Genomic DNA, 72,089 nt, shown 5'->3' on the forward strand with positions numbered 1-72,089 from the left:
TATTTTAATTTTCACTTTATTCTATTTTATTTTATTTATTTTATTTATTTATTTTATTTATTTTATTTATTTTATTTATTTTATTTATTTTATTTATTTTATTTATTTTATTTATTTTATTTATTTTATTTATTTTATTTATTTTATTTATTTTATTTATTTTATTTATTTTATTTATTTTATTTATTTTATTTATTTTATTTATTTTATTTATTTTATTTATTTTATTTATTTTATTTATTTTATTTATTTTATTTATTTATTTATATTTATTTATTTCTATTTCTAATTCTAATTTTATTTTTATTTTTATTTCTATTCATATTCATATTCATATTTTTAATTTTATTTCTATTTATTTCTATTTATTTCTATTTATTTCTATTTATTTCTATTTATTTCTATTTATTTCTATTTATTTCTATTTAATCTTTATTTTACTCTATTTTAATTCTAATTTTATTTTATTTTCTTTAATTTTAATTTTAATTCTAATTTTAATTCTATTTTATTTCTATTTTATTCTTATTTCTAATTTTATTTTTACTTTTATTCTTATTTTTATTCTCATTTTTATTTTTATACTTATTTTATTTCTATTTTATTCTATCTTATTCTATCTTAATTTTAATTTACTTTATTTTAATTTTAATTCTAATTTTATTTTAATTTTAATTTCAATTTTATTCTCTTTTATTTCATTTTATTATAATTTTAACTCCCATCATATTTTATTTTATTTTATTTTATTCTAACTTTAATTCTATTTTATCTTATTTTATTTTATTTTATTTTAACCCTAATTTTATTCTATTTTATTTTATTCCAAATTTATTTTATTTTATTTTATTATATTATATTTTTAATATTTAATATTTAATATTTAATTCTTAATTTATTTTTATTTCTATTTTTATTTTTAATTTATTTTTTTCTATTCTCTTCTAATTCTAATTTTTTATTTATTTTAATTTTAATTTATTTTAAATCTTATTCTATTCTACTATACTCTATTATATTTTAATTTCTTTTAATTCTATTTTTATTTTAACTTTAACTTTATTTATTTTATCTTATTTTATTTTATTTTTATATCTAATTTCATTCTAATCTTAACTTTATTTTAATCTATTTTAATCTAATTTTAATTTTATTTTAATCTTAACTTTATTTTATTCTATTCTATTTTATTTTTAATTTTAATTTTATTCTAATTTTATCCTCATTTTATTTAATTCTATCTTAATTTTAATTTTAATCTTATTCTAATCTCAACTCTTTTTATTTTACTTTATTTTAATTCTAATTCTATTTTAATCTTTATTTTATTTTATTTTATTTTATTTTATTTTATTTTATTTTATTTTATTTTATTTTATTTTATTTTATTTTATTTTATTTTATTTTATTTTATTTTATTTTATTTTATTTTATTTTATTTTATTTTATTTTATTTTATTTTATTTTATTTTATTTTATTTTATTTTATTTTATTTTATTTTATTTTATTTTATTTTATTTTATTTTATTTTATTTTATTCTATTTTATTCTATTTTATTTTAATTTTAATTCTATTTTAATTCTAACTTTATTCTATTTTATTCTATTTTAATTCTAATTCTAATCTTATTTTATTTTCAATTTTATTTCTATTTTGTTCTAATTCCAATTTTATTTTATTTTTAATTTTATTTTAATTTACTCTATTTTAATTCCAACTTTATTTTTATTTTAATTTACTTTACTTTTATTTTTAATTTTAATTTTATCTCTATTTTTATTTCTATTTTTATCTCTATCTTTATCTTTATTTTATCTTTATTTTTATCCTTACTTTTATTTTTATTTTTATTTTTATTCTTATTTTATTTCTATTTTTATTTTTACTTTTTATTTTTATTTTTATTCTTATTCCTATTTTTATTTCTCTTTTTATTTTTCTTTATCTTTTATTTTTTATTTTAATTTAACTCTAATCACAATTTTACCTTAACTCTATTTTAACTTTAACTTTATTCTATTTTATTCTATTTTATTTTATTTATTTCTATTTCTAATTCAAATTCTATTTTAATCTTTATTTTACTCTATTTTAATTCTAATTCTATTTTAATCTTAATTTTATTTTATTCTTTTTTATTCTAATTCTAATTTTATTTCTATTTTATTTCTATTTTATTTCTATTTTATTTCTATTTTATTTTTATTTTATTCTTATTTTATTTTTATTTTATTCTTATTTTATTTTTATTTTATTCTTATTTTATTTTTATTTTATTCTTATTTCTATTATTATTCTTATTTCTATTTCTATTTTTATTTTTATTTTTATTTTTATTCTTATTCTTATTCTTATTCTATTCTATTTTATTCTCTTTTATTCTCTTTTAATTTTAATCTATTTCTTTTTCTTTTTATTCTATTTTAACTCTAATTCCATTTTAATTTCAACTTTATTCTACTTTATTTTATTTTAATTTTAATTTTATTCTATTTCATTTTCTTTCTTTTTATTTTATTCTAACTTTAATTTTATTCTAATTTTAATTTTATTAATTCTATTTTACTCTATTTTATTTTATTCTAATTCCAATTTTATTTTAAATTTATTTATATTTTAAATTTAATTTAATTTTAATATATTTCATTTTAATTTCAATTTCAATTTTATTTTATTTTAATTTCAATTTCATTTCAATTTTAACTTCATTTTATTTTCATTATATTTTTATTTTATTTCATTTTATTCTATTCCAATTCTAATTTTTTATTTATTTTAATTTTAATTTATTTTAAATTTTATTCTACACTGCTCTATTTTACTTTATTATATTTTAATTTATTTTAATTCTATTTGCATTTTAACTTTAACTTTATTTTATTTTATTCTATTTAATTTTAATTCTATTCTAATTTCAACTTTATTTTATTTTACTCTATTTTACTCTATTCTTTTTAATTCTAATTTTAATTCTATTTTAATCTTAATTTTATCTTAATCTATTTTATTCTAATTTTAATTTCATTTTAATCTTCAATTTATTTTAATATATTTCATTTTTATTTTAATTCTATTTCAACTTCAATTTTATTTTATTCTATTTTCTTTTATCTTAATCTTAATTTTATTCTAATTTTAATTTAATTTAATTTATTCTATTTTAACTTTATTATAATCTTAACTTTATTCTATTTTTTTCTACTTTAATTTTAATTTTAACTTATTTTTCTTTATTTTATCATAATTTTAATTTAATTTTAATTTATTTTAATTCTAATTCATTAATTTTATTTTACCTTAAATCTTATATTATATTATATTATTTTATTCTAATTTTATCCTCATTCTATTTTATTTTAATTTTAATTTTATTTTCATTCTAATTTAATTCTAACTTTATTCTATTTTATTCTATATTAATTCCAATTCCAACTTTATTTTAATTTTAATCTTAATTTTATTTTTATTTTATTTTAATTCCATTTTTACTTTATTTTTAATTTTATTTCAATTTATTCTATTTTAATACCAATTTTATTTTTATTTTAATTCCAATTTTATTTTTATTTTTATTTTAATTTATTTTAATTTTAATTTCATTTTCTTTCATTTCATTTCAATTTTAATTTTATTCTAATCTTAATTCTACTCTATTCTCTTTCATTTTATTTTAAATTTATTTTCACTTTAACTAATTTTATTTTAATTTTATTATTATTAATTCTATTTTGTTCTAATTCCAATTTTATTTTAAATTTATTTTTCTTTTAAATTTATTTTTATCTTAATTTATTCTATTTTAATTCCAATTTTAACTTTATTTTACCCTTAATTTTATTCCTTAATTTTATTTTAACCTTAATTTTATTTAATTCCAATTCTAATTCTATTTTTATTTTTATTTTTATTCTTATTTCTATTCATATTTTTATTTTTATTTTTATTTTCTTTCTATTCTATTCTTATTCTTATTTTTATTTTTGTTCTTATTTTATTTCTATTTTATTTTTATTTTATTTCTATTTTATTTTTATTTTATTTCTATTTTATTTTTATTTTATTTCTATTTTATTTTTATTTTATTTCTATTTTATTGTATTTTATTCTATTTTAACTTTAACTTTATTTTAACTCTACTCTAATTCTATTTTATTTTATTCTATTTTAACTCTAATTCTATTTTAACTCTAATTCTATTTTAACTCTAATTCTATTTTAATTTCAATTTTATTCTTTTTTATTCTACTCTATTTTATTTCTAATTTTAATTCTATTTTAATCTATTTTAATTCTATTTTAATCTATTTTAATTCTATTTTAATCTATTTTAATCTATTTTAATCTATTTTAATCTATTTTAATTCTAATTTTAATTTCAACTTTACTCTCTTCTATTTAATTCATTTTAATTTTATTCCATTTCTATTTTAATTTAATTTATTTATTTTAATTTTAATTTAATTTTCTTCTATTTTATTTTATTATATTTCATTTTTAATAAACTTTATGCTATTCTCATTCTAATTTTTTATCTCTTTTAATTTTAATTTATTTTAAATCTTAATTTAATTTATTCTATTTTAATTTTATTCTATTTTATTCTATTTTATTCTATTTTATTCTATTTTATTCTATTTTATTCTATTTTATTCTATTTTATTCTATTTTATTCTATTTTATTCTATTTTATTCTATTTTATTCTATTTTATTCTATTTTATTCTATTTTATTCTATTTTATTCTACTTTATTCTATTTTATTCTATTTTATTCTATTTTATTCTATTTTTATTTATTATTTTTATTTTTATTTTATTCCTTTTTATTTTCATTCCAATTTTAATTTTATTTTAATCTTAATTTTAATCTATTCTCTTTTATTTTATTTTATTTTATTTTATTTTTAATTCAATTTTAACTTTCTTATAATTTTAATTTCCTATTAATTTTAATTTTATTCTAATTTTAATTTTAATTTTTAATTTTAATTCTACTTTAACTTTATTTTAATATTAATTCTAATTCTAACTCTAAATCTACTGTAATTATTTTACTATTAATATTAATTCTAAATTTTCTTAAATTTTAAATTTAATTTTATTTCAATTTTAAATCTATTTTTTAATTTTCAATTTATTTACATTCTAAACTTATTATTTTCATTTTAAATTTACTCTCATTCTAAACTTATTTCAATTCTAAATTTATTTTAATTTTAATTAACCTTCATAATTCATTATTTTTTTTATTTTTATATTTAACTACGCTATATATATACTTTTTTAACTTTATTCTATATTTTTATTATACTTTTTTCTTTTATATTTTATTTCTATAACTATTTTATTTTTATCTTTTATTTAATATTATTCTACTCTAATTTTTATTTTTATTTTTATCTTTATTTTTATTTCTGCTCTATTTTTACTAATTATTAATTTATATTAATATTAATTCATACTAACGCTAATCAATATCAATAATAACTTTTATTTTTATATTTTTATACTTCATTTTTTATATTTTATTTTCATTTTCATTTTTAATTATTAATTAATTTTAATTTTAATTCTAATTCTAATTCTAATTCTAATTCTAATTTTAATTTCAATTTCAATTCTAATTCTAATTCTAATTTTAATCTTAATTTTAATTTTAATTTTATTTTTAATTTTTAATTTTAACGTTAAAAAAATTATTTCATTTTAATTTTAATATTTATGACTACAACTTTATTTAACTATATTTATTTATTTATATTTACTTATTTTTACATTTCTTTATAACTTCTATAACTATTTATATTTATTACAATTTTTATATTTTAATTTTTATATCTACTTTAAATTTGACATTAAAAATATTATAATCATTTTTATTTTTACATTTCACTTTTTTTATTTTATATTTTTATTTTTATTTTTACATTTTATATTTTATATTTTTATTGTTATTTTATATTTTTATGATTTTTATATCTTATTTTATATTTTTATTAACTATTATTTTTATATTTTATTAATATTTTATTAATATTTAACTAGCGATTAGCGATTACTCTAACTATTAATTATTAATAAATTAATAATCAGCGATTAGCGATTAATAATTAACTATTACTCTATTATTTAATAATAATATATTTACGTATATAATTATTAGTTTCAACTTTTAGATCAAATACTTATTACAATGATTTTTAAATATTTAAATATCTGTTTACTTATTAATTTCTTTATATATCTATATATTTATCAACTTATTTTTTCAATTGTCTATTTATCTGTCTATTTACTTGTCTGTTGATTAATTTATCTATTTATTCATTTGTTTATCTATTTATTTATTCATCTGTCTATTCGTTCGTCTATTTATCTATCTATTATCTGTTTATTTATATTTATTTATACATTTACTTACTTGTCTATCTATCTACCCATCTGTCTACTTGTTTGTCTGTTTGTCAATCTATTAGTTTACCTGTCTGTCTACTCGTCTGCCTGTCTGTTTATCTATTTGTTTGTTTACCTATCTATCTGTCTGTCCATCTCTCTATTTGTCCACCTGTCTGTCTATTTGTCCACCTGTCCACCTGTCCGTCCGTCCGTCCGTCCGTCCGTCTGTCTGTCTGTCTGTCTTTCCGTTTGTTTGTCCGTCTGTCCGTCCGTCTGTCCGTCTGTCTGTCAGTCTGTCTGTCAGTCTGTCATCTGTCTACCTGTATCTGTTTGTACGTTTGCTTACCTGTCTGTCTATCTACCTGTCTGTCTACTTGTCTGTCTGTTTGTCAATCTGTTAGTTCATCTGTCTGCTTACCCGTCTGTCTGTCTGTCTGTCCATTTGTCTGTTTACCTGTCTGTCTATCCATCTGTCTATTTGTCCACCTGTCTGTCTATTTGTCCACCTGTCCACCTGTCCGTCCGTCCGTCCGTCCGTCCGTCCGTCTGTCTGTCTGTCTGTCTGTCTGTCTGTCTTTCCGTTTGTCTGTCTGTCTTTCCGTTTGTCTGTCTTTCCGTCTGTTTGTCTGTCTTTCCGTCTGTCTTTCCGTCTGTCTGTCTGTCCTTCCGTCTGTCTGTCTGTCGTCTGTTTGTCCGTCTGTTTGTCCACCTGTTTGTCCACCTCGCAACACGCCCAACACAAATGTTTTTTTGTGATGTTTGACAAGCGCGCTCGACCAATCAAAAAATTGGAACCAGGCCTGGTTCCAATTTCCAAAGTCTTGGGGTGTTTGTCACCGTTAAACCTTCCCGATCGGGGACCGAACCGCCCTTTCGACCAATCAGAAAATTGGTATCAGGCCTGGTACCGAATAAACCTACCGGTTAGTTTAACTTCATTTTATTTTCATTATATTTTTATTTTATTTCATTTTATTCTATTCCAATTCTAATTTTTTATTTATTTTAATTTTAATTTATTTTAAATTTTATTCTACACTGCTCTATTTTACTTTATTATATTTTAATTTATTTTAATTCTATTTGCATTTTAACTTTAACTTTATTTTATTTTATTCTATTTAATTTTAATTCTATTCTAATTTCAACTTTATTTTATTTTACTCTATTTTACTCTATTCTTTTTAATTCTAATTTTAATTCTATTTTAATCTTAATTTTATCTTAATCTATTTTATTCTAATTTTAATTTCATTTTAATCTTCAATTTATTTTAATATATTTCATTTTTATTTTAATTCTATTTCAACTTCAATTTTATTTTATTCTATTTTCTTTTATCTTAATCTTAATTTTATTCTAATTTTAATTTAATTTAATTTATTCTATTTTAACTTTATTATAATCTTAACTTTATTCTATTTTTTTCTACTTTAATTTTAATTTTAACTTATTTTTCTTTATTTTATCATAATTTTAATTTAATTTTAATTTATTTTAATTCTAATTCATTAATTTTATTTTACCTTAAATCTTATATTATATTATATTATTTTATTCTAATTTTATCCTCATTCTATTTTATTTTAATTTTAATTTTATTTTCATTCTAATTTAATTCTAACTTTATTCTATTTTATTCTATATTAATTCCAATTCCAACTTTATTTTAATTTTAATTTTAATTTTATTTCTATTTTATTTTAATTCCATTTTTACTTTATTTTTAATTTTATTTCAATTTATTCTATTTTAATACCAATTTTATTTTTATTTTAATTCCAATTTTATTTTTATTTTTATTTTAATTTATTTTAATTTTAATTTCATTTTCTTTCATTTCATTTCAATTTTAATTTTATTCTAATCTTAATTCTACTCTATTCTCTTTCATTTTATTTTAAATTTATTTTCACTTTAACTAATTTTATTTTAATTTTATTATTATTAATTCTATTTTGTTCTAATTCCAATTTTATTTTAAATTTATTTTTCTTTTAAATTTATTTTTATCTTAATTTATTCTATTTTAATTCCAATTTTAACTTTATTTTACCCTTAATTTTATTTTAACCTTAATTTTATTTTAACCTTAATTTTATTTTAACCTTAATTTTATTTAATTCCAATTCTAATTCTATTTTTATTTTTATTTTTATTCTTATTTCTATTCATATTTTTATTTTTATTTTTATTTTCTTTCTATTCTATTCTTATTCTTATTTTTATTTTTGTTCTTATTTTATTTCTATTTTATTTTTATTTTATTTCTATTTTATTTTTATTTTATTTCTATTTTATTTTTATTTTATTTCTATTTTATTTTTATTTTATTTCTATTTTATTTTTATTTTATTTCTATTTTATTGTATTTTATTCTATTTTAACTTTAACTTTATTTTAACTCTACTCTAATTCTATTTTATTTTATTCTATTTTAACTCTAATTCTATTTTAACTCTAATTCTATTTTAACTCTAATTCTATTTTAATTTCAATTTTATTCTTTTTTATTCTACTCTATTTTATTTCTAATTTTAATTCTATTTTAATCTATTTTAATTCTATTTTAATCTATTTTAATTCTATTTTAATCTATTTTAATCTATTTTAATCTATTTTAATCTATTTTAATCTCTTTTACTTTATTTTAATTACTATTTTACTCTATTTTATTTCTATTTCTATTTCTATTTTAATTTTAACTTTAATCTATTTTAATCTATTTTAATCTATTTTAATTCTAATTTTAATTTCAACTTTACTCTTTTCTATTTAATTCATTTTAATTTTATTCCATTTCTATTTTAATTTAATTTATTTATTTCAATTTTAATTTAATTTTCTTCTATTTTATTTTACTATATTTCATTTTTAATAAACTTTATGCTATTCTCATTCTAATTTTTTATCTCTTTTAATTTTAATTTATTTTAAATCTTAATTTAATTTATTTTATTTTAATTTTATTCTATTTTATTCTATTTTATTTTATTTTATTCTATTTTATTCTATTTTTTTTTATTATTTTTATTTTTATTTTATTTCTTTTTATTTTCATTCCAATTTTAATTTTATTTTAATCTTAATTTTAATCTATTCTCTTTTATTTTATTTTATTTTATTTTTAATTCAACTTTAACTTCCTTATAATTTTCATTTACTATTAATTTTAATTTTATTCTAATTTTATTTTTAATTTTTTATTTTAATTTTACTTTAACTTTATTTTAATATTAATTCTAATTCTAACTCTAAATCTACTTTAATTATTTTACTATTAACTAATATTAATTCTAAATTTTCTTAAATTTTAAATTTAATCTTATTTCAATTTTAAATCTATTTTTTAATTTTCAATTTATTTACATTCTAAACTTATTATTTTCATTTTAAATTTACTCTCATTTTAAACTTATTTCAATCCTAAATTTATTATAATTTTAAATTTATTTTAATTTTAATTAACCTTCATAATTCATTATTTTTTTTATTTTTATATTTAACTACGCTATAACTATATATACTTTTTTAAATTTATTCTATATTTTTATTATACTTTTTTCTTTTATATTTTATTTCTATAACTATTTTATTTTTATTTTTTATTTAATATTATTCTACTCTAATTTTTATTTTTATTTTTATCTTTATTTTTATTTCTGCTCTATTTTTTACTAATTATTAATTTATATTAATATTAATTCATACTAACGCTAATCAATATCAATAATAACTTTTATTTTTATATTTTTATACTTCATTTTTTATATTTTATTTTCATTTTCATTTTTAATTATTAATTAATTTTAATTTTAATATTAATATTTTATTTCTAAACTTTAATTTCTTAATTTTAATCTTAATTCTAATTCTAATCTTAATTCTAATTCTAATTCTAATTCTAATTCTAATTCTAATTCTAATTTTAATCTTAATTTTATTTTTATTTTTATTTTTAATTTTTAATTTTTAATTTTAACGTTAAAAAAATTATTCCATTTTAATTTTAATATTTTTGACTACAACTTTATTTAACTATATGTATTTATTTATATTTACTTATTTTTACATTTCTTTATAACTTCTATAACTATTTATATTTATTACAATTTTTATATTTTAATTTTTATATCTTATTTTATATTTTTATTAACTATTATTTTTATATTTTATTAATATCTTTTTAATATTTAACTAGCGATTAGCGATTACTCTAACTATTAATTATTAATAAATTAATAATCAGCGATTAGCGGTTAATAATTAACTATTACTCTATTATTTAATAATAATATATTTACGTATATAATTATTAGTTTCAACTTTTAAATCAAATACTTATTACAATGATTTTTAAATATTTAAATATCTGTTTACTTATTAATTTCTTTATATATCTATATATTTATCAACTTATTTTTTCAACTGTCTATTTATCTGTCTATTTACTTGTCTGTTGATTAATTTATCTATTTATTCATCTGTCTATTCGTTCGTCTATTTATCTATCTATTATCTGTTTATTTATATTTATTTATACATTTACTTATCTGTCTATCTATCTACCCATCTGTCTACTTGTTTGTCTGTTTGTCAATCTATTAGTTTACCTGTCTGTCTACTCGTCTGCCTGTCTGTTTATCTATTTATTTGTTTACCTATCTATCTGTCTGTCCATCTCTTTATTTGTCCATTTGTCTGTTTATTTGTCCACCTGTCTACCTATCCGTCCGTCCGTCTGTCTGTCTGTCTGTCCGTCTGTCTGTTCGTCTGTCTGTCAGTCTGTCTGTCAGTCTGTCATCTATCTACCTGTATCTGTTTATACGTTTGCTTACCTGTCTGTCTACTTGTCTGTTTGTTTGTCAATCTATTAGTTCACCTGTCTGCTTACCCGTCTGTCTGTCTGTCTGTCCATTTGTCTGTTTACCTGTCTGTCTATCCATCTGTCTATTTGTCCACCTGTCTGTCTATTTGTCCACCTGTCTGTCTATTTGTCCACCTGTCTGTCTATTTGTCCACCTGTCTGTTTATTTGTCCACCTGTCTGTCTGTTTTTCCACCTGTCTGTTTATCCACCCGTCTGTCTGTCTGTCTGTCTGTCCGTCCATCTGTCTGTCTGTCTGTCTGTCTGTCTGTCCGTCCATCTGTCTGTCTGTCTGTCTGTCTGTCTGTCTGTCTGTCTGTCTTTCCGTCTGTCTGTCTGTCTTTCCGTCTTTCCGTCTGTCTGTCTGTCGTCTGTTTGTCCGTCTGTTTGTCCACCTGTTTGTCCACCTCGCAACACGCCCAACACAAATGTTTTTTTGTGGTGTTTGACAAGCGCGCTCGACCAATCAAAAAATTAGAACCAGGCCTAATTCCAATTTCCAAAGTCTTAAGATATTTATCACCATTAAACCTTTCTAATTAAGAACCGAACTGCCCTTTCGACCAATCAGAAAATTAGTACTAAGCCTAATACCAAATAAACCTACCAATTAAAAAACGCTCTCTTAGACATTCGCCCTAGATCTACAAAAGTAGTATCAGGAAACAATCGTTCTAGACATACAAAATATAGTATTAAGAAATCGTAATATTCATTTAAAGTAGTATTATAAAAACATAATATCCGAAATACTATATAATAATACACGATAAACTACAACTACCTTCGATAAGTCTCGAGCCAAATAGATAAGACTACTATAATATAATCTTAAAAAAACATTCTCCGAACGTCCTTCCTTATATATATAAAATATATATATATAGCTATTTTCTAATAACGACTCGAATCAACACTAAATAATTTAAGTATTAGTCTAAGTATTAAGTTAATTTTATTACTTAAGATATATTATATCATATTTTAAGTACCCTTAATAGGCTTTGATAGACATTATAGCCTTATACTTTATAACTTTTATAACTATTTATATTTATTATAATCTTTATATTTTAATTTTTATATCTATTTTAAATTTGATATTAAAAATATTATAATTATTTTTATTTTTATATTTTACTTTTTTTATTTTATATTTTTATTTTTATTTTTATTTTTTATATTTTATATTTTCTATTTTTATTGTTATTTTTTATTTTTATTTTTATTTTTATATTTTATTTTATATTTTTATTAACTATTATTTTTATATTTTATTAATATCTTTTTAATATTTAACTAGTGATTAGCGATTACTTTAACTATTAATTATTAATAAATTAATAATTAGCGGTTAGCAGTTAATAATTAACTATTACTTTATTATTTAATAATAATATATTTATATATATTAGGAAAAAAACATTTTTTTATTCTACCCATTCTAGCAAAGGGGTTTCTATCGCGGTTTTTTCTACTATATAATTAATTTAAGAAAAATTATAACAAAAATAAGCGAATTTTAAATTAATTATATAACTTAAAAATATTAAGATAGTATAAAATAGAGCGCGATAGAAACTCCCTTATTAAAATGGCAGGATGGAAAAATGTTTTTTTCTTGATATATATAATTCTTAGTTTTAATTTTTAGATTAAATACTTATTATAATGATTTTTAAATATTTAAATATCTGTTTATTTATTTATTTGTTAATTTATTTATATATTTATATATTTATTAACTTATTTTTTTAACTGTCTATTTACCTGTTTATTTACTTGTTTATTTATTAATCTATCTTTTTATTTATCTGTTTATTTATTTATTCATCTGTTTATCTATTTATTTATTCATCTGTCTATTCGTTTGTTTATTTATCTATCTATTATCTGTTTATTTATATTTATTTATACATTTGCTTATCTGTCTATCTATCTACCCGTCTATCTACTTGTTTGTCTGTTTGTTAATTTACTAATTTACCTGTTTGCTTACCCGTCTGCTTGTCTGTCTATTTATTTGTTTGTTTATCTGTCTATCTGTCTGTCTATTTCTCTATTTGTCCACTTGTCTGTCTATTTGTCCACTTGTCCACTTGTCCGTCCGTCCGTCCGTCCGTTTGTCTGTTAACCCGTCTGTTTGTCTGTCTTTCCGTTTGTTTGTCTGTCTGTCTGTCTACCTGTCTGTCCGTCTGTCCGTCTGTCAGTCTGTCTGTCTATCCGTCTGTCTGTTCGTCTGTCTGTCAGTCTGTCATCTGTCTACCTGTATCTGTTTGTACGTTTGCTTACCTGTCTGTCTATCTACCTGTCTGTCTACCTGTCTGTCTGTTTGTCAATCTGTTAGTTCACCTGTCTGCCTACCCGTCTGTCTGTCTGTCTGTCTATTTGTCTGTTTACCTGTCTGTCTATCCATCTGTCTATTTGTCCACCTGTCTGTCTATTTGTCCACCTGTCTGTCTATTTGTCCACCTGTCTGTCTATTTGTCCACCTGTCTGTCTATTTGTCCACCTGTCTGTCTGTTTTTCCACCTGTCTGTTTATCCACCCGTCTGTCTGTCTGTCTTTCCATCTTTCCGTCTGTCTATCTGTCTTTTCGTCTGTCTGTCTGTCGTCTGTTTGTCCATCTGTTTGTCCACCTGTTTGTCCACCTCGCAACACGCCCAACACAAATGTTTTTTTGTAGTATTTAACAAGCGCGCTTGACTAATCAAAAAATTAGAATCAGGCCTAGTTCCAATTTCCAAAGTCTTAAAATATTTATTACTATTAAACTTTCCCGATCAGGGACCGAACCGCCCTTTCGACTAATCAGAAAATTAATATTAGGCCTAATATCGAATAAACCTACCAATTAGTTTCAATTTTTAAATCAAATACTTATTATAATAATTTTTAAATATTTAAATATCTATTTATTTATTAATTTATTTATATATTTAGATATTTATTAACTTATTTTTCTAACTGTCTATTTACTTGTCTATTTACTGGTCTATTTATTAATTTATTTATTTGTTTATTTATTTATTTATTCATCTGTCTATTCGTTCGTCTATTTATTTATTTATTATCTGTTTATTTATATCTATTTATATATTTGCTTACCTGTCTATCTATCTACCCGTCTATCTACTTGTTTGTCTGTTTGTCAATCTATTAGTTTACCTATCTGTCTACCCGTCTGCCTGTCTGTCTATCTATTTGTTTGTTTACCTGTCTATCTGTCTGTTCATCTCTCTATTTATCCACCTGTCTGTTTATTTGTTCACCTGTCCATCTGTCCGTCCGTCCGTCCATCCGTCTGTCTGTCTGTCTACCTGTCTGTCCGTCTGTCTGTCTGTCTGTCCGTCTGTCTGTTCGTTTGTCTGTCAGTCTGTCATCTGTCTACTTGTATCTGTTTGTACGTTTGCTTACCTGTCTGTCTATCTACCTGTCTGTCTACTTGTCTGTCTGTTTGTCAATCTGTTAGTTCACCTGTCTGCCTACTCGTCTGTCTGTCTGTCTGTTCATCCGTCTGTCTATTCACTTGTTTGTCCGTCTGTTTATCCACTTGTCTGTCCACCCGTCTGTCTGTCCGTCTGTCCGTCTGTCCGTCTGTTCGTCTGTCCGTCTGTCCGTCATTTGTCTACCTGTATCTGTTTGTACGTTTGCTTACCTGTCTGTCTATCTACCTGTCTGTCTACTTGTTTGTCTGTTTGTCAATCTGTTAGTTCACCTGTCTGTCTATTTGTTTGTTTGTCTACCTGTCCGTCCGTCTGTCTGTCTGTCTGTTTGTACTAGCCTGGTTATGGGCCTGGTTATTAGCTGAACTGATTACTAACCTGTGTTTTAATAAATTCTCTTTGTTACGCAGCAATCCTATTCTCGCTTAATTTACTTAAAAGCGCAATAAAGTCAGTGCTTGAAATCAGTGCTGATTTTTTTATCAAAACCACAACTCGCTTACACTATGCAGATTGAAATCAGACACTGACTTCAACAACTAATACTTCGTAGGTTAAAATTAGATACTAACTTCAACAATCAATACTTCGTAAATAAGTTATAAGCTACATACGAAATAAACCATAGGTCATATAAAAGATAAATCATAAATCACATATAAAATAACTAAGCTATATAAAGGATAAATTATAGGCCACATAAAAAGTAAATCGTAAGTCACATATAAAGTAAGTTATAGGCTACATACAAAGTAAATCGTAGACTATATATAAGATAACTCGGCCACATAAAAGATAAACTCTAGATTACATAAAGAGTAAGTTGTAGGTCATATAGAGGGTAAGCTCTAGGTCACATAAAGGGTAAACCGTAGGTCATATAGAGGGTAAGCCGTAGGTCACATAGAGGGTAAATTGTAAGTCACATACAAGATAAGCCATAGGCCACATAGAGAATAAGTCGTAGGTCATATAAAAAGTAACTCGGCCACATAGAGGATAAGCCTTAGATTACATAGAGGGTAAGTTGTAAGTCACATAGAGGGTAAGCCTTAGGTCACATAAAAGGTAAATCGTAGATCACATATAAGATAAATAAGTTATATAAAGGGTAAGCTGTAGGCCACATAAAGGGTAAGTCGTAGGTCACATCGAGGGTAAATTGTAAGCCACATATAAGGTAAATCGTAGGTCACATAAAAGGTAAATAAGTTACATCAGGAAAAAAATATGTTTCTATCCTGCCATTCTAGCAGGGGAGTTTCCATCGCGCTCCATCTTATGCCATCTCAGTATTTTTAAGCTATATAATTGGTTTAAAATTCGCTTATTTTTGTTGTGGTTTTTCTTGAACTAATTACATAGTAGAAAAAACCGCGATGAAAACCCCCCTGCTAGAATGGGTAGGATGGAAAAATGTTTTTTTCCTGATGTACATAGAAGGTAAGTCGTAGGCTACATAAAAGGTAAGTCCTAGGTCACATCAAGGGTAAGTCGTAGGTCACATACAGGGTAACTAAGTTACATACAAGGTAACTAGGTTATATACAAGGTAGCTAAGTCATATAGAAAGTAAATTGTAGTAGATCACAGAAAGTAAGCCGTAGGTCACATAGAGAATAAATCGTAGGCCATATAGAGGGTAAGTTATAGGTCACATACAGGATAAACCATAGGCCACATATAAGGTAACTGGGCCACATAGAGGGTAAGTCGTAGGCCACATAGAGGATAAGTCGTAGGTCACATACAGGGTAACTGGGCCACATAGAGGGTAAGCCGTAGACCACATAGAGGGTAAGTCGTAGGCCATATAGAGGGTAAGTTGTAGGTCACATACAGGGTAAGCCGTAGGCCATATACAGGGTAACTCGGCTATATAGAGGGTAAGCCCTAAGTTACATAGAGGGTAAGCCCTAGGTCATATAGAGGGTAAATCGTAAACCACATACAGGGTAAGCCGTAGGCCACATAGAGGGTAAGTCGTAGGCTATATAGAAGGTAAGTCGTAGGTCACATATAAGGTAAGTTATAAGCTACATACAGGGTAAGCCGTAGGCCACATACAGGGTAACAGGGCCACATAGAGGGTAAGTCGTAGGTCATATATAGGGTAAGTTATAGGCTACATACAGGGTAAGTCGTAGGCCACATAAAGTGTAAATAAGTCATATAGAGGGTAAATTATCAGCCATATAGAGTAAAAGATAATTAAGTTATATAGAAGGTAAGCCGTAGGTCATATAGAGGGTAAGTCTTAGGTCACATCGAGGGTAAACCGTAGGCCACATAGAGGGTAAGTTGTAAGCTACATACAGGGTAAGCCGTAAGCCACATAGAGGGTAAGTCGTAGGTCACATCGAGAGTAAATTGTAAGCCACATACAGTAGGTCACATACAGAGTAAGTCGTAGGTCACATCGAAGGTAAGCCGTAGGCCACATAAAGGTTAAGTTATAAGCTATTAAGTCGTAGATTATATATAAGGTAAATAAATCACATAAAAGGTAAGCTGTAGGCCACATAAAGGGTAAGTCGTAGGTTACATCGAAGGTAAGCCGTAGGCCACATAAAGGGTAAACCGTAGGCCACAGAAAGGGTAAATCGTAAGTTACATACAAGGTAAGCCGTCGGTGACATAAAAGGTAAATAAGTTACATAGAAGGTAAGTCGTAGACTACATAAAAGGTAAGTCTTAGGCCACATCAAGGGTAAGCCGTAGGTCACATACAAGATAACTAAGTTACATACAGAGTAACTGGGTTATATACAAGGTAACTAAGTCACATAGAGGGTAAGTTGTAGTAGATCACATACAGGGTAAGTCGGTCACATACAGGGTAAGTCGTCACGTACAGGGTAAGTCGGCCACATACAGGGCAAATAATTTATCTTCTGTTGTATTTAAAACATCACTACATAAAACAATTGAAAATTTCATGTTGGTCACATTTGCTTACCGTCAGTACAAATCTGGTGCAATAAAATGTGCAATTTCAGCAAATGCTGTGCTTCGGGCACTTTGGGCAACATGAAGGGTGGCAGAATCTATAGGGAGGGAAGTTTCAAAGCTTCAGACCTAAGGGTACCCCCTATGATTATGGCAGAACTGTATAAATTAAGATCTTTGTGACTAAGAAATTGGCATTACCCTTGATGTGACATCCATAAAAATTTTTGGAGAAATTTATTGTGGTCACGTTTGCCTACCGTCAATAGAAAAGTGGTGCACGAATTTGCGCAGTTTCAGCAAACGCTGTTCATCGAGCACTTTGGGCAAGTTACCAGATCGCAGGATCTGTAGAGGTGAAAAAGCGAAGGCCTCCGCTATTAAGTAATGCTTATGATCAAAGCAGAACTGTAAACCAAATCCCTGATGGCAAGGAATAAGTTGGCATGGAAGGCAACGGAAGTTGATCCGGCAGACAACTAAGCTGATATAAGTATCGATACCGAAAGCAATCAAGCTGATACAAAAGGCAACCAAGCAAGTGCGGGTATCGGTATAAAATGCAACCGAATCGATATAGAATACAGTCAACTTAATACGCTGACTAGACAGGTAACGTAATCACAACGGTATGAATTACGGTACAAAAAGCAACTGAGTTGGTTAGCCGGCTTAAAAGTTGCTTTGGGAACCAGTTTAATTTCCTCACTCGAAGAACCTGCGCCTCAACGTGGCGGGTGAGTTTAGTAGTTGCAAAGCGAAGCTAAGATAGGTTCATGTATAGAGTACGCAAGGCGTTTGAACCGGTAACAGCTGCGGCAGTTTCCAGGGAGCTTTGCATACTAGTTCTGAACGAGGGGGCACCCAGTGTAAGAGGCCGCTGGTTGGTACGTAGTTGCCAGCTATAGTCCAGCATGAGCTCGGGAATTAACCTCAAGGCCTAGTTCGGAACACCCCGAACGGTTAGTATCAGAGTTAGAAACCCGTTCAATTCGAACACACTACGGGGCTAAAGTCCGCTCGGCCCCAAACCGGCAACGGTTTGAAAGAGCGGGAGATTGGTGGGCGTCGGCTAGGCCGATTGCTTTGCAACGGCTCAGCTGCTTCCCACTGCTGACGGGTGCGGTTGACAATTCGTTGTCAACCGCACCGCCTCTGGAGCGCAGGGCGCGACACGTAAGGGGCCTCTGGCCGGTACTCAGTTGCCGGTTATAGTCCAGTGGATTGTCTGGGGAATTAACTTCTATGTGCGCGTCGGGGGTACTGAGCGGTTAGTACCAGAGTTAGAAACCCGCTCAATTCGAACGCACTGCGGGGTTCTACTACTCGACTCTGAGTCAGCAATGGTTCGAAGGAGCGTGTGATTGATCGGCGTTGGTTTGTTGCTTTGCAACATAACTGTTTCCGATTGTTCTGAACGAGGGGGCACCCAGTGTAAGAGGCCGCTGGTTGGTACTCAGTTGCCAGCTATAGTCCAGCATGAGCTCGGGAATTAACCTCAAGGCCTCGCTCGGAATACCCCGAACGGTTAGTACCAGAGTTGAAAAGCCGTTCAATTTGAACGCGTTATAGGGTCTTACAGCTCGATCTTGAACTAGCAACGGTTCGAAGAAGTGTGTGATTAGCCGGCGTCGATTGATTGTTCTGCAACTGAGCTGCTTTTAGCTGTTCCGAACGAGGGGGCACCCAGTGTAAGAGGTCTCTGGTCGGTACTCAGTTGCCAGCTATAGTCCAGCATGAGCTTGGGAATCGACCCCAAAGCCTCGTTCGGCAACAGTGGATTGTAAGTTCTTCGCAGTAAGCATATTCGTTGGACAGTAGCAAATACAATATTTTTAGTTCATTTATACTTGTACTTTTGGAGCATAACCATTCGCGCTACCGGCGATTAACTTGGTTAATTGCTGGCTGGGGGCTAAACCTCACTAGATTCTTTTGGGATACAGCCAACTGAGCCTAGTGTATAGACCGCGGTTGGGACGTGGTCTAGGTTAAGCTACAAGGGGGCAGTGAATCGGGACTGATGGGGATACAGCTCGCTAGGCTCGTTAGACGGATTGTTGGGATCTTGTCGTTCTGCCCCTTCCTAAAATAGAGGGTTTCTGGGGGTCTCGCACGTTTCGACGCGCGGAGTTGCAATGGCACGCAACATAATCATTGCTACGGGGGCGTTTAGGAGGGCTCGCACGCTTCGGCGGGCGAGATTATAATGGCATGTAATAGAATCATTGCTATGAGGGTTTCTGAGGGTCTCGGATGTTTCGGCAGACGGGGTTGCAATGGCACGCAACAGAATCATTGCTATGATGCGCTACCAGCAATTAACTAAGTTAGTTGTTGGCTGGAATTGCAATGGCACGCAATAGAATCATTGCTATGCGGGTTTCTGGGGGTCTCGAACGCTTCGGCGAACGGAGTTGCAACGGCACGCAACAGAATCATTGCTATCAAAATTTCGAGGGTTTCATAGGTTTCGAAAATCGAATGGGAACACCTCTTTATTCCTCCTCTTCACCAGCTGTCCCAACCAGCTGGTGGAAAGGAAATAAGGAAAAGGAGAAAAAAAATGAAAAGAAATTGGAACGGCTGCTGTGATCCGGTCGGGTTGGTTGATTTTTGGTTCCCAAGACTGAAGTTGCGCTGCAAAGTGCAACAGATGTTAAATTTGATTTAGATATCCTTGAGTAGAAAGCTAGCCGCGCTCCATGTGAATGGACGGGTATAGCAGGCCAATCGCGCGCCATATGGATGGACAGGTTGGAAGTGGGAATGTATGTCTCCAAAGTGAATAGAAATAAATTGACAGCTATGTAGATCCTTTGTTGATTTTGCATGTGCTGGGGCGCTGTTCAACAGGGCCTTCCCCTCGCATAACCTGCGCCTCAACGTGGCGGGTGGGTCCAGTAGCTGTTCCGCAGCGAAGCAAAGACAGGTTAATCGGAAGTAAATACCTCCCTGTGTAAACAGGACGCTGGTAGATTACCTAAAAAAATAATCCGTAACTTAATAAGTGCCTCCCTGCGCGAGCAGGATGCTGGTAAACAGTTAACTGTTGGAATGTTACTAAGCGGCCTACAGTGTGAATAGTATGACTGACTTTTAACGCGCAATGACGTGATATGCGATAAAGTGGCGAACTAAATATTGATATTGATGGAAATAAAATTCTATCAAACAAAATGAAGACATTGCATTAATGAAAAGTTTGAACATTCTGGCTACTGATTATATACCCTTATTCCCACCGATGCTTGCCTCTATGACCTCTGCCGCTAGCCGAACAGCATTGCAACTGCGCATGCCTAAAAACATGTAAGATTGGCCTAGCCAACTCATGAATTTATTAGCATCTAGATTTTGAGTTTCTGATGGGAGCAGCTCATTATATTCTGATGACCAAAACACGGACCAACACAAAGGCAGCAGCGCATCCTTATACCGCTCAGAGCAGGAGCCCTCGTTTCTATCGCAAATTTCGTCCGGGAGACAGCATCGGTAACACGAACCGTTCGACTCCAATTTAAAAAAAGCATTCCTCGAATCCATAAAATTGAACCTTTGCTTGCAAGTATCAAAACTATGAACCTCTCGCCCCTTTAAAGGTTGTTTGGATAACAGTTTATCAGCGTAGCAAATAGCACATACACTTTTGAACTGAACAATGCCTTTTTTGAAATTTTGTAACTGCTCCTGCTGAGTGACTTTTTCTTTGCGTACCAAGTTGACCCCAGTGGCGAGCTGCTTCTGAGCAACAGATTCTAAAGTCGAGAGTTCCTCGGTCGCAACGGTCTTGTATTGGATTACCTTCGCAACGGGCAAGCTGTCTTTGCGCGAACGTGGCAGATCGCTCACGAACCAGGTTGGTTTATAAGCTGAGGATCTGACGCAGTTGTCACAGCTGATCTGGTTAGGTTCGTCGAGGTTGCAGCGTTCCATCATGTTATCCATACCGCTGCTTAGAACCAGGTGCCTGCAATTCTCGGTGGTTAGGAATTCTTCCAGCAGCGCTTGAGAAGTGTCCGCTTCGGGTAAAAATTTAAGCCGCCAGGTTGTGGGAATTATGATGAGAATGCAAGCCTGTTTGCCATTTCTACCGCCTCTACCCATAGCTTGGACCAAATGGTAAATAGAGCTGGGTGGTTCTAGCATCACCACATAATTAATGTTGCTCAAATCCACGCCCTGATACAAAGCCGCCGTTGATATCATAATTTTGTGGCCTGGTTCGGATCCTGAACGCCACCGTTCAAATACTTCTTTCTTATCACTTATACTCGCGTGGTAGTGCAGGCATCCTAAATCACTGCTGAGTTCTTCAGCTAACTTTTTATTATTGACGAAACAGACCGCCCGTCTGCCACGGTTTCGATCGACTTTTGCCCAGTTTTTCAGGGCTTGTTTGGTCAGTAAAAGACTCTCTTTCCAGCTGCCCCAGGCCGTGCATTGAATTTTGAGGTTGAACCGGCTGGTGGACGCTCTGATGATTTCAAGTTGATCTTTCTCAAAACTCAAAAGGCGACGGAATCGGGGCTCCTCGGCTACCGGAAGAGTGGCCGTTAAGCATATCATCTGCACAGCATAGGTTCGCAATTGGTTCAACATCAGCAACGTGGGTCGGTAGCTCACATCTTCCGTCAGAGTTAAGTGGCATTCGTCCAGAACTATTCGATCCAGGATCTGATTTGCCTGCAATTGCTGCAAAAAGGAATGAAAATTGGAACCCCTGACATGCTCCAAGCTGGCGAAAATCAGATTGTGCAAAGGTTGATTTGGTTTGGCACTATCCCAAAGACTGCACGGTATATCTAATTCCGAGGATTTTATCATGATATCATCCTGAAGTGCTTTGAACGGAATTATCACAACCGTGTGCTTGGCACGTTCCAGAAGAGTAGGCAGCTGGAAGAGCAACGATTTGCCGCCTCCAGTTGGCAGGATCGTTAGGATTTGGGTCGTTCCGGTTACAATATGTTCTAGAGCCAATTTCTGCTGCGGGCTTCGATATTGGGGATCTTTGGTTTTGAACAGACAGCACATGAGCATATCTACTGCAGTCATAGACCAGCGAAATTGTACAGCAAGGGTTTTGAGCGATTTTTTAGATTGACCGCTAATCAGTTCAGCTGATTCGCTTCTGACGTGTTTGGAACCGGCTCTTGAGGCATGAATTTTAGTGTTATATGATTGGTGATGCTGATCGACTTTCAACCATTTCTGCCAGGCTCTGCAGGCTTGAACATGTTCTATTAGTGATTTTTCGCTTTTAGCATACCCTATGTCCAGCCGCACGTCGTAACGATTTTCGGCTACAGCAGTGGAATGAGAGGCTAGCTGATCCCAAGGATTCGATTCTTCAAAACCGTTTATCTCATCTTCATTTTCAAACTCGTCATCACCTTCAAAATCCATGGCTTTGTGGTGAGCTTTAAACAAGCGATTGGCAATAGAAATGCTTATTTGTCGCCAACTTTGAATGGATAGCTCGGGCAAGCCATATTTTACGGTTTCTCTTCTAAGCAGGTCGCTTAACTCCGAACTATGCCACTTGTCTTCCCGTCTCGCCCAGAGGTAGGTTAGAAACAAGGCTTGGCTGGCTTTAGCTGTCACCTGTTTCTCTGATTCGTTTGGGTTCTGCGTGTGAAGCGTCCACCAGAGGGCCAAATAGCGGATTGGTATGATGAAAACCAAAAAGTTGGCTACCATTTGACCCAGTTGTGGGGGCAGACTGCGATGAACATATCTGATTTTAATTAGTTTTACGTACTGAGTTTATATTGTGAAATCCGAAGAATCTTACCTTTGTTGTTGGGTTACGCTTTGACTTTTGTGATAGCATATGCTAATCAAAATAGTCCCCTCGTAAACGAACAAGTTTCGCAGAGTTTGGGTGTTGGAATAACGAGTGCTTAGAATTTCAGTGCCACGAGCTGGCTGTCCAGCACAGATGTGAACCAAAAGCAGTACCAAACCTAGAAATTCCTCAATCGTGTGCTCGTAGGAGGTCACCCAGGCCGTGGTGAATAAATTGTTGAAATTATCCTCATCGCTGAGATTCTCATCACAAAACTTGACAAGAAACTTCTGCAAGAATTGATCTTTAATATCTCTTATTTGACCGCGTTCATCAGTTAAGCTGTTGTAAGCTGCGTTGCGATTTGCCATGTTTTCTGAAACCGTCCCGTAATCTCTAAGATTAAGATCGGGAACGGTTATATTAAAGACTAGTTGATTCCAGATTTTTATTACCCGTTCGGTTAAAGATCTAACGAAACCTTCCAATTTATTGATCTTCAATTTTATATCTTGATGCACAATCACGTCGCCATCCACCCAATACGTAGCTGGCATTGAAGGTTGATTTCGATTGATATGCAGGGCTAAAGCTCGCTGACTTTGTAGTTCGCCTAAAGGCGTTCTAGTATGGTTCAGCATATATTTTTCTCGAAAGTTTGTGAGCTCATCCAGCACAATGTCGTCATTAGGAGTGATAGACCAAATATAACCGATAACTATCAATTGACAGCAATAAATAATCTTGCTGAGAAAGGTCGAAGCTTCTCCGGGCGTCATGATTGAACCGCCGGGTCTAAAATTTTTGAGTGCGCTAAACGAAAGGAGACCACATTCCAAAAAACTGAACTGATACTCCTGTTCAATAAAAGTTGAGGTCATGGCGAAAAAACATTTAGCTATTAGGCTGTCCCGCATAAAAGTTGTAACTCTGATTGGATTTTGAAGGAACAGTTCCGGGTTGTCTAGCGAGATATCGTATTGTGGGTGGCTTAGTTGTTCGTTTAAATTATCGATCCACTGAATCTGCTCAGAATTCAGAACAAATAGTGATTGAGTACGATCGGTGAAAAGAAAACCATTTCTAGTTCGATAAATATAACATAAGAACTGAGCCCAAACATTAAAATACTCTTTAGCGGTTTTAGCTTGGATGTGTCTAAGCGGTTTTAAACTTAGCTTGTTAGATTCGGCGCTGACTAATATGCGAGAAGTGTGATTGTTAAAAGCTCGATATTTCCATTCTATCAGCTCGCTATAAGCGGTTGACCGTCTGGTAGCTTCCATACAGATATGACTTATATTGCAAAGCCGAGTCAGTATGAGTTCGCTTTTATCAGAACTATTTTTGAGATTTGGAATTTTGAGAACGGTAGCCATTTCTGATCGATCTAAGCCGTCAACATGTGCAAGATAACCGGTTCTGTTATCCCAAGGACTGATGTCTATTGCAGACTGATCGTTGATTATCAATCTTCGACGTTCTGCATGACTGGCGTTTAATAGTCGATTAGTTATGCTTAACCAATTTCGTTCAGAATTCTGATTAGAAACTTGACGGGCGACGGCTATTGAAGCACTCGAGTTGATTGCTTGATTTTCAACTATGCTTTGATTGATACGCCACCAAATTGGAGAGGAATCTTGAGCGCAAGCGGTTTGAACTTGATATACTTCAAAATCATCTTTAGCTGTATACGGCGTATGAGGGTCCCGTTTATAACTATGAATTTGATGTAAATGCCTTTTTGCTCGTTCCCAATTATGTCCTTTGTAATGACAATGACGGCAGGCAAATTCAGTTGACTGTTTGAAATACGGTTGCGGTGATAAAGAGTCTTCTCCACTAAACGGTTGAGGAAGAATAAATCGATCAGGCGAGTTAATTTTTTGCAAAAATTCTTTCAACTTTTTACGTTTTTCGATCGTGATGGTATTTTTATGCCGTCGATAGCAGTGTTCGACGATATTGATTGATGTATAAACATGTTGATGAGAAATACAAAATAAAACTGTCCATTGCGGAATGTATAAAAATTCGTCGTTTATAGATATCGGTTGAAAAGTTAAGGTCGCCATTGAAATTGTGTCGAAGTGATGAAAAAAATTGTCAATTGATTTTGGCGGAGAACGTAAATGATGAAGTTACCCCTGAATATGATGAAGTACTACTAGTAATTTAAGCGAAACAGTTCAGCGCTGAAAAGATTACTCTGAATATTTTATGCCAAGACCCCAACTTAGAGATTACTCTTTATAGTAATTTAAGCGATACGGCTCAGCGCCACGGCTCAGCGTTGAGATTCAACAACTTATACCTCGTAGTCTGTCTGTCTGTCTGTCTTTCCGTCTGTCGGTCTGTCGGTCTGTCGGTCCGTCTGTCTGTCTGTCGGCTCGTCTGTCTGTCTGTTCATCCGTCCGTCCGTCTGTTTATCCACCCGTCTGTCTGTCTGTCTGTCTGTCTGTCGTCTGTCTACCTGTCTGTCTGTCTGTCTGTCTGTCTGTCGTCTGTCTACCTGTGTCTGCTTGTACGTTTGCCTACCCGTTTGTCTGTCTACTTGTCTGTCCGTCCATCTGTCCGTCTGTCTGTCTGTCTGTCTTTCCGTCTGTCTGTCTGTCGTCTGCCCTGTCCACCTGTTTGTCCACCTGTTTGTCAACCTCGCAACACGCCCAACACAAATGTTTTTGTGTGGTGTTTGACAACCTCACCATACTATTTTAAGTAAGTTAAGCGATACGGCTCAGCGCTGCGACTCAGCGCTGACTTTTTTGCCAAGACCATAATTCATTTGTATGGATTTGATACGGCTCAGCGCTGAGATTTAACAACGTATACTTCGTAGGGTAACTGGTTACCCTGTATGTGCCTACTACTTACCCTGTATGTGCCTACTACTTACCCTGTACATGACTAGCTTAGTCACCCTGTATGTGCTACTCCCTGTATATAAACTCTTCGACAGAACACTTTAGTCTAAGAGCACTTAATCAAGCACACATCACTCCACCTAATCTTCTAACAGGTTATGAGCCCGGCATAGCTACAATCTGCACCACGACAGAAACTAATTTCAATTCTACAACCATTCACGATGTTAGAACAAATCGATAACTCCAAAGAGTACAGCTCTGTTACTCACTATAAGTGCAAATACGGAATCTGCCTTCGACTTACCGATTCCAATCACCACGAATGGAAGGAACAGTTCATGCGGCTAATAAGCCGTACCGACCTGCTTGGAACCGTAACTGGCGAAGACGAAGAACCGGAAAAATTGAAACGAGTCTTCAAACCGTTGTACATCAAGGTCGCAAATTCTGCAAGTGAACCTACTAGACAAACCAGAAGATCGATCAGCAAAGCTCCAACCACTAGAGCCACAACCTCTAAAGCAACAGCCTCCAGAGCGTCAGGCTCAAGGGCACCAGTTCAAGCCGACAGTCAGTCTGAAGACGAAGAAGACGACGAAACCTCAGACACAGAAGCTCAATCGGAACATTCAGGCTTGTATACTATTGACGGTCATACAATCAAGGGGACAGTCATGCAACAAGACCCACGTCGCGGTTACCTTACGTCTGTACCAAACGAGGACCACAAGAACTGGCAGAAACGAGAGAGGGAGGCATTAGCCCTTCTCACCTGTTGCATCAGTGACTCGCTGCAGAGAATTTACTCCGAACCGGCCACTGCAGCTCAACTGTGGGAGGAGCTCAACAAGGCTTACGCCCCAACTCAGAACTTCAGCATGGCTTCCAGCTTGCATATTTCCTTTTTCAAGATGGAACCAATCTCAAATGAGAAACAGGCCGACTGGCTTGGAAGGCTAAGAACCATTCAGGCACAGCTCGTCGGTACCAAGTACATGATAGCCGACAATGTGCTCAGAGACGCATATCTGCTAGGGTTACCGGCCTTATACAAACCCACGGTTGACACTATTTGGCCTATGATCAGGAACAATCCAGATATGACGACCTATCAAGTTCAGCAAATCATTCAGGAAGTTGAGACTCGAGAAATGGCACACCCTAACCGTATGAAGGATTCCACCGCCCAAGCCAATTACGCCGGAGGAACTCCCAAAGGCGCTCCTGAAGGATATAGGAATTCCAGCAGGGGTAGAGGCCGAGGAAAAGGGGGTAAATGGAGAGGCAGGGGTAGAGGACGAGGGAATCACCGAAACCATTCTAATCAGAGAAATGGCGCAGGAAACGAAGACAGCTGTTATTATTGCAACCAATATGGGCACTTTGAACTCAACTGTCCTATAAAGGAGAAAGCAGAGCAGCGCAGAAAGGATAGGGAAGCCAAGAGAAGAGGAAGAGCTAGGGAAGCGCAAATGGCGGAAACTCAAAAGGAAATTACTGAGGAGGAGCAGGAGGAACTCGATCAGTACTTTGAAATTACAGACCGCTATGGTCACATGGCTACCGAAGAAGGTGGGAGAGTCACAACCCTAGGTAATGGCTGGCTAGTTGATTCCGGCGCAACGGACACCTACACTATGGAAAAGACAGACCTAGCCGGTTATCGAATGCTACCTCAACCACTGCCTATCAGCACAGCCAGTGGAGCCTACATCCACGCACTTGGGAGAGGAATGGCACAGATTCAGCCAAATCTCCGCGTACCTGCTTTATGGGTTCCCAAAATAGCTCGCAAGCTCCTATCCACACACACCCTCTGGAAGGCTGGTTATATGACGGTGATTGGAGACGCTACGCACATTATTGAGCGCAAAACCAACAGACTCATAGCGTCAACAGAATGGAAAATTCTGCCAACCGCCATGTTAACCAGTTCAACCATTGACGAAGAAAATCCTAACTCGGAGGAGCTCAACGCAGAGTTTGATGTGTTTAATCTTAATCCAACGCCGAACGAGGAAGTCACTCCTGAACCAGACAGCCAAGCGACCTTAAGCGAAGACGCTAAGCAATTCATGCTATGGCACAACAGGCTTGGCCACATCGGTTACCAGGCTCAGAAGAAATTAATGAAACGCCTAGCACCGAATGTCTGGGTCGGAGAGAAAAACCTACCAGCCTGCCGGGTCTGCATCCGAGCCAAAATGCGACGGACCTACAACCGCACTAAGGCCCAACCCAGGAGCTCCACTCCCTGGGAGAAGGTTCACAGTGACCTATCGGGCAGACTACCGCAGACCGAAGGCGGCAAGAGCTACTTCGTAGTCTTTATCGAAGACCACTCTAGATGGGCGGAAGTTGAGACGCTGGAAAGAAAAATCGACGTCTGCGACAGCTTCGAATCCGTCATCATACACGTTGAAAAGAGAGAATGGCTAGGAAGACCTAGCAAAATCCTTAAGTTCCGCTGTGACAATGGAACGGGAGAGTACATCAACCAGAAGTTTCAAGGCTTATTGATCCGGAACGGGATTAAGCTTGAGACCTCTCCTCCCTGGCATCAAGATTCTAATGGCGTAGCTGAAAGATGGATGGCCATCCTGGTGGCTATAGCTACCGCCATACTTCACAGAGCAGACCTACCTGTCTCTTTCTGGGGCGAAGCCATAGTTATGGCTGCCTACCTAAAGAACCGTTTACCATCTGCAGGGCTACCCGATGAAAAATCGCCGTACGAAGTCCTAAACGGTCATCCACCGGATCTGTCCCACCTGAAACCGTTTGGTTGTTTGGCGTGGTATTGGGTACCTAAGGAGAAGAGACAAGGCAAGTTCGTTGCACATGCCAGCCCATGTCTGTTTATGGGATATGTCAAAGACAGCACCACTCTCTATAAGATCTGGAACGGAACAGGGTTTCACAACGAAAAGAACTTGAAATGGGAAGAGGATGTATTCCCGGGCAAGAGCGGCTTAGCCAGAGAAATCATGCAACATGACTACCGGCTGAGGAACGGCGCTGGCAACCAACCAGGCAACCGAACCTCCAGATTCAAGCGCGCATATGAAGACCCAGCTCCGACCGAAAGTCGTTTGAGTAGTACCATAAATCAAGGACCGTTGCCAAAATTGAATACAAGTGAACCCGCAAGCTCGCATATAGAGCCACCTGTGGTACAAGACCAAGGTGAGGCAAGAGGTAGACAATTCCTCAGCCATATTGAAATACCAGCTCCGGCTAAACGCCGTGTGAGATTTGAGATCCCAAACGAACCACTGTCTGGCCCAGCCAACGGCAATGTTGGTCCGCAGAGAACAGAAATCCCAGCGGCCGGTGGGAGAAGTGGAAGCCGTTGTGGAGATGCTCGTGGGCCAAGTAGTTCAGCTGAAGACTTGACTATAACCAGCAAGCCTGCATGCGCAGCAGGCGAATGCTTGGAGCCACCCAAACAGGTTGTCCGCGAGCAACCGCGCAGTAGCGAGAAGGCACCTGGGGACGCCCAGAGTGGTTCTCGGCTGCGTAGCAGGAATAAACCTGCCGTAGGCGCATACCTGGACGAATGTACGTCAGGTTCCTCTGATAGCGACTACACTGAATCACATAGAGTCAAGCACGTCAAGAGACGTAGAGCCAACAGAGGATGGCTGTTGGAGGGTGCGGCCCCCAACGAAGTGACCCAAAGCGACCGTGTTGACGGCGCAGTAAGAAAATGGGCACTCATGACAACCCAGGGTAGAATTGCCTCTGACTGGGAGCCACAAAGCTATGAAGAAGCTATAAACTGCATCGAAAAGAATCGATGGCGCAAGGCAATCCAAGAAGAACTTGATTCACACAAGGCTAATGAATCTTTTGTAATAGCAGACCTGCCTAAAGAGCACAAGGCTCTCGCCTCAAAATGGGTGTTTAAGATCAAAACCCAGGACGTGCCTGTACGGTACAAAGCACGGTTGGTAATCCGAGGTGACCTGCAACCTGGAACCGACCTAGATACGTATGCCCCCGTAGCCAAACTAGCAACGTTCAGACTCTTCATAACCATAGTGGCCATACTCAACATGGAACTGCACCAACTGGACGTCAAGACTGCGTTCTTAACCTCTAGGCTACTGGAAGAGGTCTATATGACAATCCCGAAAGGCTACTATGAGCACATTCCCAAAAGGATCAAACGACCAGTTCTTCTGCTAAAACGTGCGCTATACGGACTACGCCAGGCACCCAGAACCTGGAACACAGACATCGATGCCTTTCTAAAGACGCTAGGATTTATACCCTGCGATGACGACAAGAGCCTGTACATCAACGAAGTAGAAGGAATTCTGATTCTTCTATACGTAGATGACCTTCTCATAGCGACAAGGACCAAAGGCAAAATGGAGAAAATCAAGAAGGCCCTGAAAGCTAAGTATGAAATGTCTGACGTAGGAGAAGCTAAAACCTTCCTAGGCATCCAGATCAAAAGAGACCGTCAAAGGGAAACGGTCACTTTGTGCCAATCCGCATCTATTAAGACAATTCTCACCCGCTACGGAATGGACCAGTGCAATCCCACAAAAGTCCCTATGGAACGCAACTTAACTGTCGACGACGGGGAACTTCTAACCGGCGACGCGATCCGGTGGTACCAACAACTAAACGGCCAATTTATGTACCTAATGGTTTGCACGAGACCAGACCTGGCCTACGTAGTAGGACAGCTAGCCAAATACAACTCCAGACCAACAACCGTACACGCCGAAGCGGCACGAAAAGTACTAAGGTACCTAAGCGGAACTAAGTCCTTGGGACTAACACTGGGCGGAAATCAAGAAGGAAACCAACAAGGGAATCTGCTACTTGGCTACTCAGACTCAGACCTAGCAGGAGACCTAGATGACAGGAAGTCAACTGGGGGACACCTGTGGTTTCTGAACAAGAGTCTGATCATATAGAAATCCAAGAAGCAAACTATTGTGGCCGACGGCACATGGCACGCCGAATACATAGCTGCATCCGAAGCAGCCAAAGACGCCATTTGGTTAGAACGATTGATTAAGACAGCAGGAATCCAACTTCGAAAGCCGCCAATCCTACGGCTTGACTGCACGGCTGCACAGTCATTGATTACCAACCCCAAGCAGCATAACCGAACAAAACATGTGGACATTAAATACCACTTAGTTAGGAACATGTATACGAAAAGGGAACTTTAGATCGAAAGAGTCCTATCTGTAGATAACTTAGCAGACGATCTGACCAAACCTTTGGCGAAGCTTAAACACCAGGAGCACGCAATTGTAATAAGCTTAAGGCTTTTGTAAAACATGCACTCTTTTCCTTATCTTAATGATTTCCACCCACGAAGGTGGTTTTACGATTAAGAAAGGTTTTTAATAAGGCATGAATAACTACGATTAATACAAAGGTCTAAGCTTAGTTAAGCATATTTATAGTTATAGTTCTGCTCTTGGAACGGCGAAGGTTTAGCCCTAAAGCTGTTAGGACTAACCACCTAACCATAAAGATGGACATGTGCCTTAGGAGTACCCCTCCTATAGATTCTACCATTTGGTAGGTTGCCCAAAGTGCGAGGGTAACAACATTTGTTGAAACGGTATTAAAAGTTGTATTAGTTTAATACTAGCGGTAAGTAAATGTAATTAAGATGTATATCTTATATTAAGAAACCTTATTTATACCGAACAGAGGTTTAATAGAAATATCAGAATATCTTACTTTCGATATGACCTTACCAGATATAGGGTAACTAATTACCCTATATGTGTTTACTACTTACTTTGTATATACCTACTACTTACCCTGTATATGACTAGCTTAGTTACCCTGTATGTGCTACTCCCTGTATATAAACTCTTCGACAGAACACTTTAGTCTAAGAGCACTTAATCAAGCACACATCACTCCACCTAATCTTCTAACAAATTTAAAAAACTTAACAAAGCAATAAAGAGTAACAAAAAAGAACTTAATAAAGTATTAAAAATCAGCGACCCTACCAAATTCAATAACATGCCTAAAAAACTTAATCACTTTCTTTAACAGCTCGATATTTACTTTATGCTCCAAACAGGACGTTTTTTGAATAACAAAATTAAGATCTTTTTCGCAAGGATATATCTTGAAGGAACTATCCTCCAAACATATATCACTTATTAAAATTACTTTTCTAATAAAAAACTTAAAGAACAAGACGTCAGTATTATCAAGATAATAATTAATTACACTACTTTTATCACCTTTCTCCAATAATAATACAGTAAAGATAATAAAGTTTCAAAAACTAGAAAGTAAATTAGAACTCTCAAACAAATTAATTTTACCCAAAACTATTTTTAAGAATTTAATAAACTTACTATTCTCACCAAATAAGACAAAAATAACCTTTATTATTAAGCCCACAAAAGACTAAAAATTAAATTCTAATAATATATCCTTATCCAAGAAAAAAAACATAAAGATAAGAAACTCTCCCTAATAAATCATATAGAAATATAATAATACGCTATTAAAATTAATAATATTAATTTCAAAACTTAAGTAAATTACTTAATTAATATTCGTAAAAATAATAACTACGGGAAAGGAAAATTCCAAAAAAAATTTAATAATAACAACACAAAATAATAAAAGAAAAAGAATAACGAATAAATACACCTAAATAAGACTTTCAATCTTACTTTAATAGATCTCAATACGATATAATATAAATATTCACATAATAAGGAATTTAAGGGATTAAAATTCAATATTCTACTATACTAAACTTATAATAAATCGGAACATTTCTCTAAAAATTGCTTCGAAAACTAACAAAATAATATATAATAACACCAAAATTTTTGTTATATAACTTAAACCTCAAAAAATCCACTAGTACTTAAGAAAACAGTCGATTTTAAAATAATATAATAATCTTCTTTAAAAAAGTTGTTTAAGGAAGTTTAGAAACGACTCTTCGAAATATTTTATAAAATTATATTTTAAACTTTTTTAAATAATTAGATAGATACTTCCGAATCTATTATTAAAAAGGATATTAAGGAAAAGATCGTTATTAATTTTCCTAATATTTCTTACTTTCCTACTATTCAAGAATACTACTGGCTCTGGTAAAACTTAGCTGAAAAGTAATATATCTCTTATAAACGATAACTTAATAGAAAACTATTCTAAACATACTAAAATAAAAGATATTAGTATATATATTTCGTATAATCTAACCCAGAATTACAAAACGTTAAAATTTATTTAAAAATTATAACTTATCAATCTTTATATACTATTCCTCCCTCTAAGGAATTAAACGATTAGACTTGGTAAATAATCTTTACCTTTCTCAACTTTTTTAAAGTATACGAATAATTTCCTAACCTAGAATCTATTATCTCTTTACTTACTTCTAATTAAAATAACGATAGTTATTTTCTCCTATTTTTTGTGATAAAAGTACTTTTAGAAACCCCCTTACTCCAAAAAAGGTAGATTTATTATATTAACTATTATCAATTAACCTCTATTTAGAAAGAAACGTATAATAAAAGAAGCGAATATAAGAATATTAAATATCTTAACTATTACTATATGTTTACTTCTAAATATACAAAATATAATCTCGCCTGAGATAGAAAATAGTCTAACTTTATTTCATATCGAGAGGCCCTTTATTATATTAACACAAACTTCTACGGAGAACTTTATGCTGATTATTAAAAATAATATTATATAATAATTAATAATTAAGACCTTGCTGATTGTTTCGAAAAGTTAGATGAACTCTTTATTATAAGAAGAATTCGAAAAAACCAAATATTATACCACCTTTGCTAAAGACGACAGACGGCGGAATATTCTCTCTACTCAGATAACTTCTATTTATACATCTCATGCTACAACGATTAGTACACATACACTGATTACGCCATAGCCCTAGAAATTGAATAGTATAACAAAACTCAAAATCCTTAATGCACGAAATACCCAGAAAAATTTATTTTTAAAACTTAAATCCAAATAAAAAAATACTAAGATAAATACCTCTTTAATAATACCGACTATTATATTGATTACCAAGCTTATTTTTAGAATTACGGATGTTATTAGAACACTGAATATTATTCTATTGTCCATAGATTTCTCCCTTATTGATGATAAAAGTGTAACGTTTGTAATGAATTAGCTTATGCCTTATTCTATAAAAAACTATGCCTTTGTATAAAATATATGAAGGAATGGGTATAATGTATAAGTTATCCTTATTGTCTTGACTTAGCTAGAAAAATAAGTAAAATCATCCAATTTTTCGAATAGATGTGTTCCGGATGCTGATATTATACTTATAATTGGAAAAATTTTAAAAAACACTATTAACAAAAATATTTGGACAGTAGCTGTAAGACTAGTTTATTCTTTAAATATAATATTTAGAAAATACTTTTACTATTTCCTTCGGAAATAAGTAATTGGAATAAATGGGTTGATATTTTAGAAAAATATCTTAAAAATTTAAACTAAAGAAGCTTCAGGAACTAACGCCACCTGAAAGGTTTAGCTTATGCGTTATAAAAATAGGATTAGAATTTATCTTTTTTTAATTTATTAAGTAATATTTTATTTTACTTGTTTATGTTAATGGAATATCCGTTTACGCGCTGTTAGATAGTGGCGCTGAAGATTTATTTATTAATTTATGACTTGTTAAAAGGCTTAACTTGCTAATTCTTAAAATAACTATCTATATTAACGTTTCTGTATTTGATGGTGGAACCTTTGGAATAATTATAGAATAAATTACTTTTAACTTTTTTATTAATGGATATTTCGAAATTATTATTTTTAATATCTTTGATACTGCTTATGATTTAGTACTAGGATATTCGTAGTTACAGAAATATGTCAGAATATCTTACCCTCGATATGACCTTACCAGATACAGGGTAACTGGTTACCCTGTATGTGCCTACTACTTACCCTGTATGTGCTACTCTCTGTATATAAACTCTTCGACAGAACACTTTAGTCTAAGAGCACTTAATCAAGTACACATCACTCCACCTAATCTTCTAACAGGTTATGAGCCCGGCATAGCTACAATCTGCACCACGACAGAAACTAATTTCAATTCTACAACCATTCACGATGTCAGAACAAATCGATAACTCCAAAAAGTACAGCTCTGTTACTCACTATAAGTGCAAATACGGAATCTACCTTCGACTTACCGATTCCAATCACCACGAATGGAAGAAACAATTCATACGACTAATAAGCCGTACCGACCTACTTAAAACTATAACTAGCGAAGACGAAGAACCGAAAAAATTAAAACGAGTCTTCAAACCATTATACATCAAAGTCGCAAATCCTGCAAGTAAACCTACTAGACAAACCAGAAGATCAGCCAATAAAGCTCCAACCACTAAAACCACAACCTCTAAAGCAACAGCCTCCAGAGCGTCAGGCTCAAGAACACCAGCTCAAGCCGACAGCCAGTCTAAAGACAAAAAAGACGACGAAATCTCAGACACAGAGGCTCAATCAGAACATTCAACTCACATTTCAAGCTTGTATACTATTAACGGTCATACAATCAAAAGGACAGTCATGCAACAAAACCCACATCGCGGTTACCTTACGTCTATACCAAACGAGGACCACAAGAACTAGCAAAAACAAGAGAGGGAGGCATTAACCCTTCTCACCTATTACATCAGTAACTCGCTGCAAAGAATTTACTCCAAACCGGCCACTACAACTCAACTATAGGAAGAGCTCAACAAGGCTTACGCCCCAACTCAAAACTTCAACATAGCTTCCAGCTTGCATATTTCCTTTTTCAAGATAGAACCAATCTCAAATAAAAAACAGGCCGACTAGCTTAGAAGACTAAGAACCATTCAAGCACAGCTCGTCAATACCAAGTACATAATAACCAACAATGTGCTCAAAGACGCATATCTACTAAAATTACCAGCCTTATACAAACCCACGGTTAACACTATTTAACCTATAATCAAGAACAATCCAGATATAACAACCTATCAAGTTCAACAAATCATTCAAGAAGTTAAAACCTGAAAAATAGCACACCCTAACCGTATAAAAGATTCCACCGCCCAAACCAATTACGCCGGAGGAACTCCCAAAGGCGCCCCTAAAAAATATAGGGATTCTAGCAGGAATAAAAGCCAAAAAAAAAAAAATAAATAAAGAGACAGGGGTAGAGAACAAAGGAATCACCAGAACTATTCTAATCAAAAAAATAGCGCAGGAAACAAAGACAACTATTATTATTACAACCAATATAGACACTTTGAACTCAACTATCCTATAAAGAAGAAAGCAGAGCAACACAAAAAGAATAGGGAAGCCAAAAGAAGAGGAAGAGTTAGAGAAACATAAATAACAGAAACTTAAAAGGAAATTATTAAAAAAAGCAAGAGAAACTCAATTAATACTTTAAAATTATAAACTGCTATAGTCACATAACTACCAAAAAAAGTAGGAGAATCACAACCCTAGGTAATAGCTAGCTAGTTAATTTTGGCGCAACAAACACCTATATTATAAAAAAAACAGACTTAGCTGGTTATCGAATACTACCTCAACCACTGCCTATTAGTATAGCCAGTGGAGCCTACATCCACGTACTTGGGAGAAGAATAGCACAAATTTAGCTAAATCTCTGCATACCTACTTTATAGGTTTTTAAAATAGTTCGTAAACTTTTATCTACACACACCCTCTGGAAGGCTGGTTATATAACGGTGATTAGAGATATTACGTACATTATTAAGCGTAAAATTAACAGACTTATAGCATTAACAGAATAGAAAATTCTGCTAACTGTTATATTAACTAGTTCAATTATTGATGAAGAAAATCCTAACTTGGAGGAGCTTAATGCAGAATTTAATGTGTTTAATCTTAATTTAACGCCGAACGAGGAAATTATTTCTGAATTAGATAGCTAAGCAACCTTAAGCGAAGACGCTAAGTAATTTATGCTATGGCACAACAGACTTGGCCACATCGGTTACCAGGCTCAGAAGAAATTAATAAAACGCCTAACATTAAATATCTAGGTCAGAGAGAAAAACCTATTAGCCTGCCAAGTCTACATCCGAGTTAAAATGTGATGGATTTACAATTGTACTAAGGTCTAACCCAGGAGCTCTACTCCCTAAAAGAAGGTTTACAGTGACCTATCGGGCAAACTACCGCAGACCAAAGGCGGCAAGAGCTACTTCGTAATCTTTATCGAAGACTACTCTAGATAGGCGGAAATTAAGACGTTGAAAAGAAAAATCGACATCTACAACAACTTCGAATCCGTCATTATACACATTGAAAAGAGAGAATAGCTAGAAAAACCTAGTAAAATCCTTAAATTCCGCTATAATAATGGAACGGGAGAGTACATCAATTAAAAGTTTTAAAATTTATTAATTTAGAATAGGATTAAACTTAAGACCTCTCCTCTTTAGTATCAAGATTTTAATAGTGTAGTTAAAAGATAGATGGCTATTTTAGTGGTTATAATTACCGCTATACTTTATAGAGTAGACCTACCTGTCTCTTTCTAAGGCGAAGTTATAGTTATAGCTGCCTACTTAAAAAATTGTTTACCATCTGCAAGATTACTTGATGAAAAATCGTTGTACGAAGTCTTAAATAATCATCCACTAAATTTATTCCACCTGAAACCGTTTAATTATTTAATGTGGTATTGGGTACTTAAGAAGAAAAGACAAAACAAATTCGTTGTATATACCAACCTATGTCTGTTTATGGGATATGTTAAAGACAGCACTACTTTTTATAAGATCTGGAATAAAACAAGATTTCACAATAAAAAGAACTTGAAATGGGAAGAGGATGTATTTCCGGGCAAGAGCGGCTTAGTTAAAGAAATTATGTAATATGATTACTGGTTGAGGAATGGTGCTGGTAATTAACTAAACAACCGAACCTCTAGATTTAAGCGCGTATATGAAGACTTAGCTCCGACCGAAAGTCGTTTGAATAGTATTATAAATCAAGGATTGTTGTTAAAATTGAATATAAGTAAACTTGTAAGCTCGTATATAGAGCTACTTGTGGTACAAGACCAAGGTGAGGCAAGAGGTAGATAATTTTTTAGCTATATTGAAATACCAGCTCCGGCTAAATGCTGTGTAAGATTTGAGATTTTAAACGAACTACTGTCTGGCCTAGTTAACGGCAATGTTGGTTTGTAGAGAACAGAAATCCTAGCGGCTGGTGGGAGAAGTAAAAGCTGTTGTGGAGATGCTCGTGGGCTAAATAGTTCAGCTGAAGACTTGACTATAACTAGTAAGCTTGTATGCGCAGTAGGCGAATGTTTGGAGCTATTTAAACAGGTTGTCCGCGAATAACTGCGCAGTAGCGAGAAGGTATCTGGGGATACTTAAAATGGTTCTCGGCTATGTAACAGGAATAAACCTGCCGTAGGCGCATACTTGGATAAATGTACGTTAGATTCCTCTGATAACAATTACACTGAATTATATAGAGTTAAGCACGTTAAGAGACGTAGAGCTAATAGAGGATGGTTGTTGGAGGGTGCGGTCCCCAACGAAGTGACTTAAAGCGATCGTGTTGACGGTGTAGTAAGAAAATGGGTATTTATGACAATCTAGGGTAGAATTACTTTTGATTGGGAGTTATAAAGTTATAAAGAAGCTATAAACTGCATTGAAAAGAATCGATGGCGTAAGGTAATCTAAGAAAAATTTAATTCACACAAGGTTAATAAATCTTTTATAATAGTAGATTTGCTTAAAGAGTATAAGGTTTTCGTCTTAAAATAGGTGTTTAAGATTAAAACCTAAAACGTGCTTATATGGTATAAAGTATGGTTGGTAATCTGAGGTGACTTGTAATTTAAAACTGATCTAGATATATATGCCCCTGTAGCTAAACTAGTAATGTTTAGACTCTTTATAATTATAGTGGTTATACTTAACATGGAATTGTACCAACTGGATGTTAAGACTGTGTTTTTAACTTCTAAGCTATTAGAAGAGGTCTATATAATAATTCTGAAGGGTTACTATAAGCATATTTTTAAATGGATTAAATAACTAATTCTTCTACTAAAATGTGCGCTATATGGATTACGCTAGGTATTTAGAATTTAGAATATAGACATCGATGCTTTCCTGAAAACGCTAGGATTTATACCTTGCGATAATAATAAGAGTCTGTATATTAATGAAATAAAAGGAATTCTGATTTTTTTATACATAAATAACCTTCTTATAACGATAAGGATTAAAGGCAAAATGGAGAAAATTAAGAAGGCCCTGAAAGCTAAGTATGAAATGTCTGACATAAGAAAAACTAAAACCTTCCTAGGTATCCAGATCAAGAGAGATTGTTAAAGGGAAATGGTTATTTTATACTAATCCATATTTATTAAGATAATTTTTACTTGCTATAGAATAGACTAGTATAATCTTATAAAAGTCTTTATGAAATGTAATTTAACTGTTGATGACGGGGAATTTTTAACCAGCGACGCGATCTGGTGGTACCAATAATTAAATGGTTAATTTATATATTTAATAGTTTGCACGAGACTAGACCTGGCCTACATAGTAGGATAGTTAGCTAAATATAACTCCAGACTAATAACTGTATACGCCGAAGTGGTACGAAAAGTATTAAGGTACTTAAGCGGAACTAAGTCCTTGGGATTAATATTGGGCGGAAATTAAGATAAAGACCAATAAGGGAATCTGCTACTTGGCTACTTAGACTTAGATTTAGTAAGAAATCTAGATGACAGGAAGTTAACTGGGGGGTACCTGTGGTTTCTGAATAAGAGTCTGATTATATGAAAATCTAAGAAGTAAACTATTGTGGCCGACGGCATATGGCACGTCGAATATATAGCTGTATCCGAAGTAGCCAAAAACACTATTTAGTTGGAACGATTGATTAAGATAGCAGGAATCTAACTTCGAAAGCCGCCAATCTTACGGCTTGACTGCACGGCTGTATAGTTATTGATTATTAACTCTAAGCAGTATAACTGAACAAAATATGTGGATATTAAGTACCACTTGGTTAGGGACATGTATATGAAAAGAAAACTTTAGATTGAAAGAGTTTTATTTGTAGATAATTTAGCAGACGATTTGACTAAATTTTTGGCGAAGTTTAAATACTAGGAGTATGTAACTGTAATGGGCTTAAGGCTTTTGTAGAACATGTACTCTTTTCTTTATCTTAATGGTTTCTACCTACGAAAGTGGTTTTACGATTAAGAAAGGTTTTTAATGAGGTATGAATAGCTACAATTGGTACGAAGGTTTAAGTTTAGTTAAGTATATTTATAGTTATAGTTCTGTTTTTGGAACGGCGAAGGTCTAGCCTTAAAGCTGTTAGGACTAATTATCTAACTACAAAGATGGATATGTGCCTTAGGAGTATTCTTTTTATAAATCCTGCTATCTAGTAGGTTGCTTAAAGTGCGAGGGTAATAGCGTTTGTTGAAATGGTATCAAAAGTTGTACTAGTTTAATACTAGCGGTAAGTAAATGTGATTAAGATGTATATTTTGTATTAAGAAATCTTATTTATACCGAACAGAGGTTTGGTGGGAGTATCAGAATATTTTACCCTCGATATGACCTTACCAGATACAGGGTAACTGGTTACCCTGTATGTGCCTACTACTTACCCTGTATGTGCTACTCTCTGTATATAAACTCTTCGACAGAACACTTTAGTCTAAGAGCACTTAATCAAGTACACATCACTCCACCTAATCTTCTAACAAAATATAATCTTAATATCGATTGGATAAGAGGAATTTTGGACTTCTTACAATGTCTTTGTAGAATTATGGGATAAAGAAGGATGTTTCTTTTGTTATTACTTATACTTTAGATTTTACTTAAATTTGGAAAAGAAATATATCTTAATTTTATTTAGTATATATCTATTAAAGAATTTAATAATCGATTAAAAAATAAACTAAATTCTGTGTGACGGATTCTGATTAAAGCAAAAGACTTTATTTAAACGAATGATATAAAATTACTTTTATGAATTATTTTAAATAACAAAATTGTTTTTTAATTATTTGAGGAAAACGTCCTATTATCTAAAGTCAACTAATTTACGTATTATATACTTTTGAAAAAAGATACTTAACTAAAATCCCTACCTATTTATACTTATATAAAGGAAGAAACTATCGTATTTAGAGAATATATCGAAAAAAATCTAAAAAATAAATATATTCGATCTTTGAATTCTTTAACAGAATATTCTATTCTTTTTGTTTTAAAAGTAAATGGAAAGCTTCGAATCTGTATTAATTATTAAAGTTTTAATATTATTATTATTAAGGATACTGGACCTCTACTGTTAATAAGCGAATTATTCGACCGGTTTATAGGAGCCAGGGTTTTCACTAAATTCGACATTATTAATGCTTATTACAACATAAGAATTAATCTGGGAGAAGAATGGAAAATCGCTTTTAGATGTCGCTACGGCCTATTTAAATATATAGTTATACCTTTCGGGCTAATTAACGTATTAATATCTTTTTAAGCATTTATAAACTATGTCCTACGTAATTATATCGATATTATTTACGTAATATATCTAGACGATATCCTTATTTATAATCATAACTTAGAAGAATATAAGAAGTACGTTAACTAAATTCTTACTGCGTTATAAAAATACGACCTGCGGTACACACTAAAAAAGTCCGAATTCGTTGTTATAGAATATAAATTCTTAAAAATTATAATCACTTTGAATAATATTAAAATAGACTTAAAGAAGGTATAAGCCATTCAAAATTAGCTACTCCCCAAAGAAGTCAAAGACGTATAGTTATTTCTAGAACTCTGTAATTATTATCGACACTTTATTCGAAAATATAGCTTTATATCAGCCGCTCTAACAGAACTTATGAGAAAACAAGTTAAATTCGAAATAACCCCTAAGAGAATAACTATATTTAATACTTTTAAATAATCCTTTATATCGACACTTATTTTCAAAATCTATAATTTAAAATTATTTACCAAAATCGAAACAAACGTTTCTGTTGCTGCTTTAGAGGCATGCTTTCTATAATTATATCCTGATAAAGAATGACACCCTATTGCCTATTTATCTTACAAATTTGACGCTACTTAATTACAGTACGCTATTTACGATAAAGAACTAATAGTTATTATAAAAGCTTGTTATAAGTAGCGTATTTATTTCCAAACTAAGGAATTATTCTTAGTTTTATTCGATTATAAAAACTTTACTTACTTCTTTATTACTAAAGAATTAAGTTGATGATAAGTTCGTTAGTAGGAACTCCTCTGCGAATATAATATAAAGATTATTCATTTTAAAGAAAAAGAGAATACCCTCGCCGATGTTATTAGTCGACGATTTGATCTAATAGCAGAAATAGAACTCGATAAAAGCATTATTTTAAAAAATTAAGGAAAATATATTATTATTAATAAATCTTTTAATTTTATCGAATATACTATAGAAGACGACCTTAGATTACAGTTATTAGAAAGTTATTAATATAACGCCGTTTCGAAACAACTATTAGAAAAACTCTAAAATCTACTATAATATTTTGAATTTTAGGACGGAATTATTTTATTTCGCGATACTTTTTATATCCCTTTAAAAAAGATATAAAAAGAGATAATTTTTAAATATTACGATTCTTTAGCTTATGGCTATCTAGGAATAGATTGTACTTAAAAATTAATTACCAAAATATATTACTAGCTTTAGATGCGAAAATATATAGAGGAATATATTAAGACCTATAATATATGTTACTAAAATAAGTTTAATCGACATAAATTATATGGAATTCTGTAATCACATAACGTCCCCTATATATTATTTGAAGTTATTATTTATGATTTCGTCTAAGGAATGTTATTAGCTAGAGATCTACTTACAAATATTATTTATAACGAAATCTTAGTAATCACTTGTAAATTTTCTAAAGTTGTTATTTTTGTCTTATGGAAAGACAAATGGGGAGTTATTGAATTTTAATAGATTTATTAACAGCATATTTTTTCTAAATACGGAATATAGTAGAAACATATTTGCGACTGAGATACCCTGTTCGCTAGCAAATATTGGCAATCCGTCATGAATTAAATAGGCATCAAGTTAAACATTGCCACTAAAGCTTATCCGTAAACTGACGGAGCTTCTAAACAATTAATTCAAACATTAGAAATATATCTTTGAAACTTCGCGAATTATGCGCAAAATAATTAGATATTTTTGCTTTTTTTCGCCGAATTCGTATATAATATTTCTTAACATTTTATAATAAAATTATTACTTTATAAAGTTTTACGAGAATGGACTTTAAAAGCCTTTCTATTACTTCTTTTACTAAAAGAAATTGTGTTATAAGCTAAAGATTACATGGAAAAAATGAGGAAATTCTATAAGAACTTTAGAAAAGACTTTTAATTTTTTTAAAAACGAATGGCATATTATTACGATCGAAACTATCTAAAAGCCCCATTATTAAAAAAAGGAGATAAAGTATATTTATTTATACGAAACTTAAAAATAAAGCGCTTTAAAAAACTTGATTTTTAGAAATATGGTCCTTACATAATTAAACAAAGACTAAGGAAATATTAATACGAACTGAATATATCTAGTTTTTTAAAAATTTATTAAACTTTCTATATATTACTCTTTAAACTGGCCCCTCTGAGGTTACGGGAAGAGCAGGACAACATAGAAATCGAATATGAAGATTATACTAAATATAATATCGATAAAATCTTTGTTGAATTTAATAACGATAATAAATATCTTATTCGATAGTCTTTATTCTACGGCCTAAAAGATGACTTTTAGTAATTAAAAGAAAATATCTCTTTAGAATTTATTTAATCCTATTTGAGGAAGACTGGAATACTTACCTAGTAGGTTATTATAAAGTTAAAGAAAAAACGCAGATAGCTTAAAAAGAATTAAGAAAGGGAATTTTAATTATAATAATCTTGATATTAATAAAAATTTTTCTAAAAAAGACTTATCTTATTTATATTCTTTTTTATAAATATATCTTTTGATGTATTATTGGTGTAATTGATTTAACTTCGTTTCTCTTGTTTTCTAGTGTAGAAAAAGTTCTTTCAGAACTTCCTGCTGAGCGGGTTATGTTAATAAAAAGATATGTAATAAATAAATTTCTTTAAATAAAATTATAATTTTAGGAGTTAAAGACTTCGCATATGATAAAAGGAATTCCCGATAAAGTATTTTGTTTTAAAAAAAAATTATAAATATAAAAAAAAACTAAGTAAGACTACTCTAAATATCTTTTTAAATATTTTTTAAGAAATTTTTTACTAAAAATTTTATATTATTCTAGAAGAATTTTTTTGATAAAGGATTACTTAAAAGATTTTAGATAAGGCTAACGAAATAGTTATATAGTTTTATTTCTACTATAAGAATTTTACTTAAAATTTCTTTATTATTATTCACTTATTTAGGACTTAAGTTCTATATATTACTTTTAAGATAATAATTTATTAATTCCTTAATAATATCCATTACTGCTTTTATTTTTTCTTTAGAATTTAGCGCAAAACTTTCTGCTATATCCTTTTTATATAATCTTTAATCTTTATAAATAAGATTCTTTTAATATCTTTTGGAAATAATAACAGCTTTCTTCTGACAACGCTTCAACTCTGATATAACTTTTTAAAACTTCTTTAGTGAATTCGAAAGCCTGAGTTAATTTTGCATAACAGATTGCTGATCTTCTTCGATATATTTCTGAGCTTTTTTAAAGCAAACGGAAACTTTTTTCAATTCCTTAAACTTTCGATTTCAAACTTCAAAAATCTTTATAATTATAAAAAAGTTAAGAATGTTTTTGGAAACGAAAAGATACTAGTTACTTACGAAAAATAGTATTATAACTTTTCCTTTTTTATTTAGTGTATATTAAATATTTAATATTTCTTTTTAATATAATGTAAGAATATCTACCTTGAGTATAACGATTGTAAGCTTTTATTGCTTTGATTTTTTTCGACTTAAATCGTTCTAAAAACTTTGCTTTTTGATGTTTTAACTGCAAACTGCTGTTTTGATTATTGAAAGATTTGGAAACTCGATTTTTGCTTATAATAAATATATATTGTTCAGCTACGTTCTAAGAGAAAGGTTTACTAATTTAAGTTTTGATCTTATATTATCGATAAGATTCTGTTATTTTATAGTTAAAACTGATTATGTAATCTGTTTCCTCCTTTTATAATAAAACTATTCTTGCATGTTTGCTTATGAGAATCTGCCTTATAAAATTTTCTTTTATGAAAAACTACTCTGAAGGAAAATCCCGTATGAAATAACGCTTATCCTATGACCTATAGCACGTACACAGGAGAATCCCGCACACGAAATTCATTTCTGTGAATTTCTCAGAACAGAAAGGGAAGATAATATCACGGCTTTGCTATACGCTCTAACTAAATTAGGCGGAATAGCTTGGCGTATTAAATATTAGTTTTTTCTTATAAATTTCCTTATGACTGGTTTGCTAAATATGTTTACAATTCCTATCTTATGTTTGTTATTTATTTAAGTACTTTATGTATTTGTGATTTTATTAATATTTCTTGACTTCTTGTGTTGATTATAATACATGTTTGATTTCGTACACTTTTGTAACAGATATATTTTAGCGAGTGATTACGAGCGACTCGGGCGACTGCCAAAAGTCGTTTAAAACGCTTGAGATATTTACTCGATTATATTAAAATATCTACGCTTTGTAGGAAGAGATTTTGTGTATATAATACTCTTTAATTAATAATGGTTTATGATTCTTTCTTGAATCTTATTAATTAATTTATCAATGGAAATTTCTATTAAACAGTTATACTTGACTGTGTTATATATTTTACTCACAATTCTATTCATTTATTCGAATATATAATTTCCTACACTGAGAGATTTGAATAAATAGAGTTGAGAAATTAGTAAGGTGCTAAGCTGTTTTGGGAATCCCGCTAAGGAGACCTGGGACAGGTGTAACATAAATATGAATAATAACAAAGTAAAATAATGTTTATAAATATACAACATGCCTAAATTACATATATATTCACATAATTCTTTCAAAACAAAGAAATTCAGGGGTAAGTCACAAAACTATAAAAAAGTATAGTCAATATATATATGTATTAATCCTTTATTTCTTTGTTCTATTCCAACAGCAAACAATTAAAACAAATATATTACGTCAATATCTCTTAAAATAATTACTTGGCATTTATTTCGCCCTAAAGTAATAAAGAATCTATTATCGGTATTATTCTATCGTTAACTTTATTATTCCACCTTAATAATTTTATAATAACAACATCTAATAACCAAAGCGAAATTGAGCGAGTTATTAAAAACTAACTAGTAAATAATACACCTATAATTAAACATTATAACTTTAATAAATTAAACGAATATATCGTAGATATATTTTTAACCTTAAAGACAATATTATCTATTATAAGCCACGATCTTCTAAATCAAATTTCTAAATATAAGAAAAATACTTTAGATATTCGATCATTCCTTCTTAAATAACTTTAAAAATAACTTATTTTATAATTACTTAAAGAATTATTACTACTAATATTTTTTTTATAAACATCCCTTTTATAAATTGTTACACCTGTCCCAGGTCTCCTTAGCGGGATTCCCAAAACAGCTTAGCACCTTGCTAATTTCTCAACTCTATTTATTCAAGTCTCTCAGTGTAGGAAATTATGTATTCGGATGAATAAATAGAATTGTAGATAAAATATATAATATAGTCAAGTATAACTATTCAATAGAAGTTTTCGTTGATAAGTTGACTAATAAGATTCAAGAAAGAATTATAAACTATTATTAATCAAAGAGTATTATATACACGAAACCCCTTTCTATAAAGCATAGATATCTTAATACAATCGAATAAGCATCTCGAGCGCTTTAAGCGACTCTTAGTAGTCGCCCAAATCGCTCGTAGTCGCTCGCCAAAATATGTCTATTACAGGGGTATGCGAAATTAAACATATGTTATAATCAATATAGAAAGTCAAAAAATATTAATAAAATTATAGATATATAAAATACTTAAATAAATAACAAACGTAAGATAAGAATTACAAATATATTAGCAAACCAGTTATAAAAGAATTTTATAAAAAAAAACTAATATTTAATACATTAAGCCATTCCGCTTAATTTAATTAAAGCGTATAGCGAAGTTATAACACTATTTTCCCTTTTTATTCCGAGAAATTTATAAGGGTAAATTTCATATACAAGATTCTCCTATATACACGTTGCAGGTTATAAAATAAACATTATTTTGTACAAAATTTTCCTTCGGAGTAGTTTTTCGTAAACAAAAGTTTTACGAGGCAAATTCTCGTAAGCAAACATACAAGAATAATTTTATTATAAAAAAAAGAGACAGATTACATAATCAGTTTTGGTTATAAAATAGTAGGATTTTATTAATAATATAAAGTCAAAACTTAAACCAGTAAATTTTTCTTCTAAAACGTAGCTAAATAATATATATTTATTATAAGCAAAAATTGAGTTTCCAAATCTTTCAATAATTAAAGCGGCAGTTTACAGTTAAAACGTTAAAAAGCAAAATTTTTAAAATAATTTAAGTTAGAAGAAATCGAGGTAACAAAAACTTACAATTATTATACTCAAAGTAAATATTCTTGCATTATATTAAAAAAAGGCGTTAAGTATTTAATATACGTTAAATAAGGGAGGAAAAATTATAATACTATTTTTCATAAATAATTAATATTCTTTTATTTTCAAAGGCATTCCTAACTTTTTTATAATCGTAAGAATTTTTAAAGTTCGAGATCGAAAGCTTAAAGAGTTAAAAAAAGCTTCTATTTACTTTAAAAAAACTCAGAAACGTATCGAAAAAAACCAGCAATTAATTACACAGAATTAACTCAAGCTTTCAGATTTATTAAAAAAGTTTCAGAAAGTCGTATTAGAGTTAAAACGTCATTAGAAAAAGGCTATCATCATCTCTAAAAAATATCAGAAAAGTCTTATTCATAAAAATCAAAAATTATATAAAAAGGATATAACAGGAAATTTCACGCTAAATTCTAAAAAAGAAATAAAGACAGTAACAAATATCATTAAAGAACCAATAAATCATTATCTTAAAAATAATACATAGAACTTAAATCCTAAGTAAATAAATAATAATAAGGAAATTCCAAGTAAAATTCTTACAGCGAAAATAGAACTATATAACTATTTCGTTAACCCCATCTAGAATCTTTTAGGTAGTTTTTTATCAAAAAAGTTCTTCTAAAATAATATAAAATTTTCAATAGAAAATTTTCTAAAGAATATTTAAAGAGATATTCAAAGTAATCTTACTTAGTTTTTTTTTATATTCGTAACCCTTCTTTAAAATAAAATACCTTGTCGAAAGTTCTTTTTATCGTATACAGAGTCTTTGACTTCTAAAATTATAATTTTATTTAAAAGGATTCGTTTATTATATGCCTTTTTATTAACATAGCCTGTTTAACAGGAAGTTCTAGAAAAACTTCTCCTACGCTAAAAAACAAGGGAAACAAAGTTAAATTAATTACACTAATAATATATCAAAAGATATATTTATAAAAAAAGATATAAATAAGATAAGTCTTTTTAAAAAAATCTTTGTTAATATTAAGATTATTATAGCTAAAATTCTCTTTCTTAGTTCTTTTTAAGCCGTTTGCGTTTTTTCTTTAACTTTATAATAGCTCGCTAAACGAGCATTCCAGTCTTCCTTAAATAAGACTAAATAAATTTTAAAGAGATATTTTTTTTTAATTACCAAAAGTCGTCTTCTAAACTATAAAATAAAAACTATCAGACGAAATATTTATTATTATTATTAAATTTAGCAAAGATTTTATTAATATTATATTTAATATAATCTTTATATTTGATTTCTATATCGTCCTATTCTTCTCGTAACCTTAAGGGGGCTAGTTCGAGGAGTAATATATAAAAAGTTTAATAAATTTTTAAAAGATTAAGTATATTTAGTTCGTATTAATATTTCCTTAATCTTCGCTTAATTATATAGAGACCGTATTTCTGAAAATCGAGTTTTTTAAAACGTTTTATTTTTAAATTTCGTATAAGTAGATATACTTTATCTCCTTTTTTTAATAATAAGGCCTCTAAATGGTTTCGATTGTAATAATATACTATTTGTTCTTAAAAAAATTAAAGGTTTTTTCTAAGATTTTTATAAAGTTTTCTTATTTTTTTCATATAATCTTCAGCCTATAGCACAACTTCTTTTGGTAAAAAAGATAATAAAAAGACTTTTAGAATCCATCCTTATAAGACTTTATAAGATAATAGTTTTATCGCAGAATATTAGAAGATATTATATACGAATTCGGCGAAAAAAAGCAAAGATATCTAATTATTTTACGCATAATTTGCGAAACTTCAAAGATATATTTCTAATGTTTAAATTAGTCATTCAGAGACTCCATCAGTTTACGAATGAGCTTTAGTAGCAATATTTAGCTTAATACCTATTTAACTCATAACAAATTGCCAATATTTGCTAGCGAACAAAACGTCTTAATCGCAAATATATTTCTACTATATTCCGTATTTAGAAAAGATATACTATTAATATATCTATTAAAATTCAGTAACTCCCCATTTATCTTTCCATAGGACAAAAATAGTAACTTTGAAAAATTTGCAAGTAATTACCAAAATTTTATTATAAATAATGTTTGTAAATAAGTCCCTGACTAGTAGTATTCCTTAAATAAAGTCATAAGTAATAACTTTAAATAGTATGCAAGAGATATTATATAGTTACAAGATTCCATATAATTTATATCGATTAGGTTTATTTCAGCAATACATATTACAAATCTTAATATATTCTTCTATATATTTTCACATTTAAAGCCAGTAATATATTTTAGTAATTAATTCTTAGGTACGATTTATTTCTAAATAACCATAAGTTAAAAAATCGTAATATTTAGAAATTATCTCTTTTTATATCTTTTTTAAAGAGATATAAAAAATATCGCGAAATAGAATAATTCCATCCTAAAGTTTAAAGTATTATAATAAATCTTAGGGTTTTTCTAATAATCATTTCAAGACAGCGTCGTGTTAATAACTTTCCAATAATTATAGTCTAAAGTCATCTTCTATAGTATATTTAGTAAGATTGAGAGATTTATTAATAATAATATATTTTTCTTAATTTTTTAGAATAACACCTTTATCGGGTTCTATTCCTGCTATTAAGTCGGATCATCGACTAATAATATCAGTAAAGACATTCTCTTTTTCTTTAAAGTAAATAATCTTCATATTATATTCGCAGAGGAGTTCCCACCAGCGAACCTATCATCGACTTAATTCTTTAGTAGTAAGAAAATAAGTAAAGTTTTTATAGTCAGATAAAACCAAGAATAATTCCTTAATTTAAAGATAAACGCGCCATTTACGACAAACTTCTACAATAGCTATTAGTTCTTTATCATAAATAGCGTACCGTAATTGAGTAGTGTTAAATTTATAGAATAAATAAGTAACAGAGTACCATTCTTTATCAAGATATAATTATAAAAAGCATACCCCTAGAGCAGCAACAAAAACGTCTATTTCAATTTTAGTAAGTAGCTTTAAATCGTAGATTTTAAGAATAAGTACCGATATAAAAGATTATTTAAAGGTATCAAATACAGCTATTCTCTCAAAGGTCATTTCGAATTTAACTTATTTTTTCATAAGTTCCATTAAAACGGCTAACATAAAACTATATTTTCAAATAAAACGTCGATAGTAATTACAGAGTCCTAAAAATAATTATACATCTTTAACTTCTTCGAAGAATAATCAATCCTAAATAACTTATACCTTCTTTGAGTCTATTTTAATACTATTCAAAATAATTATAGTTTTTAAAAATTTATATTCCGTAACAGCGAATTCGGACTTTTTTAACGCGTACTGCAAGTCATATTCTCATATCGCAGTAAAAATTTAATTAACATATTTCTTATATTCTTCTAAGTTACAGCTATAAATAAAAATATTATTTAGATATATTACGTAAATAATATCAATATAATTATATAGAACATAATTCATAAATGCTTAAAAAAATATTAATACGTTAATCAGTCCAAAAAGCATAACTATATATTCAAATAAACTATAATAATATTTAAAAGCGGTTTTCTATTCTTCTCCCAAGTTAATTCTTATATTATAATAAGCGTTAATAATATCGAGTTTAGTAAAAACCCTAGCTTCTACGAGCCAATCGAATGATTCGCTTATTAATAATAAAAGTTTAATGTTCTTAATAATAATAGCATTAAGGCTTCGATAATCAATACAAATTCAAAGTTTTCTATTTACTTTTAAGACAAAAAGGATAGGATATCCTGCTAGAAAGTTTAAAAGTCAAATATATCCATTTTTTAAATTTTCTTTAATATATTCTCTAAGCGCGATGGTTTCTTCCTTTATACAAGCATAAATAAGTAAAGATTTTAGTTAAATACCTTCTTTCAAAAGTATATAGTGCGTAAACTGGTTGATCTTAAATAGTAAAGCGTTTTCCTTAAGTAATTGAAAAACAATTTTATTATCTAAGGTAATCTATAAAAATAATTTTATATCATTCATTTAAATAAAATCTTTTACTTTAATCAAGATCTATCACACAGAATTTAATTTATTTTTTAATCGATTATTAAATTCTTTAGTAGATATATACTAGGTAAGATTAAGATGTATTTCTTTTCCAAATTTAAGTAAAGTCTAAGATATAAATAATAGCGAGAGAGATATCCTTCTCTATCCTATAATTTTATAAAGACATCGTAAAAAGTCTAAAATTCCTCTTATCCAATCGATATTAGAGTTATATTTCTATAATCACAAATATCCTAGTACTAAATCGTAGACAATATCGAGGATATTAAGAATAATGATTTCAAAATATCCATTAATAAAGAAGTTAAAAATAATTTATTCTATAATTATTTCGAAGATTCCGCCATCAAATGCAGAAACGTTAATGTGAATAGTCATTTTAAAAATTAATAAGTTAAGCCTTTTAACAAATCATAAATTAATAAATAAATCTTCGGCGTCACTATCTAACAGCGCGTAGACGGGTATTCCGTTAACATAGGCAAATAAAATAAAATATTACTTAGTAAATTAAAAAAAAATAAATTTTAGTCCTATTTTTATAACGCATAAGCTAAATCTTTCAAGTAACGTTAACTCCTAAAGCTTCCTTAGTTTAAATTTTCAAAATACTCCTCTAAAATATCAACCCATTCATTCCAGTCACTCATTTCCAAAGAAGATAGTAAAGATATTTTCTGAATATTATATTTAAAAAATAGACTAATTTTATAATTACTATTCGAATATTCTCATTAGTAATATTTTTTAAAATTTTCCTAATTATAAGTATAATATCAGCATCCGGAATATATCTATCTAAAAAGTTAGATAATCTTGTTTATTTTTCTGACTAAGTTAAGACAGTAAGAATAACTTATATATTATATCTATTCCTTCGCATGTTCTATACAAAGGTACAGTTCTTCATAAAATAAAACATAAACCGGTTTATTGCAGACATTGCACCCCTGTCGTCGATAAAGGAGAAATCCATAGACAATAGAATAATATTCAATATTTTAATAATATCCGTAATTTTAAAAATAAACTTAATAATCAATATAATAGTCAATATTGTTAAGGAAGTATTTATCTTAATATCTTTTTATCTAAATCTAAGTTTTAAAGATGGGTCTTTTTAAATATTTCGCGTATTAAGGATCCCGAGCTTTATCACACCATTTAATTTCTAGGGCTATAACGTAATCAGTATATGCGTACTAGTCATCGTAACATGAGATACATAAATAGAAGTTATTTAAGTAAAAAGAATATTTCGCCGTCTATCGTTTTTAACAAAAGTAGTATAGTATTCGGTTTTTTCAAATTCTTCCTACAACAAAAAGTTCGTCTAACTTTTTGAAATAGTTAGTAAGATCTTGATTATTAATTATTATATAATATTATTCCTAATAATTAGCGTAGAGTTCTTCGTAGAGGTCTGTGTTAGCGTAATAAAGGGCCTCTTAGTATAAAATAAAGTCGGACTATTTTCTATCTTAAGCGAGATTATATTCTATACATCTAAAAGTAAACATATAGTAATAATCAAGATATTTAGTATCCTTATATTCGCTCTTTTTATTATACGTTTTTTTTTAAGTAGAGATTAATTAGCGATAATTAATACAATAAATCTACCCTTTTTAAAATAAGAAGGTTTTTGAGGATACTTCCGTTATAAAGGATAAAAAGAAATAACTATCATTATTTTAATCGAAAATAGGTGAAGAGATAATAAATTCTAAATCAAGAAATTATTCGTATGCTTTAAAAAGGTTAAAAAAGGTAAAAGCTATTTATTAAATCTAATCATCTAACTCCTTAGAAGAAAAAATAGTATGTGAGGATTAGTGAGTCGTGGTTCTTAAATAAACTTTAACATTCTGTAATTTTAAGTCAGATTATACAAAACGTATGTACTAATATCCTTTATTTTAATATATTTAGAATAGTTTTCCGTTAAGTTGTTGTTTATAAGAGACATATTACCCTTCAGCTGGATTTTGCTAGAGCTAGTAATATTCTTAAATAATAAGAAAATAAGAGATATTAAAAAAGTTAGTAACGATTTTTTCCTCAGTATCCTCTTTAGTAGTAGATTTGGGAGTATTTATCTGATTACTTGAAGAAATTTAAGATATAATTTTATAAAATACTTTAAAAAATTGTTTCTAGACTTTCTTAAACAACTCTTTTAAAAAGGATTATTATATTATTTTAAAATCGACCGTTTTCTTAAGTGCTAGTAGATTTTTTAAAGTTTAAATTATATAGCAGAAATTTTAGTGTTATTATATATTATTTTATTAGTTTCTGAAGTAATTTCTAGAGAAATATCCTGATTTATTATAAGTCTAGTATAATGGGGTGTTAAATTTTAGTCCCTTAGGTCTTTTATTATATAGATATTTATATTATATTATGTTGAGATTTATTGGAGTAGGACTAAAAGTCTTATTTGAGTATATTTATTCGTCGTTTCCTTTCTTTTATTATTTTATGTTGTTATTATTGGATCTTTTTTGAAATTTTCCTTTCTCGTAGCTATTATTTTTACAGGTATTAGTTAAGTAGTTTACTCGGGTTTTAAAATTAATATTATTAATTTTAATAATATATTATTATATTTTTATGCGATTTATTAGGGAGAGTTCCTTATTTTTATGTTTTTTTTCTTAGATAAGGATATATCGTTAGAGTTTAGTTTTTAGTTCTTCGTAGGTTTAATAATAAAAGTTATCTTCGTCCTATTTAGTAAAAATAATAAGCTTATTAAATTCTTAGAAATAGTTTCGAGTGGAATTAGTTTATTTAAAAGTTCTAATTTACTTTCTAGTTTTTAAAATTTTGTTATTTTTACCGCACTATTATCGGAGAAAGATAATAAAAGTAGTGTAATTAATCATCATCTTAATAATACTAACGTTTTATTCTTTAAGTTTTTTATTAAAGAGGTGGTTTTAATAGGTAATGTATATTTAAAAGATAATTCTTTTAAAATATATCTCTATGAAAAAGATTTTAATTCTATTATTCGGGAAACGTCCTACTTAAAACATAAAATAGATATCGAGCTACTAAAAAAAATAATCAAGTTTTCTAGACATATTATTAAACTTAATAAGATCGCTGATTTTTAATATCTTATTAAATTCTTTTTCGCTATTCTTTATTACTTTGTTAAGTTTTTCAAATTATTCTTAGGCGTTTAGGATAATTTTATTCTTTTCTTATCTAAAAATTTAGATTTCTTAGAGAAGGGATTTAAGAGAGAGAAATAGATTTTATAAACTATTTTCTCCATTATTTTCAAAGTTAACGATTATTTTAGATATCTTTTTTATGCTAATTAATATATCTCGGTTAAGTTTTCTGATATGTTGTATATACTTATCTATTAATGAGATCTTTAGAGCTACCTGCGTTTTAAGGTTAAATATAATAATTTTATTAAAGGTTCTTTGTTTCCTTTGCGTTTTTACTAAGTCTATTTTAAAAGATGTAGTTAATTTTAGTAAGGAGGTTGGCCTTACCTCTATAGCGACTAGTTTAATTTATGTTGACTGTTCTTTAGTAGATATTAAGTAATTAATTTCTTTAATTATTCGTCTTCTAAGTATTATTTTATGTAATTACGTTTCGCTTGTTTCTTTAATATCTTCATAATTCGAATTAGAGGGGGTTTTCGACATACATATACTTCTAAACAATAAGAGTTGGATTAGTTAAAGTATTACACCTATCCCAGGTCTCCTTAGCGGGATTTCTAAAATAGCTTAGTACTTTGCTAATTTCTTAACTCTATTTATTTAAGTCTCTCAATGTAGGAAATTATGTATTCGAATAAATAAATAGAATTGTAGATAGAATGTGTAATATAGTTAAGTATGACTGTTTAATAAAAGTTTTTGTTAATAAGTTGACTGATAGGATTCAAGAAAGAATCATGAATTATTATCGATTAAAGAGTATTATATACACGAAACCTCTTTTTATAAAGCGTAGGTATTTTAATACAATCGAGTAAGCGTTTTGAGTGCTTTGAGCGATTCTTGGTAGTCGCCTGAGTCGCTCGTAGTCGCTCGCTAAGGTATGTCTGTTACAAAGGTGTGCGAAATTAAACATGTGTTGTGGTTAACACAGGAAGTCAAGAAATGTTAGTAAAATCATAGATATATGAAGTACTTAAATAAATAGCAAACGTAAGGTAGGAATTGCAAACATATTGGCAAACCAGTCATGAAGGAATTTTATGAAAAGAAACTAATGTTTGACACGCCAAGCCATTCCGCCCAGTTTGGTTAGGGCGTATGGCGAAGCCGTGACATAAATACCTTTATTTATTTTAACTTTTATAATTTGTAGCCCTCTAACCTTACTTGAATATCGATGATCTTATTTAAAAAAAACAGTATTTAAGTTTACTATCATGGCAGGTTCTAAATCCAAAGTTAGAAGAATTGTTAGGAAAGTTAAGAAAGTTATTAGAAGAAATATTAATAGTAAATTATTTAGTAAAAAAGTTTCTCTAGTTTTTAGTAATAGAAATTCTAAAGCTGGCTTTTCTAGATATTTTAAACAGCCTAAACGAATGTTAGTAAAGAGTAAGTAATTAACAAATTAGCAAACTAATATTATAATATATTAAGCTAATATTTCATAGTTATAGCTCTACAAGAAATCTGGAAATATTAGAAGGATATAAAGCTTCTGATTTTAAAAACTCTATTTATCCGCCTTATTCGTAAAATCGTTAATATTTTTGTTAAAAACGATCTTCACTTCAAAGCATCCGCCTTAGAAGCTATTTAATATTATGCTGAAGATCGTATTATCATTATGTTCGCTAATATAAACTTAATAGCCTTTTATACTAAAAAAGTCACAATTATGCAACTAGATATCAGTTTATAAAAGACTATTATTAATAACTTTTTTAGTCTAGACATTGTTTAAAGGTAATTACGTTTTTATTACAAGATTATAAATATCTTTTTTAACGTTTAAGGGGGCAAATATTAAATTTATAGTAAAAATATAAAATATAATATCAAAATCGAACTATTAATATACATGTATATTAACGTAAAATGTGTTTACTAAATTCTAATCCCAGTATAAAGAATTATCAACAGATTTTTTTGAACTTGTATCTGTCTTATTAAGATTAATAGCTATTATATAATTAAAAAAATAAAATTCTATTAACTTTAATCTCAATACTGTTTACTAGCTTCGAGTCCAGAGTCAGAAATATTGTCAATTTAAAAAGTAACAATTTCAGATATCATTATTTATCTATTTTACTATAAATTTTCGATGATAAAGTAAACTCGTTTAACTACAAATTTACCGCCTTTCTCCCAAAGCACTACTGTTTCTGAAAGATATTTAAGATAACTGCGAGAATATTTATTTTTATTTATTAAAGTGATTATAAGTTTTTGTTTACTAAAGGGAGTATATCGCTTCCGCTTAATAAAATAAACGATAGTATCGATAATTGACAGTTTAGCTTTTTTATTACGTTAACGAGCGCAGTCTTATTTATTAATTAATATTATTTATATTTTTTAAAACTAGAACTATTTACAAGTAAATTCTGCGAGTTCCGACATATTAAAAAGCTGTTAAAGTTAAATCCTGATTAGCTGAGATAATTTGACTTTTTAAAATATTTAAACGATCTATTTAAGATTAATATACGATGTGTGTTACCCCTTTTTTTTTTAGAAAATCCTATATCTTAAATATAATATTAATATGGCGAAAAGTAAAGAAAGAACTTTTTATTTATTATAAAATTAGAAAATACTTCTAACCTTGCCACGTATAATATACCTTTAGAAGATTTAATATAAAATCTCTTTAAAAGTCAGTAGATAATAAGTATTATATATTTAATAGTAATAATAAAATAATCTTTCTCGAATGGCATACTACTACAGAATGAGCAAAAAAGAATAAAAACCTTTAAAGCAATAAGCCTTTAAAGGTTTTTGCTTAATTTCGAAAGTCAGAGTATTAGAAACACTTCTAGTAAGTTAGTTGTATTAATAATGAAAATCCTATGTTTTCGTGCCTTTTATATAAAAAAGTAATTAACAATCTAGTTGTTAAGTTATTTAATTAAAGCACTTCCTCTTTTCGATTGTATTTTAATAGTTAAAATTATAAATCCATAGCGAAAACCTCTGATTACGATTAATAGAGTATTGTACACTTTCTTAAAAAGGTAAATATATATGTGTATTAATAGCGTTGAAATAAGTGCTTATATTAAACATTTAAACTTTTTTGAAAGAAACAGCGGCCAGATTTATAGATTATAACAAAATTGCATTTCAAGAACATATTTTTAGTTTTATTATCAATAATAACATCTCTTTTTATAACATAGAGTCAGAAGAATTTAAAATACTAGTTATAATACTTCGTTTAAATGCTAAAATCTTATCTAGCGCTTAATTAAAGAGCCTTCTTAAGTCTAAAGTCGATAAAATCTTATAATAGTTATAACAAGACTTAATTTTAGAACAGAAAGTCTTTATATCTTTCAACGTATAAATATCGCCTAATAATTATACTTTTCTTGTAATCCTAAGATATTATATAACCTCAAATTAGAAGTTAAAAGAAATACTACTAAGATTTAAAATTCTAAGTAAACAATATATTAGTTATAATTTAGCCAAAGTTATTCTCAAGATTCTAAGACAATATAATATCAAAGATAAACTTTTTACGATTACTATAGATAATGCTAGTAATAATAATACCCTCACAATAACTATTTCAGAGTAATTAGACTTTAAAGATAGAATATTCTTTTAATTAATAGATATATCTAGTACTGTTAAATTCTTTCTAAAACGATTAAAAATAATAGTATAATAGAATAATAAATCTCTTTATATTCCCTATATAGTTCACGTCATATAACTAGTAGTATAAGTATTTATCAATAACATTAAAACAACTACTAAAGAAGAGAATTTTTTAAGAAAAATCATCTCTTTCACTAATATTACTAAATTATTAAGTTTAATACTATTATTTTAAAAAACTTTTCAAAAGGTAAGCTATTAACACACATATATATTAACAATTATTTTTTTAAATATAGATTTTACAAATTCTTGGTAAATGTATTTTAGCTTATAAATTATTAAATTCGGCTTTTAGTAAAAATAGTAAATACTAACCCACAACGTATAGAAGTGTTTCTTAACATCCAAACTAAAAAGAGTCATAAAAATAAATTTTTATTAAAGAAAGGAGTATTTCGGCCTTTAAAAATAATCCAGAATATCAAAATACAATAAAACTCAACTGTTTTAATACTTTTAAGAGTAATAAAACTCAAAGATATTTTTTAAAATTAAACAAGAATTAGTGATTAAATATATCTACCTTTATATTCTACAAATAAGAAGTGAGATTAAATTCGTTATATAATTATTATCTTTAAACTATTTTTATACTATATAATAATTATATTTAGCTATAAAAGTTCTACTATCACTTTAATCTGAAGAATATACAATACTCGTGTGTTGCAGGTTATGAACAATTGCGCTTCGTGAACAACAACGACAACCTCAGCGATACCACTACAAACGCCAAAACCCAGCGCCGCGCTGGGTTTTGGAAAAAAAATAATTTACTAGCTTAATCACTGTCTAAAAGGCTTTCAGATGACGCCCTCGAATCACTGTCACTGGCTATAAAGGGATTGGAATTGGTGCTGACGTCGGTCTGGTCGTTAATACGGGTCGATAACATATTCCGTCTTGTACTGTTGTTAATAAGAACAGCGGCAAGCACAGAACGTGTAGGCTGCTTCGGTGGACGCCCACGACGCTTAGGCTGTTGTTTTTTTGCTGCTGCTGCTTGTTGTTTTTCGTCTAAGTCTGCTTTCATACGTTGTATGTCTGCACCGGTTACCAGGTGACCACCGTTTTGCCCTGATATTAAACGACGTCGGCTACTATGTCGCTGTCTTTCTTTATAAGCTGTTTGTAATGCCTTAAGCTGTGTTTCTAGCAAGTTACAGCGTACAGCATTAAGTTCTGCCGATTTTGCAAGCACGTTAACTAAGTAACGTTGTGATAATAAGATTTCGTATACAGCCAATTTATTTTCAATATTAATAATATTTTTCAGCGTTCGAGGCGTTCGTACTAAGTTTGTAGTGACTGAACCTATAATTGGGGGAGTTATCTCCCTATATTGCTTAATAATAAAATTAGGATTGTATAAGAAATACCCGGATCGACGTCATGTAGATAGGATGTTCTTTTTTGTAAATGTTTTATCGTATGCCTTTTTGAATGCTTGATAGAACTGAATTTTCGATAAAGATAGCTGATAGTTTATACTATGCAAAATTTTAACAGCGTAGGTTGAATAATATTGTTATAGTGGACTGAATAGTCCGACGTCTAGCGGTTGGAGGAGATGGGTGCTATGAGAGGGCATATATAATAATTTTATGTTATTAATATTGCAGAAGTCTAGAAATTTAATGGATATGTGTGATTCGTGACTATCGAAAATAAGCAGACGATTTTTAGGTGTGCCGAACGGCGTATTAATTCGTGAGTAAGCTTCGAACTAACGGGCTTATTGAATGCTTAATGCGTTATTCGTCTACCCCTTCTTTATAACGCCAAAATTGACTTTCTTGTTATTTAAAGTTGTGTACTAATCTTTTATATGATAGACACCTTTAAAAACAATGATTGGTGACATTGTTTTAATGCCGTCGGCATTAATATAATTAATAATAGTGATGTTCTTTCTGTTTCTGTTTTGAGCCGGCTGAACGTGTGTATTACGACGTGTAATGTTTTAATAACGTTGATTACGTTCTAATATAATGTCCTTTTCATCGAAATTCCATATATTGCCTTGTTTTATAGTTTTATCTTGTATAATAGCTCGAAATTATAAAATATTAATATAATGTCGAAATAACGTCGTCTATGAATAATTACTTACTCGTTTAAAATATAGCTTAATCGATGTCGCTGAAATTGCTGTTGTATGTTCTATATTAATGCAGCTTAAGATTTTGTAATTTAGCTGGCCACTAAATTACTTTTCAAATTAGGATACTCACGACTGATGGAAATTAGGGGTGTTAGAGTAGACAGCCTAACGTAGTTCAGATACTTTATCTAAAACAATAGCCGGACTGAGTGGAAATCCTCGGTCGGAGTAGTATAATATCTAGTCTATAAGCTCTTATTTTTATACAGCGTTTAAAGACTGTTCTAACGAACAGCATTATTTAGCGCTGATGCCCTTAAAACGGCGCTGTAGACGCTGGCGGTCAACGCCATACTATCGCGCCGTTTTTGAGATATTACGATTTTTGAAATTAGTGTGACGAAGAGTATTTAAAGCATTTTTCATTGCCGTATCAGTATTTATTGTGCTATTAGTAGTGGTGAAGATAATGTCGTTTTTATTCGATTATATAATTTTGATGGTGGTTGTAGTAATTTGAAAATAATTAAACGTTCACAGAGTTTAAATACAAAATGGCCATGTCACTCGAAAGCCTTTTGGGTAACGATTGACGTAAAATTTTTTCTTTTTTTCAAAACCCAGCGCTGCGCTGGGTTTTGGCGTTCGTAGTGGTATCGCTGAGGTTGTCGTTGTTGTTCACGAAGCGCAATTGTTCATAACCTGCAACACACGAGTAAGCTGTTCGATTATCTTAATTAAGTTAATACTTAACTTAAACGAAAGCGTTTACTTTAAAAATGAAATATTAAAGAAGTTATCGCTTTAGCCTAATATAAATTAATATTTTATTATGCGAATACAAACTTTTCTAGAGGCCTTTTTTACAATTTAGATTATATTTTAAATTCTAAAATTAAACTAAACTTTTATAAAATAAAAATATAGGAAGAAAGCTTTAAAGCAATATATTAAGAAAAATTTTTAGTATACTATTATGATAATTATTTACATAATAAAGTACAACGAACTGTTAGTAATAAAAATCAAAAAAAATCTATATAATTAGAAGTTAATCGTTTATTATAGTTTTTTAATAAAGATAGTATTAAGTATCTTTTATCTAAAGTAGAACTTTATCTTCAATAAAACTCCTTTAAAAAATAAAATTCTTTATTAAATTAGTTTATTTTAGAAAATATTTTCTCTAATCTTACAAAATTAACTTAAGATGTTTTAGCGGTTCCGATTGCATCTATTAAATTAGAAAAAGTCTTTAATCTAATTAAAAATATTATTATATTTAAAAAAAATCGCTTAAACCCTTTTACTATTTATAATATAATGCTTTATAAATATTATTATAGGCTTTACAAACCTTCAGATTAAAATCTAGAAGAAAAGAAAAGTATTCTACCAAAAAACATCTATAGTAAAAAGAATATTTATATTAATAATAAAAAAGATAAAAATAGTAGTAACGAAATTATTAATAGTATAATTAATAATACTAATAACTTTACACTTTCAAAGTCTTTAATTTATAAAAGACCTAGTACTAAAGTGTTGAGGTCGTCTCAAAAACGTATTTGTCGAGCAGATTAGTTATAAGATTTTCAGATTATTATTTTTGTTTTTTATTTAATTGATATTTGCATTTAAAATCGTGCAGTTAATATACATGTGTGTTGATAACATATTTTTTTTTCTTTTTGCTCAGATAGTATAAGTAATAAATGGATTTTAATTAAAATAGAAATTATAAAATGAGTATGAGTGTAAAATATTAATTTCACCCATTCTGTATAGAAATAGAAGAATGAGTAGTGGTATAATCTTTAATAATAGTTTTTTTTTTTTGGATGAGTGGAATGGGTATATTATAATCTATAAAATTTTATTTTATTACATAGGTGGAAGATTTTATTTAAAACCCATCCCATCCCATACCATTTTAAACACTAGTTTTTGTTATAGTTCGTCTCTCTATGAAAGGCTTCGTTTAGTCGCTAGCCGAGTTTTTAAATTATATCAAGGCATAATTTATCTTTCTTTAGTCTATAACGAAGGGGCTTTTATTAGTTATAAAATATAGTTTTATTTAGTATAAGAAGTTTTGTAGTGTTTAACTCTTCCCTTCGAACGTTTCTGATAATCGGCACAAGCTTGCATATCTGCTCGCGAAAGGCGGTAATTTATAGTTTTCCGTAATCTATAAGTTCTTTGTTAACTATGGTGCAGATATCGAGTCGACTCGACCCCCTTCTTCTAGATTCAAGTCTAGTCAACCCAGAATAAAAGTAAGCGTTTACTTAAACTCTATTATTTAGGCTGTCATCTAGGCAAATTTTAGCTACACTAGTTTTTCTATCATTAGAGGTTGAGAAATAGCCGTACGAAAGAAAGATACTGGAATACTAGAATTAACAGTAATTACGTTTCTATAAATTATTATTCTTTGTTCTCTTTCTTCCTTTTCTTACTGTACGAATTGTGCCTAATTGTCGGTTAATAGCGCCTGGAACTCTTCCGGCGTTAAGAAGGCATAAGATAAAGGATTTATTATTAATAAAGTTCGATAAAAATAAATAAGATATAACTCGCAATAAACGACGAGTTAATGTAAATAACTAAATAAAATATAAGACTACAATATCTATCAAAATCTATTAAAAATACTCAAAACGTGATGCGATATATCTTAAATAATAAAATTAACTTAATACTCAGACTGATATTTAGATTATTTAGTACCGATTCGAGTCGTCATTAGAAGGTAATTATATATACATATTCTATATATATAAAAAAAGACGTTCGGAGGACGTTCTTCTAAAATCATACTATAATAATTTTATTCATCCGGCTCGAGGCCTACCAAAGACAGCCATAGGTTATCATATATTATTATGTGGTATTTCGGATATCATACTTTTATAACACCACTTTGGACGAACATCACAGTTTCCTGACACCATACTTTGTAGGCCTAGGACGACTGTCTCCTGACACCACCTCCGTAGGTCTAGGGCGAACGTCTAGGAGAGCGTCTCCTGACACTAATCTCTAATTTCGTTTAATATCTCTTTAATAGTATTAATAAGACTTAACTATAAAAAGGTAAAAAATGAGATATTGCTTCTTTCCTTTTGTATTTATATAACTACCTTAAAGTAACACGAAATAGCTGTATATATATCATATTTCTCTAATTATATAGTAAAAGAGAAAAGACGATTTTTAAGCATATTTATAACGTTTTCGATATTAAGCCTGTATTTTCCTTTAAATAGATCTATTATAGCTTTAGGTAATAAGCCGATAAGAATATTATATATATCGTTATAAACCGATTCTTGTATAATACTGTCAATAAATAACTTAATTGCTTTATACTTATCTAACAATTTAGCGTTTACAACGTCTATTATTTTAGTAATAGACAAAGAGGCCTCAACTTGTTCTCTAACATTTTATAAAAATCTTGAGGTACTAACTAGTGGCGCTACAAAAGTATCAATAATAAATTTTAATAATTTATAGCCATACTTTATATATAATCCTAATACCTATTTAATTTTATTAAGCCAGACTTAGTAATTATAACTATTTGCAATTAAAGTAAATCTACTTAAAAAGGTAATAGATATAGACATTACATTCTAAAAGATATATTATACAGCGTTATATTTTAAAATTTAAAAAACAAGGTAATTTTTACGATTCTGAAATTATGATTGGTAAAAGTCTACAGATACTACAATAAAGTGTGAAAACAACTGAAGTATATTGTATTTAGTTGATAGATACTCTTTCTAAAATCAAGAAATCGTGCTAATAACATGTTAAAGATTCTACAGCTCGTAAATACGCTGGAAAATATATAAGTCTATGTATGTATGATTAATGATCGATCGTCTAAATCCCAACACATTGTAGATCTGCTTGTATTTATAGAGCGGTACGTATAGACCCGGCACTACGCCTTATACGGTATACCGCAACAATTACTATTATAACTGTAAATATAACAGGTGGCAACTAACAGAAGACAAAGTATTATAATTTATAATATTTCTAAATTAGAGAAAAGATAAGAAATAACACTTTTAGATTAAAGCATTGTAATTCTAAAAAGTTACTAGCAGATGTGTTGATTAAATCTTTACCAGCCAGCTTGTATAACTATTATTTTATGTGCATGGGCTTACTCGAGTAAAAAAATGAGAATATTATTTTACTTTATATTACATAAAATCTTAAATAAAACGAACAGCCGCGTAGAATAAATAAACAAAAAATAAGGCCTTTAAGGTATTAAGGCGGAAAGGCTACATCTTCAGCAACAGCGTCTTTCGCTTGCACATAATTTTGTATCTTAAATTTATTTTAAATTAACTAATATACTGTCTAAGAACTAGAGCTATAACTTACGCATCTATACGGCTGCGTAAATAGGTTAATTCTATTATTACATCTTGTAAAGTAGGTAGAGGAGCTACACCGCCTGGAATACCTTATGCCGCATCAACTGCAGCGATAACCTGAGCATAAGTAGCATTTTTACCTACTACTCCTCCAGCGCCATCAGTTTTACTAGCTTTACTAGCTCCATCACCTGCACCTCCTCTGTGCGCTGCTAGAGCCGCATTGGCAGCTGCCAGTGCTGTATTAAAAGCAGTTAAGGCTGCATTAGCTATAGTCACAGCTGCGTTAGCTATAGCCAGCTAATTCTGCAGATCCTGTACGTCTAAATTAGCAGAAAGATGGGTAAGCTAAAGTATAGGTATACTATCTGCCAATATTAGTGTTACACCTGTCCCAGGTCTCCTTGGCGGGATTCCCAAAACAGCTTAGTACCTTGCTAATTTCTCAACTCTATTTATTCAGGTCTCTCAGTGTAGGAAATTATGTATTCGGATGAATGAATAGAATTATGAGTAAAATATATAATATAGTCAGGTATAACTATTTAATAAAAGTTTTCGTTAATAAGTTAATCGATAAAATTCAAGAAAGAATTATAAATTATTATTAATTAAAAAGTATTATATACACGAAACTCCTTTTTATAAAGCGTAAATATTTTAATATAATCGAGTAAATATCTCGAGCGCTTTAAGCGACTTTTGATAATCACCCGAGTCACTCGCAATTACTCGCTAAAATATGTCTGTTATAAAAATATACGAAATTAAACATGTATTATAATTAACATAAAAAGTCAAAAAATGTTAATAAAATCACAAATACATGAAGTACTTAAATAAATAGTAAACGTAAGATAAAAATTACAAATATATTAGTAAACTAGTCATAAGGGAATTTTATAAAAAAAAACTAATATTTAATATGCTAAGCTATTCCGCCTAGTTTAGTTAGAACATATAGCAAAGCCGTGACACTATCTTCCCTTTCTGTTCCAAAAAATTCACAAAAGTGAATTTCATATGCAAGATTCTCTTGTGTACGTGCTATAAGCCATAAAGTAAACGTTATTTCATACAAAATTTTCTTTTAAGGTAGTTTTTCGTAAACAAAAGTTTTACAAAATAGATTCTCGTGAGCAAATATGCAGAGATGATTTTATTATAAAAAGAAAAAACAAATTACATAATTAGTTTTAGTTATAAAATAGCAGGATTTTATCGATAATATAAAATTAAAATTTAAATTAGTAAATCTTTCTCTTAGAACGTAACTAAATAATACATATTTATTATAAGTAAAAATTAAGTTTTTAAATCTTTCAATAATCAAGGCGGCAATTTACAGTTAAAACATCAAAAAGCAAAGTTTTTAGAACGATTTAAATCGAAAGAAATCGCGGTAATAAAAGCTTACAATTATTATGCTCAGGGTAAATATTCTTGTATTATGTTAAAAAGAGGCGTTAGATATTTAATACATACTAAATAAAAAAAGAAAAATTGTAATGCTATTTTTCGTAAATAATTGATATTCTTTTATTTTCGAGAGCGTTTTTAACTTTTTCGTAGTCGCGAGGATTTCTGAAGTTTAAAATTAAAAGCTTAAGGAGTTGGAAGAAGCTTCCGTTCGCTTTAAAGAAGCTTAGAAACGTATTAAAAAGAACTAGCAATTAGTTATATAGAATTAACTTAAACTTTCGAATTTACTAAAGAAGTTTTAAAAAGTTATATTAAAATTAAAATATCGTTAGAAGAAGGCTATTATTATCTCTAAAAAATATCAAAAGAATCTTATTTATAAAAATCAAAAATTATATAAAGAGGATATAGCGGGGGGTTTTACACTAGATTTTAAAAAGAAAATAAAAACAGTAACAAATATCATTAAAAAACTAATAAATTATTATCTTAAAAATAATACATAGAATTTAGGTCTTAAATAAGTAGATAATAGTAAAGAGATTTCAAATAAAATTCTTACAACAAAAATAGAATTATATAATTATTTTATTAGTTTTATCTAAGATCTTCTAGGTAATCTTTTATCAAAAAAGTTTTTCTAAAATAGTATAAAATTTTTAGTAGAAAATTTCCTAAAGAATATTTAAAGAGATGTTTAAAGTAGTTTTACTTAATTTTTCTTTATATTTATAATCCTTTTTTAAAATAAAATACTTTGTCGAGAGTTCCTTTTATTATATATAGAGTTTTTAATTTTTAAAATTATAATTTTATCTAAAGGAATTTGTTTATTACATACCTTTTTATTAGCATAACTTGCTTAGCAGAAAGTTCTAGGAGAACTTCTTCTACACTAAGAGGTAAAAAAAGTAAAGTTAAATCGATTATATTAATAATGCATTAGGGGGTGTGTTTATAAGGAAGGATATAAATAAAGTAAATCTTTTTTAGAAAAATCTTTGTTAATATTAAGATTATTATAGTTAAAATTCCCTTTCTTAGTTTTTTTTAGGCCGTCCGCGTTTTTTTTTTGGCTTTATGGTGGTTTATTGGGCGAATATCCTAGTTTTTCTTAGATAGAATTAGATAAATTTTAAAAAAATATTTTCTTTTAATTACTAAAAGTCGTCTTTTATACTGTAGGGTAAAGACTATTAGACAAAGTACTTATTATTATTATTAAGTTTAACAAGGATTTTATCAATGTTATATTTAATATAGTCTTCATATTTAATTTCTATGTCATCTTACTTTTCCTGTAACTTTAAAAGGATCAGTTCAAAAAATAATATATAAAAAATTCAATAAATTTTTAAAAGACTAAGTATATTTAATTCGTATTAATGTTTCCCTAGTCTTCATTTAATTATGTAGAGATCGTATTTCTAAAAATCAAGTTTTTTAAAATGTTTTGTTTTTAGATTTCGTGTAAGTAGATATGCTTTATTTCTTTCTTTTAATAATAGGGCCTTTAGATAATTTTGATTGTAATAATATATTATTCGTTTTTAAAAAAATTAAAAATTTTTTCTAAGGTTCTTATAGAGTTTCTTTATTTTTTTTATATAATCTTTAGCCTGTAGCATAACTTCTTTTAGTAAAAGAGGTGGTAAAAAGACTTTTAAAATCCATTTTCGTAGGACTTCATAAAGTAATAGTTTTATCGCAGAATATTAGAAAGTATTATATGCAAATTTGACAAAAAAAAGCAAAGATATTTAATTATTTTGCGTATAATTCGCGAAGTTTCGAAAATATATTTCTAATATTTGAATTAGTCGTTTAAAGACTCCGTCGGTTTGCGGATGAGCTTTAATAGCAATATTTAACTTAATACTTATTTAATTCATAATAAATTGCCAATATTTGCTAGCGAATAGGGCGTCTTAATCACAAATGTGTTTCTGCTGTATTTTATATTTAAAAAAGATATGCTATTAATATATCTGTTGAAATTCAGTAGCTTTTCATTTGTCTTTCTATAGGACAAAAATAGCAACTTTGAAAAATTTGCAAGTGATTACCAAGATTTCGTTATAAATGGTGTTTGTAAGTAGATTTCTGACTAGTAGCATTCCTTAAATAAAGTCATAAGTAATAACTTCAAATGGTGTATAAGGGACGTCATGTGATTATAAAATTCTATATAGTTTGTATTGATTAAGCTTATTTTGGTAATATATATTATAAGTCTTGATATATTTTTCTATATATTTTCGCATCTAAGGCTAGTAATATATTTTGATAATTAATTCTTAGATACAATCTATTTCTAGATAGTTATAGGTTAAAGAATTGTGATGTTTAAAAATTATCTCTTTTTATATTTTTTTAAGAGGATATAAAAGGTATTACAGAATAGAATGATTCCGTCTTGAAGTTCAAAATATTGTAGTAGATCTTGAGGTTTTTTTAATAATTGTTTTGAGATGGCGTTATATTAATAATTTTCTAATAATTGTAGTTTAAGATCGTCTTCTATAGTATATTTAATAAGGTTAAGAAATTTGTTAATAGTAATATATTTTCCTTGATTTTTTAGAATAGTATCTTTATTAGTGTTAAAGGTTCTACAGCTCGTAAGTACGCTGGAAAGTATGTAGGTCTATGTATATATGATTGATGATCGATCGTCTAAATCTTAACACATCGTAGATCCGCCTGTATTTATAGAGCGGTACGTATAGACCCGGTACTACGCTTTATATGGTATATTATAATACCCCAGCTCGTATATAAAGCGTAGACAGTAAAAATCACTGTATCACGATGTATTTTATAACTTCGCATAATTATAATCCAGCAGGATTTACAGCACAAACTATAGTAACCTCAATGCCCCGTTATATTTAATCTGTTGTAGTTTCATCTAATTGTAGTGCTTGCGTAGTTTGTAGTATGAAGCTACTTAGTTATAAAAGGCGCGTAATCTTTTAATTATAGAGTATAGAATCATTGCGTTTACAGCAATACGCTTCAACGTCTTATAATAACATAACTACTATAGTGGCCTATAGAACTAACTGTTTCGTACGAATGTTAGATTAAGCTATACGCTTACTAGCGCTTATTATATTAATGCAGATTTATGCTTTGCAGCAAACAGTTGTAAATCACCGTACATACTGTTATATATAGGAATTTTTATAACTCTAAAATCATTATCTAAAACGTACATAGCTCTAAAGCTGTAGAAGCGTCTATTATAGTTATGTAATTTACCAGATTTCATGCTACATCCCTAGTTTAAAGCCATGCTGTACGGCTTTAAAATTAATATAGACATCTGGAGCTGTTTTAGAGAAAGAGAAGTACTTAACTGACTATTATTCGCCTTATTTATTTTTCATTCTTTTATATCTCTAGCTTCGTTTATAGCCCCAGCTTACTTCATTATTACTATTATATTATTTTATACCTTTACAGCTTTATAATATTATTATATCTGCTGCTATTGCTAGTTATCTTGCTCGTGCGAACGCTATTCTCGCTAATCCGGTATTATATATTTATACCGTATCTTATCAGCGGTACTTCGATGACGATTATCTATATATTATATCTTTAAATACTTGTAGTAATAAGTGCAGTTCCTGTACAAAAGTAAACTCTTTATGCACGTGGTATAAGTTCTGTAATTCTATGCATTTGAGAACGTAGATGTTAATTTATATTAAGCATAGAGCATTAGGGCTCCTTGTGCTTTTAGACCGAAATACAGTTTTATTATCTATAATCTGCTAGCGCTTATAATCGTTCCCGAAGATCTTATCATGTATCAGACTACAGCTCCACAGGCGTACAAGCATAGCGCTAATACGCCAAATGCCCTCCATGGCGTAGTTCTTAGTGGTCCTCCACCATTATCAAATGACTGTATTATCGCTGGAGTAGTAGGGGGGCTAATATTGGCAGACGGCACGCCTATACTCCAGCTTACCCACCTTCCTGCTAACCTAGACGTACGGGACTTGCAGAACCAGTTGGCTGCAGCCAACGCAGCTTTAACTATAGCTAATGCAGCCTTAACTGCTTTTAATACAGCACTGACAGCTGCCAATGCGGCTCTAGCAGCGCACAGAGGAAGTGCAGGTAATAGAGCTAGTGGAGCTAGTGACGCTGGAGGAGCAGTAGGTAAAGATACTACCTATGTTTAGGTCATCGCTGTAGTTAACGTGATACGAGATATTTCGAACAGTACAGCTCCCCTACCTACTTTACAAAATATAATAACAGAATTAGCCTATTTACGCGGCCATACAGATACGTAAATTATAGCTCTAATTTCTAGACAGTACGTCAGCTAATTTAAAATAAATTTAAAATACAAAATTATGTGCAAACAAAAGACGCTACCGCTAAAGGCGTAGCCTTTCCGCTTTAGTACCTTGAGGGCCTTATTCTTTGTTTATTTATTCTGCGCGGCTGTTCGTTTTATCTGAGATTTTATATAATATAAAGCAAAATAATATTCTCATTCTTTTAATCGAGTAAGCCCATGCGCGTAAAATAATAGTTATACGAGCTAGCCAGTAAGGACTTAATTAACGCATCCGCTAGTAACTCCTTGGAGTTATAATACTCTAATCTAAAAATATCATTCCTTATTTTTTCTCTAATTTAGAAGTATTGCAGATCGTAATGCTTTGTCTTCTATTAATTACCACCTATTGTATTTACAGTTATAGCGGCAGTATTGTCCATATACAAAATCGTAAGAAGTAAAGGGAGCATTATTTGCAATTAAAGCGATATAAGGATTGAGAATAATAACTTCCAAAGCCAAATTTCTTCAGTTTCTGCATAATTAGAAGCTATTACTTCTGCTTCAGTTAAGAATTTCGCAATAACTGATTGCAGTTTACTGCTTTATAAAATAATACTATCTTCTAGTAGGTATACGTAGCTAGATGTTAACTTTTATATAATATCTTCTGGCCCATAGATTTATACTTAATCTGAATTACTATACCCCTCTAGTAGTAGAGGTAGATCCTTCTTATCGACTATTTTACTATTATAATAGAATAACTACCTATAAGTAGTAAATAGGTACTAATAAGCTTATATTACTGCTTTTTAATATTCCTCCGTAGGTATATAGGTA

General features: G+C 29.8%; 2 protein-coding genes across 3 annotated transcripts; one reads left to right on the plus strand and one right to left on the minus strand.

Annotated features, from left to right (window-relative positions):
* Window positions 1-21,228: 21,228 nt before the first annotated feature.
* DFL_003145 (uncharacterized protein) lies at window positions 21,229-23,819 on the minus strand (the record flags this gene model as incomplete). The annotated part of the gene is made up of 3 exons (XM_067632040.1): window positions 21,229-21,234; window positions 21,303-23,382; window positions 23,455-23,819. The coding sequence occupies 3 exons, from the start codon at window positions 23,817-23,819 to the stop codon at window positions 21,229-21,231; spliced, it is 2,451 nt and encodes an 816-aa protein (XP_067490349.1).
* A 2,720-nt stretch (window positions 23,820-26,539) lies between these two features.
* Window positions 26,540-31,252, plus strand: DFL_003146 (uncharacterized protein; the record flags this gene model as incomplete). 2 transcript variants are annotated; one of them, XM_067632042.1, is made up of 2 exons in its annotated part: window positions 26,540-27,024; window positions 27,081-27,105. In XM_067632042.1, 2 exons carry the CDS (start codon window positions 26,540-26,542, stop codon window positions 27,103-27,105), a joined length of 510 nt encoding a protein of 169 aa, XP_067490351.1. The 2 variants fall into 2 exon arrangements, with proteins under 2 accessions (XP_067490351.1, XP_067490350.1); XM_067632041.1 differs by having other exon boundaries at window positions 26,540-31,252.
* Between the last annotated feature and the right edge of the window lie 40,837 nt (window positions 31,253-72,089).

The sequence above is a fragment of the Arthrobotrys flagrans genome (assembly GCF_004000055.1).
Source record: "Arthrobotrys flagrans strain CBS H-5679 chromosome Unknown unitig_0, whole genome shotgun sequence".
Lineage (NCBI taxonomy): Eukaryota > Fungi > Ascomycota > Orbiliomycetes > Orbiliales > Orbiliaceae > Arthrobotrys > Arthrobotrys flagrans.